Genomic DNA, 72,089 nt, shown 5'->3' on the forward strand with positions numbered 1-72,089 from the left:
TACTTGCTGAATTATCCTCCGATGGATATTATAACTACGAAAATTAACCAACACCCACTGAACATAAACTACTCAAATTTTCTGTCGTTTAGTCAGAAGTGATCGAAATAACGAACTCTAGTTCATAGATGACTAGGAGTAGTTTGGTTGGGAGACGATTCGAGTTTAGAACCAGCCTGTGCCTGCAGGAGTGTCTTCAGAATTTTGTAGTGATTCTTGTATCTTTCCAAGTTTGTACATTTCAGTCAATATATTTCCTAGATTTCATATTTCCATGTATCTTTTTTTGTAATTACTTTCTCTGTGTATATTGTGTGCTGAATTATTCTTCGATCGAAAAATTGGTTGTTCACCATGTGTATTAGAGTAGGAATCTGTGGTTTAGAGTTTACAAGCTTCTTGCTCATTCTTAGTTCACCTAGCTAAGTCTTGGAGTCTTCTGTTTTGATCGTTGGGAGTACTTTCGTGTATGACCAAGGCATAGTGGCCTGGCCATATAGTTCCAAGGAAGGTTAACTAGACAAACAGACGTACGTAGTCGGCAGGGTGGTGACAGCCCCATCATCCTTTGTGGTTGTCCATGGTAGGTCAAGTACGTTGGCATTAGAGATCAGGGATCCCAGCTCACCGATTGTTGGAACATGTCCCCTGTAATACCAGTCATGCTGAGATAACTTGAGCCAAAATACCTGGGAGTCAGAAGACTCCTATGAAACTCCTGAACTAGATATGTACGTTCGCCCCTTATAAACTCATTTGAAACTCCCGTGTTATATATCATATATGTATTATAAAGGATCGTACCCCCGCGTGTGGATAGTATAAATATCCTTAGACAAGCAAGGTAGAAAGAAGGTAACATTATAAGCCATCCATGGGTCCGTGTGGAGAATATAAATATGATACCCCGGAATAATCCGAGGTAAAGTGCTAAATCACTAATTGCGTGCGCTTGCGGAACATTTTTATGAAAGCAGCATTTCTAGTATCATTGTTGTTTGTACTTTTAAAGTTGCCTTGATAAGTCGAAACTTGTGTATTTTCTTAGCAAGTTCATGCTAGAAACCAGGTGTCCCTACCTATGCCCACGGCATCAACCATGATAAACCAAGGCTGAGTTTCTCCTTATTGAGAAAGATAGTTTCTTGACGCGGCGTGCCAACTTGCATTGCCTAATCTGACACAGTCAGCAACAGGGCACCTTGACATCCCTGTACCCGCAAGGTTTGCTTCTTCCTTCTTCTTGGCCTCTTGGGTGCTCATCATTTCGTAGAGTAGTGACCAAATTCATTATAGTTAAAATAGCGGATATGGATCTTGCCACGGCCACCACCACCTAAAAGCCTGCATAATCTTTGCGTGGTTGGTCGCTACACCACCCTTTGCATGGACCATGCCACGCCCTCGACTGCCTTGGTCACGGATCCCACTTTCTGTAGGAGCTTTTTTCTTTCAGGTTGATAGTAAGTGGATGCTGTTCTTGAAGCACACCTCCCACTGGGCCAGAGTGGCAGAGTGAGGAGCACCTGGATGTCCGCACTCATGCCGATGGTGATACTCTTCTCGCGTGCGTTCTCCTCGAACATCTTCAGGTGCTGCCGATCATCACCTTGGTATCGAATAGCTTCCTCACTAGTGAAGTGTCACTCAGGGTACCCCCAAGATGGACTAGCACACTGACATGGCCGTAAGCTTCCTCGTATAGTGGTCAAGGGTCTCGATGTTAACCATGCGGTGGCTGTTAATGTTGCTCTTCAATGTCTGCAAGCGCATGTTGCGCACTCGGTCCGCGCCGATGAACCTTTTCTTGAGGCAATCCCAAACCTCCCTGGTCGCAACCTACATGTGGAGAACCTCTAGGAGCATCTGAAAAAGATGGAACTTGTACTTCTTTGTGCGGCGACGCCCTCCTACCGTTCACCTTGCCACCGGTTTGATCGCCTCCAAGATGCCTTTATCTTCCATCATCACTTGCACCTAAAAAGTACCCTGCTAGTCTAGTACACTGTCATCAGATGAGGATAGTGGAAGGCACTCCCTGTGCTCCCACTAGCCACGTCCGATGTCACGATCGATATAGCTCTGATACCACTTCTTGGCGTAGGTTCTCAATCAAACACCTTGATGGCCTACTGTAGCTAATCCGGCATGGCACGACTCACATAGCTAAAAAAAACAGAGCTAAGAACATGAGTACGCTAAAGAGATTTGTGAGGCAATTTTCTGGTTTATGATAGTGCTTATATTTCTCGATGCAAAATCATTGATAACATAGGCATATAAATTGGATCCAACATAGCCTTTTCTATACAAAATGGTGGCTAGGCTATTGAATCTTTCTTGTGACATTGCTGATCTCATATAGTTTTTCAATAATCTCAACTCTGAAAAGATTCTTTCAAACAAATATTTCTAGGCAAAGATGACAGTGGATATGGATTAAGGAACAAATAACCTGGAATCAAGAATTGACCTTCAGATGTAGCAAGTTCAGCCGGATATCTAGAATAAGAACCAACACATCACAGACTGTTGGAATTTCCTAACGATATTACTAGAAATATAATTCCCAGCAATGGCGCAGAAATACTCCTGATATATTATGGTTACAGAGTTCATCCGCAAGCGCACGGATATACCATTGTAGCATTTCACCCGAGAGTATTCGAAGGGTATCATATTTGTTTAATCCTGTGGAAAGATCATAGTAGAGAGAACCGGACTAATAATTTATATATTACTTGTCATAATCATAGTCTAAGCAGGGGTTAAGATAAATCAAAGGGTAGATTGACACACAAGCAGCGAGCTACTCATTCTCATACTAAAACATCTAAGCTAAGTGGAAAGAAAATATAAAGAGAATATATTCCTATACTTCTAATATACATAGTATACATACATTCTACTTATCTAATTAACTAGCTAATACCCTCTTTCTGATGCCCTCCTAGTACTTCGAGAAGCCACCCCTGCCTGCCAAGTTTCTTACGACAGCCCGTCATAACCATACAACCGGGGCTAAATACGGAGGAGTACCCTCCCCAAAAAATTAACTTAGGACTATATACATGCAGGAAGGAATACCTGTACTAAGCTGTCACCATCAGTGGCCCACCTCTCATCCACAGCATATAACCCCAAATAATGATATCCCGTAATCTAGACACCACACATAAACTACCAGATACTAATCTAATATCATCGTCATGACATAGAGTAATTGCATAAGTAAACATTATACTCGTACCGATGTATCTCCCAAATAAGCTAGCGGTATAATCAGTATAACATGATCATACTGTAAAGTTGGCATTCATACACTCGGAAAGTATTTCAATACCATAAATGTATAAAGAATAGTATTCTAATAAAAGTACAAAGCTTACAAAAGAGGAAAGGAGAGCTACTAGAGCCATACCCGAACTCTTCCGAAGGCTTCCGGACTCCGATTTCTACTCTATTCCTACTCCATTAGCTTAAGACTACTAAACTAAACTTGAGAGAATATGAAAGAGCTTTGCTTGAGGTGTGTGTTGAAATGGAGAGAGTGAGCTCCTTAAATAGGCAGGTAATGACAGTTATGGTGGTTGGAATGGTCGAAAATACCCTCCAACCACCATAGGGAGTGAATCTCCACCGTTCCCCCAAAACCCTGAATCCATCAGCACTGGCATTGGTTCGGCCGAACCCCCTGGTTCGGCCGGACCCTAGGCTGGCCCAACCATCCCACAAGTTGGCTGGTGGCCTCCTGGACTTCTCCTCTCCGCAGACTTGTGAATTTTGGCCCAATTGGTCGTGTCATTTCTATGTTCTTGGCCCTTTCATACACAAGTCTGATTCTCGACATCGTCCGATTGATTTATCGTCTGATTTGATATTGATTCTTCTCCACTTTATAGTTATTCTCTGGAAAAGGTTAGTGAACCAAATACTAGTGGAATATTATTATTCTAACACAAATATGCATCGCAAGCATAACTAGTTCTCCTCTATTTTGGTAATATTGACGGTCGAAACTGATCGCTAACGACCGTCAACACAGACCAAGAACAAGCTACTCACATTCATTCAATTATACAACAAATATCATCAACACTACTGGAACAACCACATCACAGATCAAAATCGTGCTGCCATGGACAAAAGCTACACATTCAACAGAACAAGAACACCAACACCATATTGGATTCACCACTGCCGTCCCAGCAGAGACAACGGCGTTGTCATTGATCTCCCTCAAGTTGCTGCTGCATCCATCATCTCCTTCAAGCCACACTGGCCAGATGCCACCACGCCCAAGCTCATGGTGGCCCCGAACATCGAGTGGCCAGGTCTGGGCATGGGGAGCTTGTGGCAGCCCCTGAGAGTGGTGTAGGCGATTGAGAGCTTCTTCTTGGCATGGACATTGAGGGGGCAATTGGCAGCAGAGATATGTGGGGTGGTGGGGTTGGAGGCGGCCGGTCCCGTGTTCCTCGGCCTCCAGTTAGCTTGACCCGGCAAGCTAGCCATCAGGGAGAGGGAAATGTAGTGAGGGAGGCGACCGCTGCCTCCAAACGCTGCTTCTAAGCTAATGGGCTTCGACATAGTTATCCACTAGGCCAGCCAGTGTCATGCCTCAAGCAGGCCTCCATCTTTGCCAGGCTAGGCGCCATTGCATTTGTTGGATCAAGACAGAATATATAATGTTGGAAATTTGGCCATAATTCGGCATAATAACAAGATAATAAACATGACATTCACAATAGCATGCTTTTGGCAACATAAGCACAAACATCATCAACATTCACATAGGATTGTAATCCTGAGGATAGCACGATGAACATATAAATAACTGAAAGAACATCAATTAGAGATAGAGCTATATACCAGGAAAATGGTGCAGAGGAGGTTGAGGCATTAGTATTGCCTCCGTTGGTGTTATCTCCTGGAGCACTGCCGTTCCCTCCTCCTCCTGAAACGCCGCCGTTCCCTCCAGCACCTGCTATGCCACTGTTCTCTCCAATGGAAGCCATCGCGATGCAGAGAAAGAAGAGTCGCAATGTAGTCACGCCGAGACGCTCCACGAAAATTTGATCGCCCGCCTACCCGTACAGGTACGCAAGCGGATGGAGTTCCGAAGGCCTGCTGCTCATCCTGTCACCCGTGCGCGCAGGTGAACAGAACTGGAGAAATAGTGGGTAGCTCAGGAATAGAGAGGGTTTTGTCCGAGGAAGAGAAAGAGAACAGTGCTCGAGTGCATCTACCTCTATCTCGGTGATTGGTTTATATAGTGCGCTAGAGGGAATCTGCCATTTGCCACGTATGTACTACTTCCTCCGTTTCATATTATAAGACTTTTTAATATTGCCCACATTTAACATATATATATATATATATATATATATATATATATATATATATATATATATATATATATATATATATATATATATATATATATATATATGTAAAAGAGGGAGTAGCTCTTGCGTTTAACCAAGCGTTTTCAGATTTTTGCTCTCTCTCCTTAGTACGTAAAACTCCTTAGTGTGCCAAGCCCGTGCGTTGTAAGAGCATCTCCAAGATAAGGCCAAAAGGATTCCCAAAAGACAAATTTTGGTAATTTGAAAAAAAAAAGAAGCCCTCCAACAGATAGCCCAAAGTGAACCTAAAATTAACTCTTGCCCAAAAACGGTGTCAATCCGAATCAGGTTTTGGGAAACTCAGCAGCCTCGCGCCAATCTCGGCAGCCTCGCGCCATTTTTTTTTCTTCATCCGCGCTTTTTTTTCCCCACTCCACACTCACACTGTCGTCTTCTTTTTCTCCCCACTCGCCACAACGCCGCGCTTGGAATCCTCGCCTGGGTGCCGCTATTCTAGGGTGTGGGGCTGCGGGTTCCCCAGCTGCTTCGGTCGAAGACGTCGTCCTGCTCCGCCTCCGCCACCACCTCCGTCCAGGCTGCGGCATCCTGTTGATCTAGGGCGCCGCCGGTCCTCCGTTGAGGGCATTGCCGGCCGGCCGGCCGTCCTTGGTGCTGCCGCGGCCGTCGTCGTTCACCTCATCTGCATCATCGCCGTTCTCTGCCACTCCGTCCAGCTCACTGCCTCAACAACGTGTACTTGGTATTGAATTTGTTTGAGGTGATTAATCACTCACTGCTCATTTGTTTTATTGTTCAGTGCATCGATTCAACTGCTCATTTTGACTCAAATGACAGCGCCTTACATTTTCTTGGACAAGATTTTGCAAGTTGGTTTATTCGGTGGGATCTTGTAATTTGGTGGTTTAGGACTCGTGTAGTCAATTCAGAGATGAGATTGAGTAAGACAATACTGCTAGAAAATCTTCGTGCTGAGTAGGACAAAACCCAAATTGAAATATGACTTCAGGTTGTTGAGATTAATCCTTGAGAAAATGAGTTGTGGCTAGTTTCATACTGTATGATATTGGTTCGGAAATTATGGGGTTCAGTTTTTTGTATCCATTTTTTCTGAGGATTGATTTTCGCGTAAAACAATGGTTTTTTTAGTGATCAATAGGGAAAAGGTTATTTTCTTAGTGTGGGCCGTGGGGGATCAACGATAGTGTGGGAGGAGGACAACTCTACTATAATTTAAATTGTTCAGAAAATAATGATAATAATAATAATAATAGTAATTAATGATGATAATGATGATCATCATAGGACATTATGAACAATTTGTGGAGTTATTAATGTCAAATAGAAGTATTCTATACAATGAAGCCTTCACTTGCACACACTGTGCACACCACCAAACAAATATCATTCAATATTCTTAGAAGTTGTATATGTAAATCAGTAGTATTACGTCAATTTGTGAAGTTTTGTTTTTAAATGAGTAAATCTCACTTTAGACCACATTTTATTACCATTGTTTCTCTGAGAACATGGCCTGCTCAGCGTGCCGCAGCACTAGGACAAAGACGAAAGGAGTCATCCATGCGAGGAGGACTTAGTCGGCGCCCGACGCGCAGGACGAGAAGCTCATCAGACGGCTGAGCACACGAGAAGGATCTAGCCAGCCGGCGAGCGGGAGTGAGGAGATGCTCCCCCGCGCCATCGTTGTCCACCTACAACTCCGACACGGGCGCGGGGGGAAGAAATGGGAATGAGGCACGCGGCCACAGGAAATGCTCCCGCGCTGCCAACACTCTCCTCCGCCGATGATGACACACTTGTCCACACCGCCGCCACCTACGTCCTGTGGCCCCGTGCGCCACTAGCAACTCCCCCCCCCCTCCCATGCTGACGCCCTGCCTCTCATCAATACCGTCAGTGCCACAGAATCGGAGTGCATCGTAGATGACAAGTAAAGAAAGATTTATGAGGAAGGGAGAGAAGAGGGGAAGGGGGTGATATGGGTCCCCAGTGCAATTTTTTTTATTTTTAACATAACACTCATTGACATGTGGGTCACACTGTTTTTTTATGATTTTAAGTGTCACGTTATTGTGACGTAAGCGCCATGTCAATCGAAACCACTGTCCAAACTATTTTAAGACCTTATTTATACTAATTTTAGGACTTAAAGACGCATTATATCTGGTAGTAACGTTTATGGACTAATTTAGACTCTTCGATAAATGAGAGATTTAAAGTGAATTTATTCCTTTAAAGTGAATGTGGGCAATGCTAGAAAGTCCTATAATATGAAACGGAGGGATAGGAAGCATTTCAGTCCTGGTTTTTATGAGAAAGGAGTAGTATTTTACGATCACGGGGAGGTGCTGCTTAATATGTAAGCGGTTTTTCTGTTTCACTTGCGATAAATTTCTACGTTTTTATCTCTTAATTTTTCGTCTACGAGATCTTACACCAAGATTCGTGTTATTATATATTTTCAATTTATAGTTACACTCATTTACACTCCGTCAACAAAACTAAATTTGACAACCAAATTTGACAACCGTTTCTTTCTCTAGATTGATGATTTTTGACATGATTGTTTTTTTTTCATTTAAAATAGGCTACATTCATTGATTGAAAAATGTTCTAGATTCGAAACTAGAAATCTATAGGTAGCCCCGTTTGTCACGATAAACAGATTTCACATAGATGTTTAAAATATATAATTTGAGCCAAATAATATACGAAAATTAACCAACACGCCATATACCACACGCGCACTTACATACAGTGCTACGTACACGTACGCACACATGCCGTGGCTGCATCACGACTTTATTGTTTACCCGGAACACACACACAGATATACAAGGACACACAATATTATTATTCTTCAGGAGGGAGATCCTTCGTTGTTTGTGATCGAAGTCGATCGTCGGATCGAAACACCGATCACACACATGGCATGCAGCAGCTCAGTGCTGGCCGGGGAGCTTCTCCTTGATCTTGTCCACGATGCCCTTCTTCTCGCCGCCGGCGTCCGCGGTGGTGGCGGCGGTGCCGCCGTGTGCGCCGGTGGCGATCTTGGTATCGTGGCCCTGCGGCCCGTACGCGCCGCCGGTCGTTGTTGTGGTGTGCTCCTGCTGCTGCTGCTGGTTGTTGCCCTTGTTGCCGCCGGGGAGCTTCTCCTTGATCTTCTCCTTGATCCCCTTCTTCCTCCTTCCTCCCATCCCATCGTCCTCAGACTGCAAATTGGTCAGCAATTGGCAGTATATATGTTTCATTATTCAGACCATGAGTACGAAAGGTTTGTTCACTTTATTACCAATTTTAACCATATAAAATTTTAGCATTGTTAAATTTTGGAAAGACACTAAACCAAATACCTTCGTGCTAATGCTATCCTGCCAAACTTTGGTAATTTTAGAATTTTTCATTCTTAAATTAAAATTCTATTATCTTTTGGTAAGATATTAAACTAAATACAACCAAGATTATTAAAATTTGGTAGTACCAAAATATGTCAAAATTTGACACTATCAAATATTGAAATGGATAAAAGTGGCTACAATCCGAACAGTTCTGAAATCAAACCGAAAAAATACAATAAACTTGGGAGGAAGACGACGTACGGATGAGCTGGAGCTGGAGCTGCCGGAGCGGCGGAGGACGCCGTCGGTCTTCTTGTCCTCCCTCGCCGGCTCCTGGATGTGGCCGGCGCCCATCCCGGTGGGTGCGTTTCCGGTGGTCACTGCAGGGTTGCCGTGCTCGTCGGCGCGGCTGCTGGCGTGGCCACCATGCTGCCCCTGGTACTCCATTCTCGCTATACCTAGCCTGCTCGATCTACAACACAAAAGCTAATTTGCTCCTTCGCTTTGAAAAGACTCTCACACTGATTACCTGATTGGCACTGAATGGATTCCGATTACTGCAAGGTTTTGCTGGGTATTTATGCTGCTCCGGCGAGGGATAAAATATTGCAACCGGATCATGTCAGAGACGAGGACAGCACGGCACATTGTGATCCAGGTGGGCGTAAAGCTAAACAATGCTGATCGAGCATGATCAGCGAGAGGATGCATGTCGATCAGCGCGGCGCCACGTACGTACACGGCCAGCATGCGAATTCTCTGGAAGGGATGAGACACAACGGAAGTAATGGATAGATAATATGATGTACGAGTAATTAATAGTGTGTGGGATCTGGATTACAATAATAGAAACGATGGTTGCCACTGATTCAAGTGTCCAGGAGTGCGACGTGGATTTCCGGACGTTCCCTCCTTTATTCTGCGTCTAGTAGTACTTTTTCTAAGCGTCGACGGCATTGCAACCACTAGTTTCGTTGATACTTACTTCATGTTGACAAGTCAAACTAGTACTTTTTCTGGAAACACTAGAAACGTACTTCCTCCATTTATTTCGCGAAAAGAAAGTTCATGTGTGTCATATCGGATAATTAATCAGATATTGGAAGGAACACGTATAAAAAAACTAATTTCAAAACTTACCTAGAAACCGACGAATTTATTAAGCCTAATTAATCCGTCGTTAGCACACGTGGGTTACTGTAGCACTTATGGCTAATCATGGTCTAATTAGGCTCAAAAGATTCGTCTCGTGATTTTCATGCAAACTGTGCAATTAGTTTTTCATTTTATGTATATTTAGTGCTCCATACATATGTCTAAAGATTCAATGTGATATTTTTGTGAAAAAAAATTTAGAAACTAAACAATGCCTAAATTTTATAAATCGGTTTTTGATAAGTTTTCTGGCTAAATTTGATTACTTCCTCCACTCAAATCGCTGCGTCGATGGGCGTCCTGAACATGCAACAGTGTGCAACCACAACGCAGCTACACCGTCGCCGGGACATGGTTGCCGGACTCCGGCCAGCCCAGGAAAAAATGGGAAAAAAATAGATGATTAGACTTGACCACGAGAAACAATCAACTTAAGGGTGTGTTTAACCAAAATTAAAAGTTTTGTTGAAAATTAGAATGATTAAATAAAAAGTTAAAAATTTATGTATCTCAGGCCATACCTCAAATGAGGAAGATTTTGACCAAAATCAAACATAAAGTGGTATGTCCTCTTTTGACTGGTCAAAAAAGAAAGCTAATAAGTTTAAGAAATGAAAGGAATATTTTGGAATAGTTGTGGCTTTGGTGATGCATCTAAATTTAGATTTATATCTGAATGTGTTAAGGAGCAAAATTTGGATTTTATTGCTATTCTTGAGACTAGAAAACCATCATTCACCCCCTTCAAATCTTAAAAACCTTTGTGGTGGAAAAGATTTTCTTTGGCATGAGAAACCTCCTATCAAGCAATCAGGAGGAATACTTTTAGGAGTAAATTTAAATGTTTTTGATATAGGTGAAATTTCAGAAGGGGACTTCTATGTGAAGTTTCTTCTAAGAAATAAAGAGGATGGTTTCAAATGGGTTTTAATGGCAGTATATGGTGTTGCTCAACCCGAGTTAAAAGAACAATTTTTGACGGAACTAGCTCAGACTTGTGGTAAGGAGTCATACCCTCTATTGGTAGGGGGACTTTAATATCATTAGATCACCCGAAGAAAAGAATAATAATTCTTTTGACCCTCGTTGGCCTTTTCTTTTTAATGCGGTCATCAATAGTCTCAATTTGAGAGAGATTGATCTTTCGGGGAGACAATTCACCTGGGCCAATAACCTCGAAAATCCAACTTATGAGAAGTTGGATAGAGTGTTAATGAACACTGACTGGGAGCAAAAATATCCTTTAGTTACGTGTCAAGCCTTACCTCGAGCCATTTCAGACCACTCTCCAATTATACTGAGATCCGGCTCGCATGCACATTTCGGCAATCAGCCGCCATTTCGTTTTGAATTAGGCTGGCTAGAGCGGGATGGATTCTTTGAGATGGTAGCCAAAGAGTGGCAAAGCGTAAACAAGGGAAAGAATCCTATGGAACGTTGGAAACACAAGATCGTCCACCTTAGGCAACATTTAAGAGGTTGGGCGCGAAGTTTAAGTGGCACATATAAAAAACAAAAAATAAAGCTTTTAGCTTTAATTGACACACTAAACAAAAAAGCCGAACACATAACTCTCTCCAACACAGAGTTAGCTTCGTTGAAGCAGGCCAAAAATGATTTGGCAAAACTGTTAAGGGAGGAAGAGTTGTATTGGTACCAGCGATCTAAGACAAATCATTTACTCCAAGGGGGATAGTAATACTAAATATTATCACTTGATAGCCAATGGTAAACATTGTAAGCAGATGATTTTCCAGTTGGAACAAGAGGACACTATAATAACGGGTGAGGGGAATCTCAAAGAATACATTACCAATTATTATAAAGGATTATTTGGTCCTCCAGATCATAATCATGTATCCATGATAGAGGGATGGACTGATGATATTCCTCAAGTGTCCGACTTGGAAAATGACATCCTTACTATTGAATTTTCAGAAAAGGAAGTCAAAAAGGCAATTTTTCAAATGGATCATAACTCCTCCCCAGGTCCAGATGGCTTTCCTGCAGAGTTTTATCAGGTCTTTTGGGAGATTGTTAAGAATGATCTCATGGCTCTATTTAGAGAATTTCATAAAGGGACATTATCCCTTTATAACCTAAACTTTAGGATCATCGTGCTACTGCCAAAAAAGGCTGATGCAAATCAAAATTCAACAATATAGGCCTATTTGCCTACTGAATGTCAGCTTTAAAATTTTTACAAAAGTTGGCACTAATAGGATTACAACGGTTGCTCACAAAGTCATTCGCCCAACCCAAACAGCGTTTTTGCCAAATAGAAATATCATGGAAGGGGTGGTGATTTTGCATGAGACTATCCATGAGTTACACACAAAGAAAATGGATGGTATCATATTCAAAATTGACTTTGAAAAGGCTTATGACAAAGTTAAATGGCAGTTCCTTCAGCAGACATTACGAATGAAAGGGTTTTCACAATCGTGGTGCAATTGGATTTCCAACTGGGTTGAAGGAGGAACTGTAAGTGTCAAAGTCAATGATAATGTAGAAAAAAATTTCCGGACATGCAAAGGCTTGAGACAAGGGGATCCAATGTCCCCAATTCTTTTTAACATAGTGGCTGATATGTTAGCCATTCTTATTGAAAGAGCCAAAGTCGATGGCCAAATTAGAGGGGTAATTCCACACTTAGTGGATGATGGTTTGTCCATTCTCCAATATGCCGACAATACAATAATATTTCTTGAACATGATTTTGAACAAGCAAAAAACATGAAAGCCATTCTTTGTGTGTTTGAACATCTCTCGGGGCTGAAAATAAACTTTCATAAAAGTGAAATTTTCTTCTTTGGGGGAGCCAAGGAAATGGAGGACCAATATAGACAACTGTTTGGTTGTAACTTTGGTTCCTTTCCATTCAAATACTTAGGAATCCCCATACACTATCGAAAACTTAGAAATTCTGATTGGAAATGTGTGGAGGATAGGTTTCAAAGAAAACTTAGCACATGGAAGGGCAAAAACAGCTCCTATGGTGGGAGATTGGTTCTTCTTAACTCGGTTCTTTCGAGTCTTCCCATGTTCATGTTATCTTTTTTTTGAAATACCTCGAGGTGTACTTCAAAGACTGGATTACTACCGATCGAGCTTTTTCTGGAGCAGTGATAGCTAGAAAAAGAAATATAGGTTAACAAAATGGGATTATATATGCTGGCCAAAAGATCAAGGTGGACTGGGTGTCCTAAATCTTGATATCATGAATAGATGTTTGTTGAGCAAATGGCTATTCAAGCTTCTTAATGGTGATGGCCTATGGCAAAACCTTTTGCGCAACAAGTACTTAAGGGGTAAACCCCTCTCCCACATGTCACACAAACCAGGAACATCCCAATTTTGGGCTGGCCTAATGAAAGTAAAAGATCAATTTTTTCAGTATGGATGTTTTAAACCTGGTAATGGGATGGAAATAAGATTTTGGGAAGACACATGGTTGGGCTTGCAACCTCTCAAATATCAATATCCTTTTCTGTACAATGTGGTCCGAAAAAGACATTCTACTTTGGCAGAGGTTATGAGCACAACACCGTTGAATGTTTCATTCTGACGATCAATTGTAGGACCAAAGTTAGTTGAGTGGAACGATCTAATCTCTCGACTAGCTAACATAACCCTGTCAAATGAAAAGGATTGCTTTATTTGGTCGCTACATAAAAATGGCCATTTTTCGGTCAAATCCATGTATAATGCGATCATCAATTCCAATATAAGAATCCACAAGAGGATCTTATGGGAGGTAAAGGTACTACTAAAAATCAAAGTATTTATGTGGTTTCTTCAAAAAAAGTAATCTTGACAAAAGATAATCTCATAAAGAGAAATTGGAGGGGAAACAAGCAATGTTGTTTTTGTAACACACAAGAGACCATCCAACATCTTTTCTTTGACTGTCATGTTGCACGTTTTGCTTGGCGATGTGTCTTCTTTGCCTTCAACATCCCCCCTCCCCACAATGCAAAAGATATTTTTGGTGACTGGCTAAGGGGAGTGCCTAGACCTACAAAAAAATGATTTTGTTTGGAGCTAGTGCTTTATGTTGGTCAATTTGGCGTTGCCGTAATGATATAGTTTTTAACCATAAAAAAATGCCTACCATCATGCAGATTATCTTCATGTGTTCCAATTGGCTCCACTCTTGGTGTATGATGCTTTCACAGGAACAACAGGATACTATGCGCAATGGTGCTACACGCTTGGAATTAGTAGCCAATGAACTTTTATTCCATTTTGGATGGCGTAGTACCTACAGAATTTCATAATAGAATCTACGTGATTTTGAAAAAAAATATTATTTTAGTAGATCATATCATCGGCAGAAGTTGGGAGTTTGTCCCATCTCGCCTTTTTTAACTTTTCTGTTCACGTCTGAATTTTTTGGCTGTGTGCCTACGGGCAGAGGCTGGAGATATAACACATTTACATTATCAAAAAAAGAAAAATTTTGATGCGATGAAAAAGTTGAAAGTTTGAAGAAAAAAGTTGGAACTAAAACAGCGAGAAGAAGCCGAACCGCCTCAACTCAAGGCAGCGACCTGAATGTCACCGCACATTCAAATGAAGGGGCCGGAGAGAAGTTCTTTTTCACCCTAGAGTCGCTTTTCCAGAGAGGAGATCGTAGGTGGTTCTGCAGCTGTGGCTACGGCAGCACGCAACAGTTTCCAAACAAAATTTGACGATGTCGCATTAAAAATTTGGACACATGTATGTAGGAAGTTTTAAATGTAGAAAAAAACCAATTACATAGTTCACGGGAAAATTACGAGACGGATCTTTTAAGCCTAATTGCGTTACGATTTAACAATATAATGCTACGGTAAACATTTATTAATGATGAATTAATTAGGTTTAATAAATTCGTCTTGTATTTCCTGGTGAAATCTGTAATTTATTTTATTATTACACTACATTTAATATTTTAAATGTGAATCCGTACGTATTCCCTGACAAAATCTGTAATTTATTTTATTATTAGACTATATTTAATGTTTTAAATGTGAATCCGTATATTCGATGTAACATGAGGGGCGAAAATTTCTGGGCAACTAAAGAAGCCCATGATTTTTCGGCAACTAAAGAAGCCCATGGGGCTCTGGCTGCGCCACACAGGCCAAGCATCCAAACAGGGCACCTGAAAATGCGGTTTCTCAGATACCTTCTCCTGTTTGATTACAATCCGACCCTACACAGTGTTATGAGCTATCCTGAATGCCTTCATTTACCACACTATTAACAAAATCTTAGCATAGTGTTTTTATTTGAATTTGGACGCTTTGGTTTAATACACATTGTCGTGTACGATTTGTGAGGCCTGCTGGAGCATCCCTCCCAACCAGTTCTATTATCACCCTTTTTCATTCTCATTCTCATCTCTAATCCAATGCTCTGAATAAGCGCTCCATGTTTCCGCTTCCCTGAATGTTTGCACTCAAAGTTAACTGTCCCTCCTTAACGAATCAACTCGGGCCACTGGCCGAATCTAACTGCGAGGAAACGGCCAAATTACTCATCTCTAGTTGTACAGTTAAGTACCCCTCAAAGAAAAGTTGTAGAGTCAAGTACTCTTAGAAATTTCAATGGAAGAAAAACTACTTTCAAGCACCACAGACGTACGGCCAAATAACACAAGCACAAAGTCACACTTCAATAAAACCTTAGTGTGTACACACACCATATTACATTTCAAGGGTAAAACCGACACGGACGCGAGAACACAACAGACAATGTGTCATCCGTCCCAAGGCAGAAGACACCATCACTCGCATTTCACGCTAGTTTATTCAACAACATATAAAACTGCACGTACATCACGACATATTTGGTGACGACCCGGTCGAGCTTATTTAGTGCTGGCCGGGAAGCTTTTCCTTGATCTTGTCCATGAAGCCCTTCTTCTCGCCGGTGTTGCCGTACTCCGCACCGTGCACGCCGGTGCCGGTGCCGGCGCCGGTCATCCCGGCGTGCCCCTGCTGCCCGTACGCGCCGCCGGTGTTCCCCATCATCTGCTGCTGCTGCTGGTTGTTGCCCTTGTTGCCGCCGGGGAGCTTCTCCTTGATCTTCTCCTTGATTCCCTTCTTCCTCCTCCCTCCCATCCCGTCGTCCTCAGACGACTGCACAAACGCACACGAGTACAACTCAAATTAAATAAAGGAATTCAGAAGCGAGGCGATTAATTAGATTTATGAATGGACGACAGTGAACGTACCGAGCTGGAGCTTGAGCTGCCGGAGCGGTGGAGGATGCCGCCGGTCTTGTGCTCCTCCTTCACCGGCTGGAACTGCCCGCCGGCGCCGGCGTGATGCCCTCCCATTCCCATCACGCCATGGCCTCCGCCGGGAGCGGTGGCGCCGCCGCCGTACTGGCCGGCGACCGGGTTGCCGTACACGTCGACGCGGTCGGCGCCGTAGCCGTGCTGCCCCTGGTAGTTCTCCATCTTCTCAAACACGCGTCTGATCTCTCACCCAAGTGTTGCTATTCTATCAGTGAAAAATCTTGTGTCTTGTGATCGATGCAGGGGAACAGAAGGGTAGCGTACGTGCCATTTATACTGATCTTGGAGGTTGGAGAAGTACATAAAAAAACCGAAGTGTAGGTCAGGAAGGGTACGGAAGAGGGGGGTACGTGTACGTGCATGGGGTGAGCCAGGAGGCGGAGCTGGTGCGTAGAAGGGAATAAAGGCGGAGCAAGGACGTGTGCGTGTAGCGCGCCGGGTCGGTGACGCCATGCGGCCACCGGCCGCCACGTATGTGTTTACCTCGGGCTCTATCTAGAATTAGAAAACGGCACATGCTCCCACAGTTCACCTTTTGTAACCCTTATTTTGGCTTAAAATATATTGTCACCGGTATGAAATCAATAATTACGGGGAATATAAAGTTATGTCTATAACTCTTATAAATTTCTATTTGTAAATTATATTTGGATGTGTACTGATCCATGGTTAAAATCTTCAAATTTTAACCTTATCAAAATCAAAAGAACATCTTATAAAGCGTTTATATTCTGCCCCTACCTAACCCACCATGGTAACAAATCTGTATTTAATTAGTTTCTTACATACGGTACTCCCAAATCGATTACATTACTTCGACTCTCTAGAACAGTGATCATAATAATAATTATTAAAGTAATGACACCCATACTATAGGTGTTTCCAGCCTACTACTACAAGCTTTGATGGTGATTATAAAAATTAGGACACCACATTATGCCGGAAAAAAATCTATGCGGCAGTGCCGTACCAAGCCTCTCGTGCGGCACCGCGCGAGCTGGTGACGCGTGTCCAGCTGCCGCCCGCGCAAGCCGCGTCTATCGCGATTTCGTTGGAGCCGAGCCGACGCCTATCGCGCCGAGTCCAAGCCGCAGGCCCGCACCTTGAAGTCGAATCGTCGCTCTCATCTGCTATGGCAACGGCCGGCGGCGGCTGCTGCTGTTGCTTCTGAAACGGTGGCGGCGCACTATAAGGGCCCTGCTGCTCCTCGGAGTTGAGTCCCCCCTACAGCGGGCGACGGCGCGTTGGCGCAAGGCCGCGAGGCGGCAGCCGACAGGCAGGCGGACAACGGAGCGTCAGAGCGGCCGCGCGAGCCGCGAGCAGCAGGCCGGTGGCAGCGTGGCGCCGCGGGAGCACGTGAGCCGGAGCAGCAGTGCAGCAGGAGTCCGGCGGCGGCGCGGGAGCTCGCTGCGCGTGAGCAGGAGCAGCCGAGCAGCAGCAGCGCCGCAGGAGTGAGCAGGTCTACAGGGAGCAGTAGCAGCTGCAGGCCAGCAAGAAGGTATGTTTTTTGAAAATATGCAATTCGATTCTAATTGCTTGATTGAAAATTTGGAATGATTAAATGCATTAGCGTAGTTTTCTCTCATGTACGGATTGGTGTTCATGAAGGATGTAAAATTAGTGTTTCTTAATAATCTAGCACAACTGGAAATTGTAGAAGTTTTCTGTCGACATAATCATATTACTCACTATCTGAACCTTCTGCAAATATTTTGTCCACTTGGGAGATGGAGCTATTTCTGAATATTTGTTGTTTCACTAAAGCTCTTCAAAATTGCAGTGCTAATTTGCTGAATATTACTGCGAACAGTGACTTACTACACATCTGTTATCTCTCCAGGAAAAGAGAAATGGAAGGTAGCAGCGCCAAAGGAGGAGCTGGAGACTCTGATAGTCTGTCCAGTGTCCACTGCAGATAAGGAACTTGAAGTGCATATGGCCAATATAGCTAAATTAGCTTATAGCCTTGTACTACTCCTGAAGGGCATTGTTTTGGTTGTCTTTTTCTTCTGAAATCTGGACCAAATGGTCTTGCATGCTGTGAATATATGGTGTTGTAAACAGTTGTCAATGAGCACATTGTAATTTCTACTTATCAGATTGGATACAGTGATCTCATATGAATACATATTTCCAGATTTCATCAAGATTTGCATCCATCTGGTTATAAATCTCCAAAACATAGGAAATCTCCACAAAATAAAGCCCAACATCTTATTATAAACCTCCAAAACAGTGGAATGGCAAACTACAGTCTTGTTTTTTTAGACAAAAGACGGTTACCCCTTCCAGCTTTTACTTGAAAGCATAAGAGTTCATACAGTACTTAAAGAAACAAAAGGGAAAAGGAAAATACAAACTGCTGGGGTTTCCAGAATTCCAGCTTTCAAACCAATCACAAGGAGCACCAAGGCTCTCAGCAGGCTGCTAAAAGGGTATCCAGATGCAGAGACAAAGAAGGTCTAGGCTGCTGGCACAGCAAAACTACAGTCTCATGTCAATAAATAATTGCCAAAGCACGACTACACCTTACATGTTCCATAATTTCCTATTTAATCAAAATGTAACTTCCGAGCAGCCATGGCATCTTGATCTAGTCCAAACAAAAGACTTGTATATTCTCCATGGATCGGAGGAGCAACCATAGTTGAAAAATCTTCATGCATATTATCATCAATGTTTGCATCAAAAGAGCCCTAATAAAAAAATGAAATTATTCAGGCCAAGTGCAGCTAAATGAATTATTGGAAGGAAAGCCAGATCATTAATCTTACAATCAATTCATCTGGATCTTGAATCATTTCTCCATTGTCTGTTGATTTCTTTGGATCTTCTCCTTTAGATTACAAATATAAAAGGGAATCAATATTACTAGCTAACAAGAGAGATGTAAAAAAATATTTTTAAGTGAGAAGCACTACCTTTTTTCTTAGCAGCATTTCCTTTCTTCCCTTTCTTCTTTAGAAGTACAGTTTTTGATCTTTTATTCTTTGGACCTTTTATGACCTGAGGAACTCTGATTGATACTTTACCTTTTAATATGTCTCCAACACATCCATTAGAACTTTCAGAAACCTCATAAGTTTTGGTGTGTATTTTGCTCAGTGAATTATCTGCTTCTAGGTCCAACTTGTCTATAGCTTTTTCCATATCATCAAGAAGTTCTTTTTGATACTGTGCAACAGATGTCGCCTTCCGAGAGATGCGCGCTGCATGCGTTCTCAAAGTTTCATTGTCACTTATTTGTTTCTTCTCAAAATAAAAACCTCTTTTTGCATATTTTGTCCATCTATTTAGTACATACTGAGTTGGCAAGATGAAAACCTCATTGATATTAAAGATTCGGAAAGATGAAAACCTCATTGATATTAAAGACTCGGAGAGCATGCTTGCACAATATACCTGTCAAACATGTAGAAATACTTTAAGCAAAATATATTGTGAACTATAGTGCAATTGAAAAATGCTTGTACATACCAATGCATTCATACATGTGACAAGAACATGTTATTGTTTTGTTCCTGGAATTCCATAGGCATCACCTTATAAGTCATGATTGACCCTTCAGATTTCAGGAATTTACATGAGAAAGAAAACTGCTCTTTAAAGTGTTCCTCAAATTCTGAATAAAGCCTTCTTGTATACAACTCAGCTGCAGTCTTCAGCATTGGTAAATCTCGAATATAAGTGACAGGGGTAGAGTGTCGTGATTTGTAGTCTGCATCCAACTCATTATCACGAAGACTCATTGCACACTTGTCGCATTCTTCTAGGAGTTTAGATAGGGAAAGCTTTCTACGAAACCTTTTCTTGAAAACATTGTTCATACCTTCACTCCTTTGAGTAGAGGTCATATCAGCAGTAAAAGAATCACGAAAGACAGCAGCCCAATGAACCCGCAACTTATATAGGTTCTACAACCATGAGTTCTCCTCAAGCTTATAACTACTCAACAACTCATTCCATTTCTTGTCGAAGTATGCCTCAGACCTTTCTTCGTAAACACAACTCTTAAAATCAGCAAGAAATTGAGGATGGTCAGCAATTACATGACTAAGATGTTTAGCAGCATTCTGATAAATGTGCCATATACAAAGACGGTGCCTTGTGTTTCGAAATACTATCCTTACTGCTGCTGCCATGGCAGCACATTGATCTGTGAAAATTGTGCTAGGATGCTTGCCTGACATTGCTGTTAGAAATGTGTTGAAAAGCCAAACAAATGATTCAATCATTTCACTATACAACAGTGCAGCCCCAAAAATAATTGTCTGCTTATGATGGTTGGTTCCAAGGAGGGGAGCAAAAGGCATTTCAAACTTTTTAGTCTGAAATGTGGTGTCAAATGACATAGCATCACCAAAGCATGCATAATCCATGATAGCTTGACCATCTGCCCAAAAGAAATTAGCTATCCGACCATCCTCCTGATCTACTTGTATGGCATAAAAAAAGTAGGATCCTCTAACTGCTTGTTTTTCAAATACTCCAGTAGCGTTTGTGCATCATTGGATGGCAAGTACTTCTTCTGCTCACGGCCAATCAAATTATTGCAATCCATCCGCGAGAATGGAACATTCTCAGCTCCTCCATACCATTGCTTGAAAAACTCATACACTTGGGCTGGTTGTATTCCAGCTTCTCGTATTTGACTGATTAGAAGTTTATCCGCCTCTATCACGTTGGGACCTCAACATGTGTTTCTTATTTGGACTAGCAAGATAGTGATTGTGCTCGAGGACAACCTTTTGCACTGTCCAAATTCCCTCACGACTTATACTGAATTGAACACGAGCATTGCAACACGTCCTTGTAGTAGCATTTTCTTTTGAAGTGACATGTGATGAGTGCTTTCCTCGTTCTCCTTGGTTACTGCAAACTATATGCTTCTGGTATATAGTCTTGACTGGTCTCAATCTTGTGGTGCTCTTTCTAATACTAAAACCAATTTTCCTGGCATATGAGTTGTACATATCATACGCATCATTTTCTGATTTGAAAGACATTCCAACTTGAGGTACTATTACAGATTGACCATTCATGTTATCCACCAACAGTATAATAAGAAAATTTTGAACGAATTACATATACCGATAATATATCAGATTGTTGTGAACAAGAAAGTTTGTTCGGAGCTATTTACCTCTGTTGGAGCTATTGTGGTTGCTGAACCTATCGAAGCATCTTCCATCGGCTCTGCTGAACCCATTGAAGCATCTTCCATTGGCTCGATGGTAGGAATTGAGGATAAAGGAAGGGCAATTGCATCAGCAGAACACGGCTCCAACATTGAGATTTCGACGATGCCATCTGACTCCGGTGTTAGGGTTGATCGTAGCACGGGATGCGACGAGGTCCTGCCGCCTATGGCCGGCTGCACGGCAGGGTCGTCCATGCTCTGAGCGGAATCGTCAAGCAGAGACGGCAAACATGGCTCGATCGTCGGTGCAGCAGGCAAGGAAACACACTAGATCGATCAATTGTTATGAACAAGAAAGAAGGAAGATCATAGGTCGCTCTGATGAAACAAGCGGTGGGCGCACGAAGCGGCAGATGAGAGCGACGATTCGACTTCAAGGTGCGGGCTTGCGGCTTGGACTCGTCGCGATAGGCATCGGCTCGGCTCCAACGAAATCGCAATAGACGCGGCTCGCGCGGGCGATAGCTGGACACGCATCGCTAGTTCGCGCGGTGCCGCACGAGAGGCTTGGTGCGGCACTGCCGGATAGAATTTTTTTCCCATTATGCCCGCCTCCCTCCTCTTCATTGCTCTTTGTGCCCTCTCTCTACCCCCCCCACCGGATTTTACGTTGCTATCGCTTTCCCTCCCTAATTCAATAGAGGAAAAGATAGAGAGAGAGAGAGAGTAGAGTAGAGAGAAGTTGGCTTGGCAAGAATTGAGAGCATAGCGGCTAAGTGTAATTTTTTCGCCACTGTGAACTTGAAGGGGTTAAATACAAACGAGTTTACTACTGCGGAGACGTGCATGTGGGTCCTTGAAACCGATTGCACAGAAGTGATTAAACTCATGCCCCTTGGGCAAAATAAATCGAGATGGTGTGCCTTGTTGGTGAAAGCGAAGAGTTTTGTTGGTTTACTTCCTAAGATCTGTCTAAATCATGTTGGAAGATGGGATAATAGAGTGCCTCATGAACTAGCTCGGTTAGCCAGAAGGACTAGACATAATGCGGTGTGAAGACTTGATGCTCCAACTTGTATTCATGATCTTGTCCCACGGGATTGTAATCACTCTATTTAGCCAGTAAAATTCACACCCTCCCTGAAAAAAAATAGAGCAATGGGGCTAAGAGTAATTTTTTTCGCCATTGTGAGCTTTGGAGGGGTTAAATGCAAACGAGTTTACTACTGTGAAGACGTGCACGTGGTCCTTAGATCTATCAAAGACGAGTTAGACTACATGTGACACATTAAATCAGGATCATGGATATATTTAGAACCTAACTGTGCGATTTATAAGTTCGATTGATCTAAATAACATCTTGATTAAAATATACGGATCAACCATGATATGGTAGAAATGGTCTTGTAAAACGAGATATGACTACGGTTGGACACGTACGCTGCTGCGTTCGCAAGCAGCTATTGTATCATGCGTGCCCTTATATTAGCTATATGCACCCTTCCATTCTCTCCACCTCCCTTTCTCCGTAAAACATAACAAATATAAAGATCATAAAAATATCATGCAATATGTACATACGAACTACATACTACTTAAAACTGAATAATACCAAATACAACAAGCAGTTATTATATCATGCGTGCTCTTGTCTTAGCTACATGCATCCTTCCATTCTCTTTACCTCTCTCCGTAAAAATCGAAACAAATAGTAATCACTAAAACATAACAAATATAAAGCTCATAAAAATACCATGCAATATTTACATAAAAAGTAGATACTACTTAAAACCGAATAATACCAAATACAACCCTTAAAAAAATAGTGAAACAATAAGAATACATTCAATAATTATAATCAATGTGTGAAAAATATGAAAACTTCTATCCAGAATGTTAAGAAATCTTAGAGCGATGTTCTGGTGCTATTAGTACAATGGTCTGGTGTTATTTACTTGTCGACGGGGGATAGCCGTAGACCGGATAAAAAAGTATTGAGATACGTTGATACGAGGATCTACACGATACGACATCAAAACCGAGAAAAATAGATATTATATTGGTTCAGATCCCACGTAAGGTAATAGCACTAATCCAGTTTATATGAGAGTACAAAGAGAACATATAAAGCCGCGATACCGACGAGATCCTTATCGAGAGGGATCGACGAGATCTCCCGACAGATTTAGCTTCGTGTAAACTATGGTAGATGTGTTGGCACTATGATTCTATGATGGTTAGCATCACTCATATTTCATCGCAAAATCATCGGAAAAGCAAAAAGAGAGGGAAAAAGGTTTAGTTACTACATAAATAACGAAATAGCGATTATACCCTTTCGTATTTTCTTTTTTCAATAATACCCTCCATATTTCTACTACTTTCCTTTTCCAATAATACCCATGTTATTGCTAATTGGGTTAGTATAAGAGATAGTACAAATGATCTAATCAGACGAAATCGACAGTTCATTTTGCTTAATTTCTACTACCAGAAAAGAGTAGTAGAGAGCACAGTGATAGGCTCCAAATTAATCTTATAATCAAGAAACACTTACACATGGGAGTTCCAATCAAAAAGGATGACTCGAAGCATGGCGTACCGTAGAATATTACGAAATTCACATGAAAATTCCAAAACAAAGTCACACACTTCACTAAAAACCTGTGTACACACACACCATACAAAGCTTGCAATGGCATCACAAGCTATAGGTACAACCCAACACGTGCGAACGCCCAAACAGTAGTACTATTCTCTTCGAGGACGCTATACACTGCAGTGCACGTCATTTATTCCGCAGATTAAAACGATAGATACTACTACACACATGACGACGTGTTGCCCCGGCTGTCAATTATATAAGCTTATTAATTTAGTGCTGGCCGGGCAGCTTCTCCTTGATCTTGTCCATGAATCCCTTCTTCTCGCCGGCGTTGCCGTACTCCGCACCGTGCACGCCGGTGCCGGCGCCGGTCATCCCGGCGTGGCCCTGCTGCCCGTACGCGCCGCCAGTGTTCCCCATCATCTGCTGCTGCTGGTGGTTGTTGCCCTTGTTGCCGCCGGGCAGCTTCTCCTTGATCTTCTCCTTGATTCCCTTCTTCCTCCTCCCTCCCATCCCGTCGTCCTCAGACGACTGCACAAACGCACACGAGTACAACTCAAATTAAATAAAGGAATTCAGAAGCGAGGCGATTAATTAGATTTATGAATGGACGACAGTGAACGTACCGAGCTGGAGCTTGAGCTGCCGGAGCGGTGGAGGATGCCGCCGGTCTTGTGGTCCTCCCTCGCCGGCTGGAACTGGCCGCCGGCGCCGGCGCCGGCATGACCTCCCATCCCCATCGCTCCGTGGCCTCCGCCGGGCGCGGTGGCGCCGCCGCCGTACTGGCCGGCGCCGACCGGGTTGCCGTACACGTCGACGCGGTCGGCGCCGTAGCCGTGCTGCCCCTGGTAGTTGTCCATCCTCTCAAGCAAATTAAAAGCTAATAACTCTCCGCTTAATTAGCTCTGGCTAGATCCCTGAACTCGTGTACCCAAGTGTTCCAGCTAGTGTTGTTGCTATCAGTAAGATGACTTGTGTCAAAGCCGTCGATCGATGCAGCAAAGCAGCTGGCCGGGGTGCCCTGCCATTTATACCGCGGCGAGACTGTGGGTTGTGTACGTGTGATCTCTCTACTGGAGTTAAAAAAAAATGGAAGCTTAATTTGGTCATCAGGAAGGAGGCCGTGGAAGATGGGGGTACGTGTGACGCATGGGTGAGCCGGGAGGCGGAGCTGGCAATATCGAGGGAATAAAGGCGGAGGAGGGACGTGTACGAGCTGCCTGCAGTAGCGCGTTGTGTCGGTGGTGCCACGCGGCAACCTGCTGCCACGTACTGTGTTTCCGTTGGGTTCTTCTGGACACTTTGTTATCTGTGTGGGGGAGATGACCGCGCGTGCTGCATGCATACCATCATATCCATGCAGATGGATAGAGATGGATAAGAAGACATGCACGTGTTCGATATCTGTTGTGGCCGGTGGGGGAACGAGCGATCGTGATGATACGGAGTTCACGGATGCCCGGTGGACTATCGCCGCATCGGGGAAGGACGACGACTCGTCGACAAGGATGTGTTTTGAGGTATGACTGAGGCCAGGTTTAAAGTTCCCAAAATTTTTTTCTCAAAACCATTGCACAAATCTTTAATACATAGAACATTAAATACATACTTAAATTAAAAAAACTAATTGCACAGTTAGAAGAGAAATCGCGAGAAGAATCTTTTGAGCCTAATTCGTTCATGATTAGCTATAAGTGCTACAGTAACCCACATGTACTAATGACGAATTAATTAGGCTAAAAAGATTCGTCCCGTGGTTTTCAGGCGATTTTTTATTCGTGTCCGAAAATCTCTTCTGACATCCGATCAAACATCCGATGTGATAGCTAAAAAATTTTCATTTCGCGAACTAAACAGACCATAAGTTAGAAACGTATATCTTCTGGCACATGGCACGTAAATCGATGAGATAGATTAGCATATAATTAATTATGTATTAGTTAACATATAAAAATAGATCAGTATGAATTTTTTAAATAATTTTCTATAGAAAAAATATTAGAAAAAACAAAACGTTAAGTCTATTAACAATCATATATTATATTTATTATACAAAGTTTATTAAACTTTATTTAAACGCTCTTAAGCCGTCATTTGGCACACTAATAAATTAGAGCAAGTCCTATAAGTTACAAGAAGCAAAAAGGTTATTGATATAATCATTGATTTTCAGTTAAATAAATGGTCCTATAATTTTATACTATTAGATTAAATCTATTTAAATAGAAACTCAAAGTAACCCAAAGTACCCCATCCTATCAGGCACATCAATCCCCGTGCGATGAAGAATTGAACACACATACGTACCGGCCTCTGCCTCTCTTTTCCTTCTAATTTTCTAGGATAAACTCAAACAAAGAAACAATCAAAATTTAAATTCAATAATCCTTTGCGTCGGTCGCTCGGGGGAGGGAGAAAAATTGGGCGCTCCCTCCCCCCGCGACGGGCTCTGCCTCCTGGGCCCCACCAGTGCCCCTACCCCCTGCCACGTGTCTCCACCACATACTCCATTGCAACAAATCACCCACATATTTTGGAAACACTCTATTAAGGGAATTCGTTTTATTTTTTGTTTCACTAAAAATGTTTCACCTAGTGCACTCATAATGTTTCACTATGTATGAATAAAATGTTGCAGTGAATTGAAACTTTTTTTTCAACAAATCACACACATATTATGGAAACCCTCTATTAAGAAAATCTGTTTCATCCTTTGTTGCACCAAAAATGTTTCACCTAGTGTACTCGTGATGTTTAAATATATATAGATTAAATGTTGTAGTGAATTCAAGCATTTTTTCGCTATTTGCTAAAACATTGTTTTTATATAAGGTGAAACAACGGTCGATTTAAACGATTGAAACATTTTCGATCTACTTAGTGAAACAATTCTGATATACTTGGTGAAACAACGTGAAATATTTAAAAATAATTCAATAATAAGCTAAAAAAATTTTCATCGGAATATATCCATGTGCAGTCTTGTTTTAAAGATTTAATTGCAACGAATTTAATGGTGCAATCGGATTATAATTTGGTTAAAATAATTTAAAAGAAAAAATAGTTAAAATAGTTTTGCATGCATGCATGCATGCGTGCTGACGTCAGCTGACGTGAGCGTCCGATTTTTCCCACCCAAGATCGGGCGCCCGACGCGTAGTGCCCTCCATTTAAATTAAGTCCCATATGTTTTAAGTTGTATATTCAATTATGAATATGCATGTATGGACCATTATTTTATTTATAATTAGCTCAACAATTTAAGACATAAAATCCTGCAAACGCTCCTAAGCTACACGTGACACTGTAATAAATTTGAGAACAAAATTTGTATTTTAAAAGCAATAGCCGAATTTAAATATTTGAGTCCATAGTCCAGGTTCTACCACCAGCAAAGACCTCGAAACCATGTTAGGTACTCTAGGATAGAACCCGACGGAGGCAGATCTGGACGATTAGCAAAGTGGAAGCGGATGCCGGCAACATCGGCTTCTAGGAGAGTTCCTGAGCCTAATAGCATTCAAGATGATTAGATGGCCAAGGACTCCGAGGAAGAGCTGCAGGAATGGTTCCATGTCTTCAACAAAAACCAGAAGCCGGCTTCATCTCCATTGTCGAGCTCTGCCACGGCCAGAATCCGGCGGAGGCGAGGCTGCAGGACATGATCAACAAGGTGGACACCGACGACAGTGGCAACATCGATTTCCATCAGAGTTTGTGGCCCTAATGGCGCATTCGATGATTAGATAAAAGGACAAGGACTCCTCGATGGAGGCGTTCAGCGTGTTCGACAAAGACCAGAAGACGACTTTATCTCCGTGCTATGCTTCATCACATCATAGCCAATGCATTGAAAGAGGCTCAGCGATGAGGATGTCAGCGAGATTATCTGTGAGATGAATACCGTAATTTTGACAAATTGACCCTTTGAGAAAACTTATTTTAAGAATAGACCATGCCAAAAACTTATTATAAAAATAGGCCGTTGACTCAGAGGTGTAACGTTTTAGCGCCATACATATTAACGCTGATATTTCATCCGAGCTAGCAAAAATTGGCCAGGTCAGAAGGAGTCAACGCCATTCAATTCAGCGCTGAGCTATTTACTATCTAAAATTTCGGAGGTAAACAACGATGGTAGATCTACTACGAGGAATTTGTAATTAATTTCAGAAAAAAATTAAAAGAAGCATTAAAAGATAAAATAAAATCTTCACTAAAATTGTAAATAAAAATATAATAAGAGTCCATGTAGAATATATATAAATATTTGAAATTCGAAATAATAAAATAAGTTTTAAAAGAAGAACAAAAATACAACACAACACAATACAATTTTGAAATCCCACAAAATAAATTTATAAAAAAATAAAAAAAATGAAATTAAAATCACTCACTCACTAAATTCAAAATAAAAAAAATATAATTTTAAAGAACTTTGCTATTTTTATTAATTCACATCCATGCATTAATCAATTAAAGAGAGGAATAGCAATAAAAGTTTCTCGAAGAGATTTAAAAAAGAGTGACGATGAACATTCAGTTAAAAACGAAAAATGCCTCATTTAATTTGGATTTATTTTTGTTAAGCCTATTTACAAGAGAAAACATTCAGTTAAAAAGGAAAAATGCCTCATTTAATTTGGATTTATTTTGTTAAACCTATTTACAAGACAAACTAATATGCATGCCTACACGAATACGAGGGCTACCCTAGTTCTTAAATAGAAATTATTAGGTATAGAAACTCTATGCATAAAATTTTTAAACCAGATTAGAAAAATGTCATAAAAATAAAAAAAAGAGAAAAGATATTAGGCCGTTCCTTTACACTCTCTAGTCTAGGACCACATATGTGCATGATGGTAACAAAACGACAAAATCTACAAAACGGGAAACGGATCAAGTCTAGCAAAAACCAATAAAAAATGAGCAATTCTAGCGTGAAGAGGTACCATTGGTAACATGAGATACCAAAATTTGATACCTCATAAAATCTCGGTACCGAGGGGTATCAAATTTATCTCTACTATTATAAAAATTGAAAATGTTTATGCAGTCCGTCATCTATGTTTGAGTCGATTATAAAAATTAAAGATGTTTCTGTGATTCGTCATCCATATTTGAGTTGGTTTTAATTTTATGTTTTTGTTTTAGTCTATATCTCTTCTCTACTATTATAAAAATTAAAAATGTTTTTGCTGGTATTTTGATACGTCATCCGTGTATGAGTCGGTTTTTAAGTTCGTTTCCATTTGGAAATACATATTCGTATTTGAGTCGGTAATCTATATCTCTTCTCTATCTCTACTACTATAAATATAAAAATTGAAGATGCTTTTGCCGGTATTTTGGTACGTCATCCGTGTATAAGTCAGTTTTTAAGTTCATTTGCTTTTGGAAATATATCTCCATATTTGAGTCGGTTTTTAAGAGCATTCACTTTGATAATACATAAGAAATCATATAAGAAATATGTTTAAAAAAACTCGTATGCTAATTTGAGATGATCGGACTCTTAACTGTAGCTCATGATTTTCTAAAAATATATCCCAAGCGAACTGCTACAGTAAATCGCATCTTAACTAAACCATATAATAATAATAAACCATATAACAATAATAAGATAAAATATACTTCACCAGTTACAATGGATATTTTTTTCTAAACCAAATAACAATAATAAGATAAAATAGGCTTCACCCGTTACAATGGATATTTTTTCTAGTAATAAAAAATTTGGTACCTCCTCGTAACGGTAAAATTACTCATCAAATATATATTAATATATTAAGAGGTATCAAATTTATAATAGAAAAAATGGTACCTCCTTATTAAATATATATCGAGAGATATCAAATTTATAATAGAACATCAAATATATATTAATATATTAAGAGATATCAAATTTATAATAGAAAAAATGGTACCTCCTTATTAAATATATATCGAGAGGTATAAAAAAAGGAAAAAGTGGTACCTCCTTAGAAAAGGGTAAAATTACTCATCAAATATAGAAAGGGATAGACCGATCGTACCTGTGCTCAACGCGCGATGCAATATCCTTTTATGGTTAAACATGCTTACCTGAATTCATGTCTTCAATTTGAACAGATTGATTTTGTTTTAAATGCATATGCAAGTTATGATTTTTTAGGAAAGATAGCCGACCGGGGAAGACTCGAAACTTTGGATGCTATAATAAACTAATTTTGTACATTCATTCCACAGTGAGTGCCTTTTTTTAAGGTTACGGCGAGGACAATTACGGAGTATTTGCCCTTCTATCGGGATGACGCGCAATCATTTCGTTTTTTTTTTACTTATTCGAGAACAAAAGTCCGGGGCCCTTCTTATAAGGTAGTAACGATCAATCATTTCTAATACTCAATAGGATCACTTTCTTGTTCTGCAATTTCCGGCCGTTGATCTATAGCAATTTCTCGAGCCTATGATCCAGATTGATCAGAATAAGGAAAAAAATGAACATTATAACGATCACCAAAACGTTGTGTACATATGCACGATGAGATATACACCGTATAATGTACACACAGTATATATTTATACGTATTTCAACAAAGCGGAATTGTACACATACGACGTACATACACAGCGTACTTTCACAGTACAAACAACACGCAGACACGGTCCGTACTGGAGAACGCCATCACACATTCACACTCATCACACGACAGTAACATTTTTTTTTTCCTTTTATTGCGCTCGGCTAGCTCATCTTATTATTCAGGAAGGTGACGTGGCGGCCGTCGCCGGCGGCGCAGACACATGGTGTGGTGGTGTGTCGAGCTCAGTGCTGGCCGGGCAGCTTCTCCTTGATCTTGTCCATGATGCCCTTCTTCTCGCCGGTGTCGGTGGTGGTGGTGCCGTGTGCGCCGGTGGTGCCGGTGGTCATCCCGGTGCCGTGGCCCTGCTGCCCGTAGGCGCCGCCGGTGCCGCCCATGGCATGCTGCTGCTCGCCCTTGTTGCCGCCGGGGAGCTTCTCCTTGATCTTCTCCTTGATCCCCTTCTTCCTCCTCCCTCCCATTCCATCATCCTCAGACTGTCACAAAGACATTAAAATTTTTCAACGAATTTGTACGCAAGGTTTTACTGGGGGGGTAAAGAATTGGGGGCAAAATGTTTGTACCGAGCTTGAGCTGGAGCTGCCGGAGCGTTGCAGGACGCCGCCGGTCTTGTGCTCCTCCCTCATCGGCTGGAACTGGCCGCCGCCGGTGCCGGTGGTGCCGTGCGTCCCCATGCCGCCGGTGGTGCCGTGCGTTCCCATGCCGCCGGTGGTGCCGTGCGTCCCCATGCCGGCGGTGCCCATCTGGCCGTGTCCGGCGCCGGTGCCGACCGGGTTGCCGTACTCGTCGACGCGGCTGGTCACGTGGCCGTGCTGCCCCTGGTGCTCCATCCTGCTTAAGCTAAAGCTGAAAAAAAACTCTCGGAGATCGAGGTGTTCTTCTGATCAGTGGCTAGCTCACTTAGCTCTTGCTGTGGTGTGCAAGCAGGTGAAGGTGGTGGCCGCCATTTATAAGCCGGAGGAGGCGAGGAGATGAGCTCGATTGCCACGGCATGGGTGGAGGGAGACAGGGAGACGTGTGCGGGAGCCGGTGGACGGTGGCCAGCGCGGCGTGGAGAGGAGCCGGACGTGTCCAGGCGGCAGGCGCGGCGGTGGCGCCACGTACGGTGTCGGGCGAGGCGTTTCTCGAAGACACGGGTGGTGACTCATCGGGGGGAGAGACGATAACTATGTGTGTGTACTGTGCGCGTGGATGGACGGTTTGGATGAGTGCTCGCCGTGGATGGAGATAGGAGAGGATGCGTAGGAAAGTTTTTTTTTTCGATGGATTTTATCCGTTCTCTTTTTTGTTGTGAAATATTTTTTTAAAAAATAAATGCTCATGGGCCTGAACGCTGCGTTTCGCAGGCCACGGCCCACGGCCCATCTCTGCGGTCTTTTAGATGAATAAGTTCACTTTGTATACCTTTCAACTGGTGGTCAGTTTCACTTGGGGACTGCTATGTATCACACGTCCAAATTGGTGTAAATTGTTGGACGGTGCTGTCGATAAAAATTGTTTCAACGAAAATATTACGGATGTTTCACGAACAGATAAAAATGTTCCAACCCTTAACCAAGATTGTTTCAACGGAATGTAATATTCTAACATACTGAGTGCAACACCAAGAGATCAATGGATTCAACATTGAGTCAAAATAGAATGAAACACCTTTATTGATTAATACAATAAAGTACAACAAAATTACAAATAGGCTACAATACCACTAAAATTCTCTAACAAAACCTACCTCTGTCTTCTTCTATTTCGGCCACGGGAAACAAACGACCAGTATGGGAGAGATAAGCAAGCTGATTGTGTACATGAGGACAAGGGCAAGCAGCGATATCAGTCGGGTGACCTTGCCAGGGCTAGTTGCGTCGGCATCTGGTCTAACATCTCCTTCTACACATCACGCTCTTCATGTCGGCAGCAGAGGTCCAACCCTCGTCCGGTCCTCCCTTTCACATCATCTTGCTTCATGGTCACTAGCGTGGTCGCCGGCATCCTCCCCCCTTTTTGTGTTGCGCTGCCCCGCTGTCATCCGCGTGGCCAGTGACCTCCTCCGCCAACACCAGCATGATCGCCAACGTCCTCCTCCCTCTTTGCGTCACGTTGTCTCGTCGCCGTCCGCATGGCCGCTGCCGACCTCCTCCCCTCTGTGTTTTGGTGATTGCTGGCTACGGTGCTCCACCAGCTTTCTTCGACGGTGTCATTGTGTTTCCTACAAATGCAAAAATAGTGAGGAGAAATGAGAGAATAAGATCGTGGGAGGAGAAATGAGTGGATTAGATTGTGGGAAGGATAGGTTAAATCGGTAGTGGGTCTTACCTTATATGACCGTTCGATGTTTCTTCTTGTATTGCACGCGGCGGGAGACGCTGGTGGCGAGTGAGGCAGTGGTGGAGCAGCCTCGTACATGACGGTGGTGACAAGGGTCATCCTCTCTACAGTGCAGTCAGCCCTTGTGGGTGCACTCAGTGTGTGGCTCACGTGAACCCCACCACGTGCCAAGTAATGCGGCGTGCATTCCTCCATGACCACCGACTGACTCGATCCCCGTCTGGCTCAATCCAACACTCGAGCGATCGCCATGAACCCCCGTACGATCGAGCAAAACACAACGAGAGAGGGTGAGTGAGGCGGATAACGATGGGTGCGCAAGTGCGCAGCCCTTGGAGGCGATGAGCGAGTGGAGGAACTCCGCGTGAACCACTGGAACCGCTGTGGCTGGCCGCAGGGACATCGACGCCAACGCCGGCGGGAGAGGCATGCAGCGCAAGCGAGCACACTTGAGGGCAGACTAATATATGAGCCCACGTTTTCAATTCTTTTTACCGATTGATATGCAGGTCCATTTGAGTTTTCTATGTTTTAGTTTTCTTCTAATATCACCTAATTGTCATGTAGACGTCACAAGGAATGAACATCAAGTCAAATAGTCAACATGACCACCATACAAAACCACCAATTTAGTAGTCCAGAGATATATGCTATATCGGTTTAGTGTCTCGAGGAGAAGATGATGACAGAGCGACACCACCTGTATTGGAAGGCGTTGGTTATACCGACCAATACATGTAATTTGTAATTATGGAAACTGATATGTGGATCCCACATGTAATGGGTGAGAACGACCATATGTGATCTCCTGGTTTACATGCAGGGCCGGTCCTGACTTTTTAGGGTCCTGGTGGGAAACTAAATTTAGAGACCCTTACCATACTATTATCAATAGTTACATATACTGAATTAATACTATAAACATTTAAATTGCATTCAGAAATAATATTTAAATAGACAATAATGCACATGTTACCTTAAAAGTTTCTTCTGCGATTCTATCATATCATCCACCCTTTTCTTTTTTTCCCTTTTCTCTCACTACCCGTTGCATACTTTCTCGACGACATGGCCTGATAATTCAAAAAAAATATAGTAGTTTAACTCATATAAATTACATAACAAAATTACAAATCAAAATTACAAATCAAAATTTAAAATCGTACCAATTAGTTGATCACAAGCGTCTAGATGCACACCGCAAGTGAGTCAGAAATACACACTAGTGTCTTCGTCATGTCTAACTATTGGAACAACTGAATAAACCTAACATACGACTATACATCAATAAATGCTTATTTACATATTAATAGATAAAAATCACAATAGTAAATTTCAATTTTTTATTTGACGATCGGTTAACAGCCAAAGCTTGTATAGCAAATTCTTTAATCTGACGACTATACATAACTGAACCAGACGAAGCTAATCCAGCTGCTACCATGTAAATGCACAGGCACATAGGATCCTAGCTAATAGTAATACCTGAATCAAGATTCAAGAGGTGGCAGGCGGCAGCGGCTGCATCCGCCAGGCGCTCACGGAGTCACAGCTGCACTGCACCTCGTACCCTACTGCCGTCGACCGTCGTACGGAGCAGCGGAAGAAAAAGGGGAAGCCGGCCACCGGCGCGCCGATGCGTGGCCTTGCGCCATTGCGCCGCGCGATTTTGGTGCCGTGAGGAGGAAAAGATTAGAAGAGCGGCGGCAATCGCGGGATCGCATTTTGTTCGCCTTCCGCTTCCGGCTTCTGCGCACGGCGCGTCTGTTCGCCTTGATGCTAGGCCTGGGTGGGGCGGGGGCGGGGGGAGGGGGGGTGGTGTTGGGTGAGGGCCCCTGCGATTTGGGGGGCCAAAGCGGTCGTACCGCTCGACCCCCCTGGGCTGGCCCTGTTTATATGCTACTGGCTAGGTCAAAATTTCCCAACAGCACATATCATGCATGCATTATGATACACCATATCAATGCGATCTAGCTTCGGAACTCTTAACGTTACTTCTACTAATGCCAAGAGGAGTCCATTTCACACGATTTGGTCGAATATTCAAAACATCAATTATTATGCTATAACATTATAATTAATAGTATTCTTTGGAACATATATATCCATACCGTATCTTTTTTACTAGACGTTTGCAAAATTATTGATGGTCTAGAAGACTTTAGCCAAATGTTATCACAACCATCAAATATTTGAAGACTTTAGCCAAATGTTATCACAACCATCAAATATTTCCAACCGGACGATGTAAACCCACATATCTCAGCAGCTCACCGACCAAAGCAGCCGAGCCAAGCTGTCAAGTTGTGTACTGTTGATCACGAGGGCCTCTCTTGTCTCCTGCAAGCACCAAACATAAGGCAAAACAAAACTAGTCAACTAGCCGTACAACATGATTGGGATGATGGCAAACATTGCGCTACGCACCCTGAACACCCTCTCGTACGTAGCAACGCAAGCTTCCATGAACTCAGTGACCAGCACTCCCTCTGTCTAAAAAAACGAATCTAAAATTATATATGACACGTTCTGATACAATAAATCTAGACATATATATATCCATTTTATAGTACTAAAATACGTCACATCCAATATTATATTGGCTTTTACAGGACGGAGGAAGTAAATGATAAGCATGTACATACCATAGCAATACTGTTGGCCACCCTCTTCCCACCAACCGCTGCCCATCATCGCATAAATAACCAAGAATCTAGACATCTAGTCTGCACCAGAATGACCGGTTTGATATCCATCAATGGCGCCGGAGCGGCAGATTGGCCGCTTCCGCGTTGCCATCCGCTTTGTCTTCGGCGTGGCGGTGGCGGTGGTGGTGGCAATGGCGGCCGTGCTCACGGCCGGCAGCATGGCCGCGGCGGCGCCGAACGGCCTCACCTACAAAGGCTTCATTCCGAATCAGCCCGTGTGCGCTCGGTCGTGCGTGCCAGGGAGGTCCAACTTGCCGCAGAGGGGTTGCTTGAAGATCTACCGATGCCGGTAGTACTATAGTACTAATGTAGCAACGTTTCGTGAGCGTTTATGCAGATTTTTGCATTCTAGTGTGTGTTACTGAATCGTCTGAACTCTGAAGCCAAATCTATGTATAGGTGCGTGCTCAGCGTGTGATGATTCAGGGTTCGTCTTGTACTCGAATTGAATAGCTCCATATTTTACTTCGTTCGGATTATATTGGCCTACAGGGGCGGATCTACAGTATAGTCATCGGTGTCAGGCGACACCGATGACTTTCGGTAAAACCTATAGCAAAACTACTTATTCATATATTATAGCATCATATTCTAAGCATAATTAGCATACTATGACACCGATAGACACGTTATGACACCAATGAATCGATTTTCTGGATCTGCTACTGTTGGCCTATATATCTAGCTTGTGGTCTCTACAAATGTGCATGTTGCTTTGCTTATGCAATTATACAGTACGTATTTGTATACGTTACAGTGTACAATATATTTGTACAATCTCAAATTTAATTATTTTTGTACTTAGCAATATGTAATGCAATTGCTCAGGCCTATTCGTTGGTTCACACTAAGTTAATAAACATTCAGAAAAATCCATAAAACTCCTTAGGCCTTGTTCGGTTAATACCATCCAAAAGATGATTGAGAAGGATTTAGAGAGAAATGATTTTATACCTATTTAGGCATGAAAATAATCCTCTCTAATCCCTCTCTCACGGGGATTAGCCGAACATGGTTTAGAGATTTTTTTTATGGAAAGGAACTTAGCATTACGAAAATACAGAAAAAAATATTGCTGATCAGGTCCTTCTCGTATCATTTTTTTTCTCTTTGGGGTTATGATATTATTAGAACCAGGATACGTTATGAATGAACAATATAATATATGATGTTCCCTTGTAACGAACAGCACAAAAATTAAATGTGAAACTATGATAATTAGGTACTCTTATTGTTTTTTTTCCGGGAAATTAGGTACTCTTATTGGATCAATTAAGCTTGTATTGTGTCGTCCATATAATCTCAAAATGTATTTTTCGAATCCTCAAACTTATTATTCTGAATATTATACAGGTTCAAACAGGCCCCAACTCGCTTTGTGCGTGGACGTAGCGTACCATGGTGGCACCTACTATGTATTGTAGTAAGTGTAACATGCCATGACACACCGTACAACTTTAGAGACTGTGTACTTCACCTTTTTTTTAAGAAAGTTAAAATGTGCATTCATTTATAGACAAAAGACTCTCACTATTATAGAAAACGCATGACCGATGCGGCGCTGATGAACCCTGGTTATTGGTGCCAGTTTCACAAATGACACCTTTGAGGTGCACACGAGCTTAAAAAAATCGGCTCGGTGCATTCAAGCTGATACATCAAGGTTGCATATCCTTGAAATACCCCGGATCCCAAATGATGCCTCAAATCACCCAAAATAATGCCCCAAATCCATGAACACATTAACTACAATCAATAAACTCCAAACAAACAACACATCCAGATCCTCAAGATGAAGACCCTAGATAACATGAATAAACATCAATAATCACAAGAATTGAATGAGGGAGGGGAAGATGCGCATCCGCCAGCCGCTGATGGTGTCGCAGCTCCAACCCGCCAACACCATCATACCTCCCAAACCATCACCATGAAGGTCGGAGTCATCTAGATCTGGTGGCCCTCGACCTCCAGGCTGCTAGATCCGGCGGTCTCCCACCACCACGCCGGTAGCTGTAGCCACCTCCTCCGTCATCGCACCTCCCTTCTTCTGCTGAGACACCATCTTCGCCAGCCACTGCCGCATCTAGCAGGTGGAAGGAATGTTTAGAGAGGGGGGCTTCCGTTGAATAAAAGGTGGCTGAGGAGCGAGCGCTGTTGAGGGTCGAGCACCGATGCGCGAGCTAGAGAGAGAGACACACACACACATACAGATAGAGAGTAGAAGAAGTCTCGAGAGGGAGGAGGAGGAGGAGGAGGAGGAGGAGATAAGGATGAGCCCAATGAGTAGCTTGGCTTGGTCTGTTCATCTATATATGTTTTGTTTTTTTTTAAAAAAACAACACCTAAATTTATTATATGTGACACTTTATTTTAAAATGCATATATAACATGACAAACTTATAGGTGTCAGTTTTTCCAGCACCTATGTCCTCACGTAGGTGTCGTTTTCCCAAATGGTGCTTCGTCGACGCGCGTTCAGACTGGAAAAGCATTATATATGTTAGTTTTGGATTTTCCGGTACATATGGTGCCGTCCCTTTTTGTGCATTTGTGTGTTTTCCTACTGTACCCGTCAAAACTTACTCTTTGGGCTCAATATACTCCATGCACCATTTCTTTAAATAATGGAATAACATTCCGTCATTTGGTCAACGAGCTAAAGCTAATGATTACACAGTCCACACATAAACAAATTCAAAACACACTGACATGATATAAAGAAAACATAAACTAAAAGACACCAACACAAGATAAAAGAACGCTGAATTACTGAATTCTATTCGAGAATCTCCATTCGAAGTTGGCAAAAAGGTGCATAATCATTGACTCAAGTTTTGACTTGCATCATTTATTAGCTTGATATCATCATCATGCCGTTGTAGATGAGTTCATACCCGAAGCTAATTTGTTGCCTTGAAAAGTAACTGCAAATAAGATTTTGATGGAGTTTTATCAAAAACTATATCATTTCTAATAAACCAAAGAACCCAACATACGGTGGAAGCACCTACAGGAATAGGTTTCTTAACTTTTTATTAACACCCACCAGCCAATTCCCAAACATATGAGAAACACTATGTGGTGGGTATAACCAAATGATAATTGAATTGATCTCCAAAGAAATCTAGAAAAATGACAATATAGGAAAAGATGGTAAATTTTTTCATTTTTCATAAAAAAAACATCTCAAACTACCATTCTAATTCCTCTTTGCCGAATTATCATTTGTTAACACAATTCCTTTAAGGAAATACCATATAAAAATTTTAATCTTAAGGGCATCGTAAGCTTCCAAATGATCTTATTCCTCTCTATATACCCATTATTAATTATGGCTAAATACATTGATCTAACAAAAAAAATGACTATTTTGATGAAAGTTCAATCTAAATATATCATCCTCCACTGTTCAATTAATATGCACAATTGAAGCACACAAATTATGCCAGTTGACCAAATTCTGATCAACTAAAGCTCTCATGAAGAAAACATTGAGCGGAACAGAACGCATAGCGCACTTGCAATTGAAGAACTTTTCCTTCTAACTATAGAATACAACGACGGGTATTTGTCATTTAAAGAAAAATTCCCTAACCACTTATCCTCCCAGAATCTGACTTGCTCACGATTATTAATTATCCAGGAATCCATACTTAGAAATAAACTCTTAACCTTCATAAGACCAGACAAAAAATGGGAATCCCCTTGTTTTCTTTCGACCTAGATTATTGATTTACTACTAAGATATTTCCTATTCAACAAGTCTTGCCACACACCTTGTTCATTTATTAATTTAAACAATCATTTGCTCAATAAACACTGGTTTTGGATTTCTAAATATTGATACCAAGTCCACCCTGATCTTTTGGCTGACTTATAATGTCCGATCTAGTCAGTCTATATTTCTTTTTTTTATGCTCATCACCGTGCCAAAAGAAGCGGGATCTATCAAAATTAATTTGTTGAAGAACCTCTTAGACTTAGATATCATAAACATAACTAAACTTGATAACACAAAATTAATCAAAACAAATCTCTGTCCAACAGACATATGTTTACCTTTCCAACTCGTTTGTTTTTGTTCTCAATTCTTTGCTCAATTGTTAACCAATAATTATTACTAAGCATTTTATAATGCATAGCGATACCAAGATATCTAACATGAAACTCTCCTATTTTACATCCGAAAATATTTGAATAGTGCTCATAACATTCTTTTAACTGACCAAAGCAAAATAATTCACTCTTGTGAAAATTTATATTTAGGCCAGATAATTTTTCAAAAGCAGTTAGTAACAACTTCATATTCTTCGCTTTCTCTAAATCATGCTCATGAAAAATAATAGTACCATCAGTATATTGTAAAATAGATAAACAATCATCCACCAAATGTACAAGAGTTTGAAAAATTGCCCCCACTTGATTATTTACTTTAATACCAATATGACCCCCTTGAATGAAAGAAGCAATCCAATCACACCATTTTTGCAAAAAACCCATCATTCTCAAAGTTTGTTGAACATAAGACCATTCCACTTTTTTTTTTTTGACCAGGAAGACCATTCCACTTTATCATAGGCTTTCTCAAAATCAATCTTAAAAACTTACCATTCATTTTTTTTCTGATGTAATTCATGAACTGTTTCATGGAGGATAACAACCCCTTTCGTAATGTTTCTCCCAGGTATAAATGGTATTTATGTAGGACTAATAACTTTCTGAGCTACTCCAGAAATTGTATTTGTAGCAACTTTAGTAAAAATTTTAAAATTGGCATTAAGTAAGCAAATAGGCCTATATTGTTGAATCTTAATAGCCTCCTTGCACTTAGGAAGTAAAATAATAGTACCAAAGTTGAGTGATTAAAGATTTAGACTTCTATGAAAATCCTTAAATAAATCTACCAAACCAGGTTTGATAACATTCCAAAACACTTGATAAAACTTAGCAGAAAATCCATCTGGACCCGTAGCTTTATTATGTTCCATTTGAGAAATTGCATCTTTAATTTCATTTTCCGTAAATTCATCTACTAAAGAATTGTTTTCTAATTGAGACACTTGGGGGATATCACTTATCTGGCTTTCATACAAAGTTTAAGAAGAAGCTTCACGAAGACAAAAAAAGCTCTTCTCTAAGCAAAATATTAGGTATTTGAGTCACCTTCCAAAATATCTTTAGTCTTAGCTCGCTGATACCTTTTAATTTCCTCTTCTCTAAGCAAACTAGCTAACATATTCCTAAAAAACGTCTTGTATCAATCTCATCCTCACTCAATAGAGTTAATTCAACTTTTTTTATCTAACAAAATCTAAATTTTCAGCAAGTCCTTCTTTTCCTTTGACCAGATTTAACTTTTTTATCTAACAACATTTGACCAGATTTCCTGAACCATATCTACAAAACCATCTCTTAATAACCGATCTAACTCAAAATTAAAGTTTTGTTGACTATTACAAACAGAAGATAAGTTTTGATGACTATTACAAATAGAAGATGAATTTGTATTTAAGAGTAAAGGAGCATGATCCGAGACATCTCTATCTAATTTTCCATAAGTTGACATTGGTAATTTATTTGCCCAATTATAATTTTTACAAGACATTGATAGATCTCTAAGACTAAGATCATCAATAATAGCACTAAAAAGAAAATGTCATCTATTATCAAAATTATCATTATTCTTTTCCGCAGAGCTGCGTAATATATTAAAGTCACCACCAATAATAATTGGTAAGGTTTCATGACTACACATATGAACTAATTCAGTAAAAAATTGTTCCTTAGATTCATTTTGTGCCAATCATACACAAAATCTAAAGCTCATTTAAACTTATTTAATTTATTACAAATATGAAACTTTATATAAAAATCACCCTCATCAATTAAACCAATATGAAAAGTTTCTAAATTAATCACATACCACCAGATCGCTCCGTAGGAGGTTTACAATGCAGAAAAAAAAAATCTCTTCAAGCATAAAGATTTTTAAGGGCAGAAGATGTAAGATCGTTGTTAACCGTCTCTGATAAAGCAATAAAATCTATTTGTTGTTCCTTAGTAATTCATGCCCCATGAAACACAATAATGTTTTATTTCACTAAAAAAATATTTCATTTTTTCGTATGATCTGCATGTATTGAAAGACTGAAAGTCATAATATATACTACCTCCTTCCCTAAATGTTTGACACCGTTGACTTTTTTAAACATGTTTAACCGTTCGTCTTATTCAAAAACTTTTGTGATATATGTAAAACTATATGTATACATAAAAGTATATTTAACAATAAATCAAATGATAGAAAAAGAATTAACAATTACTTAAATTTTTTGAATAAGACGAACGGTCAAACATTTTTAAAAAAGTCAACGGCGTCAAACATTTTGAAATGGTGGTAGTAGTATATACCATTGCTCGCCATCTTTATAACTTACCTACTACTTCGCTGTCTACATATATTGCAACAGCTTTACTACTTCGTTTACGCCGTCTATATGTATTGCTGCACCTTCATTACTTCATGGAGTTTGCAAGCAAAGATCAACATATGACTAATCTCAGATCCATGAGAAATTTGCGACAAATGATACAATATAATATTGTGAGTTCCCTTGTAGCTGTTCATCTTTTCAGCACTCGAACTGTAATCCAAGTAATCCAAAATACAGGAAGATGATGCATCAGGAAGTTAATTGTTCTGACGAGTAGGGTTGAATCTTAGTGCCCTACCGATAGTGCACTACCGATATGAGTAACCACATGTATGGCTTTGGTTTGCATTGGAGTCACATTTTGCTACTGGCACTCTGGCAGCATCTTGGCTTTCCACAATAATTTTCTACTATTTTGTTTTGGAAAAGCATATGCTATTAATTTGGTGCCTGTGCTTAGAATGTTTTTTCGCGAACACTATAAACCTTTTCCTTTTCCTTTTCTCTCAAATATTTAGTTTTTGTAACATTGGTTAATTACAATGATTTGGTCATGTATATTTCTGCCAAAGTTGGCGGATGACAGCATTAAACAATTGCACTTTGAAGGATGTTGAGTGTCCGTGAATACAAGCTCCATGAGCACCCAATCCCACTGCTAGAAGACTGAGGGCCCACTGCTAGAAGACTGAGGGCTTCTTTGAATTGCAGGATTGAGTAAACGCAGGAATAAGAAAAACATAGGATTTTGATACGGTTGTAAGTGTAATTGTGTAAAATAGATGATTGAAAAACACAGGAATGAGCGTTTGATTGGACCGTAGGAAAAAGATAGGATTTAGAGGAGAGATAAAGACTCAAAGAAAAGTTTCCATGAAGTAGAACCTAATGTTAATTTTCCTCTAAAAACATGCATGGCATTAGGTATTCCATAGGAATTTTATAGGATTCCATAGGATTCATTACTTTGATTCAAAGGGCTATATAGGAGAAATTCCTATAGAAATGAAATCCTCTAAGATTCCTACGAATTTCCTTTGAATCAAAAGGGGCCTGAAATAGATTGAAATACTGAAATGGATTGAAGTGTAAAATGTATTTGGGTATTTACCGAGTGTTTAAGAAGGGGGCTTGGCTATTGTGCTATTAGTAGATATTAATCTATATCGTAGACCTTTTTCTATCCGATGAACTAGCTCTATTTATACTATCACCTTCATTAGTGGTAGTAGAAACTAGCAAGGGTGCAATAGTCCAATAGAGAAGGGTATATGGAGAATCAAAATATTTGTCCCTCCGGTTCAAAATTCACAAGTGGGGCGAGGCATGTCTCGTTCCCGATCAGATGAATCAAAAAGACGACGCCGCAACGGCAAGATGACAGCTTGTTTCAGCAGGGCGGCGCACACTTGGGGTGCATTCAGAATGTCTCAAACTGAAACGGGAACAGAGCATTGAGAAACAAAGGATCTCCTTAATTAAGTGGGTTATGAGAGAGGAGGAGGGCTTCATTCTTATATCCATATGTTTTGTTTTCTTCATCACAAGCCATATTTTTGCACACTACAGTGATGGCTGATACATCGGTGGGAGGTCCCAACAAATGAAATCTCTTTAGGCACCGTATAGATCTAATCAGATATTTTGGAAGAAATATGTCAATGATGAAATGCCCCTGGTATAGAGAGATAAAATACGTTTATAACCTGCTTCTAAATCGATAGCTTAGATTGTTTATACTACTAGCAGAATACTACCAGTAAAGAGCACCATAATGGAGCTCTTAACTCTTAAGATTATGAAGTACTGTTAACTGAAATGTCTTTCAGAAATCACAATAGTGTGGAACGATGTAAGATGTATGGAAGATGTGGAAACATTTCCACGTCTTACATATATCTTCCAAATGTCCATTCTTGGGGAACGCAATTAGCTCTTTTTCTTACTGAATGTCAATAGCTCTGGGCCTCTGGCACTTGGGGATCAACCCATGGAATCGGAGCACCACCCTGTCAACTGCACATTTGCATAGTACGCACCTTTTTAGTGGATTTGTCTAGCTACGGATTCGGGATATATGGAAGATGTGAAAATGTTTCTTACAGTTGAGAAAAATTAATGCAAGGTATATTGGGATATGCGTAGGCTACGATAGCATAAATTAACATTTTCTACCACGTAAACCAGAAACCATGCAAAGTGTTATATCATAGATGGTTACCACTCGATGCGTTGCGCAGCGAAAGAAAGCGCTAAGAAGGCGAAGGAACCTTCGTGATGTAGCGCGTCGATGTAGAGGAAGTAGTTGATCGCACCGGCTCGATCTTCTCCTCCTCGTGCGTTCTCCTCGCCGTACTCCCACGCCGATCAGCACCGCAAAGCAGCGCGCCTCTGCCGGTATCTACATGTACAGGGACGAAACGCCACGCGCAGATATGCTAGCACCCATGCACTGCTAGGGTTTTGCTCGGGGAGGGGAGTGGTGGCTAGGGTTCCTCGCGTGATGCAATGCCTCCGCCGGTCACACCCCTCACGAATATATAGGATACATGATTCGGGCCTTCAACGCCCGTAGGACTCCTATTCGGATCCCTATCCGAGTTAAGCTCATATTGGGTCTCCATCCAATCCCCTTATTCCGGCCCTTTAAACGTGGGACCCTGCAGTTTCATGTACACTCGGTTGTAACCCGAAAATTCCTTTTCGGTCCACGTGTCAACAGTGGCCCCTAGCGGAACGTATTGACCGACCGAGCATACACAAAGATCATATCGGTTGAACCTCTAGTGTATACTTGTATGAACCCCTCTGCCTCACGACATGGATTAAGCTTAAGGCTAGATATGTGCCATCCTCTAATAGATTAATCATTCACTCGAACTTGTGATAGATTATATAACTTGTGATTGACTCCTCAATCACCTTTGGCATGGCCATGCACTTCCATAATCTATAACATCGAGGGGCCCAGATATATCTCTCCATAGGAGGGGCAAATCCCATCTTGATTATTCATATCCCACTACATGTTTCATAGCATACCCGAAAACTACTTTTATAACTACCCAATTACGGAGTAGCGTTTAGCAATCCCTAAGCAAGCTACTACACATGTTGGGAACCATGATAATCTCAGGTCCAAGGATTCAATACCAACACTAAATGAAATTACTGATGATACAACGCATATGACTCTTGCAGTGTCTCATGTTGGGTCTATCCAACAACATGTTCCCCAACATATGTCCACATTATTAATTTGGTATCTCTATACCATGATCCATGAGACATGATAATCAATTAATACATATACTGATCAACTAAACATGTTTGTTCCACATATGATATTTGATTAGGGATCATTTAGAAATAGCAACATACAACATAAAGAGTCTCATGAAAGAATCACATATTCATTAAACATAAAGAGTCTCATGAAAGAATCACATATTCATTAACTAATAATTAGTTATCTATTTCAAGGAACAATGTCGAATAAATATGTAAACATATTATGTGATACAATCATCTCTATGATTGCCTCTAGGGTATATCACCAACAGTTAAGAAAAATTAATGCAAGGTAATCTTAAAATATCATAAATTTGTTATCTACTCCCAGTAAGTTTGTAAGGGATAGTGCTTAATTTGATGTTATTTTTTATGACCTTCAACTCAGTGGAACCTCAGACTCTGCTTTTGTTAGGAGTTTGTGACAGACTTCTGCTTCGTTAGGCGTTTGTTACAGCCTCTGCACCGAATACCTGCTTTGTTAGGCATTTCCACTGAGTTCGAGGTTACAAGTGTGGAAATGCCTCACAGTATGATTTGATTTTACAAGTGACGTGTAAATCTACGAGTAACGGAGTACTAAATAGTGGATTCATGTTAAAACCATGTGCGCATTTAAAATGTGGCAAATGGTTCATGCCACAAAAATGCCATAAACCAATATTATAAATTACATGTATTTACAAACTTCGTGAGTGTCTTTTTTTTTTTCATTGCAAGGATGCGTATGAACCATCAGCGTGACCTTTTAATGCATGCACGCTTGACAAACAAATAACTTAAATAAAATATGTAAGCCTGAAAATCTTATCAAAACTGTAAGATCAAAGTGTGTTTTGATTCTTATTCTGTGATTATTGGTTTTGATATTTGGAGATTATCGTCGAAGTGGTTTTGGAGATAATCAATTTTCAGGTGATGATCGGATTCACTGTTATTTTATGTGTCCGGTACGACCGGGCGGAGGTTGCTGGTCAGACCGGCGCTATGTGTGCGGTCGGACCGGCCGGCCCGCTATCTGACCGGCCGACGCTGTGTCGGTTTTGGTTTCGGGTTGTTTCTTTAGATATCCGTGATTGTTTCAGAGTTATGGCTTCTAGATGGATACTATACATATGTAATACTGTTGTTTGTTAACAATGAGTCAAGTTGGGGATAGCTTGATCTCGGAATATAGTTTCTTTGTTTGTTTCATGCGTAGGTGACTCGATGCCTCGGGAGAGTATTTGCGGTGATGGACCGGGAGTCGGTTTGGTGGTAAGACGATGTCCGTGGTGGTCAGATATCATGAGGGATACTAAGACTAGAGTTGATGCACGTGGTTGATGGAGATTCCATATGGCATACAATGGAGGTATTGTGTGCGTATGGGATGCAGAGTCGAATTTGGAAGGAGTTCAAATTTGGTATGATTGGTTATGTAAAGTTTGTTTCTTGTACCAGAGGGTTTCCTAAGGTGTTTAGGACTCTTAGTATGAGTTTGGTTCGTGGCTTTAGGCTGCCTACGTCATGTATAAATAGAGGGGGAGCGTGAGGCTTTCCGGTATCGCTTTTGTATTGCTTTTGAGAGCAATTGAGTTGCTAGTTTAGTTAGGGTTTCGAGTTTAGTCGAGATTTTTGTAAGGAGTGCTGTTGTTGCACTTTGTAAACACAGAGAGAAGCAATAAAGTTGTCATCTACTTTGAGAGTTCTTCGATTTGTGTTTCACCGGGTTTCGGCGGTCTAACCGGCAACTCACAGGCGGTCAGACCGGCGGCAAGGCGGCGGTCAGACTGGCGGGAGCACGGCGGTCAGACCGGCAGCGGCGGCAGGCGCGGCAGGCGACTTCGGCGGTCAGACCGGAGATTCAACACCGGTCAGACCGGCAGCATCCACTCGGTCAGACCGGCAGATCAATCTCGGTCAGACCGACTTCCGTCGATTTCGAGGGTAACTTTTATTTCCGCTAAAAGTTTTTCGGTTTTTAGATATACCAACCATTCACCCCCCTCTGGTTAGCTTAATTCTTGTGATTGGATCCTACAAAAACAATGCTAATTGTGGATAGCAATTTAAAATATTTATGGTTAAAAGTTGATTGGTGAAATCATATATCCATAGTTTAACTGCCAAACATGCTTCTTGATCAATTTATTTTTATACATATCCAAAAGAAAATCTTGTGTTGGTGTATATATATGCGTGGAACTTTAATGTGCCTTGTCCCCCTACCAGTCTAGTAAAATTTTGTATATGAAAATTTATGTCTATATCCTCGCATATTTCCATGTTAAGATATGTAAAAAGAAAAAGTAAATTTCAGAAAACTGCAACTTTCGTGACAAAACTATCAGTTTGCTGCAACATTAGCGACATGCTTCAGTTTACTGTAACAATAGCGTGAGAATTTATCACTAAACCGTAACTTTTACGTTATATGTTGCTACAGTACATATAGATGACAAATGTAGCACCATATGACGTAAAAGTTATAGTTTTGTGATAATTCCCACGCTATTATTGCAGCAAACTGAAACATGCCGCTAATATTGCAATAAACTGATAATTTTGTCATTAAAGTTGCAGTTTTCTGAAATTTACTTTAAAAAAATGGTTTGTGATCCATGTATATGCATCCCTCCACATTTCAACTTGTTTCAGACCTCAACCGAGTGCTGCTCGATCAGCCTTGTGTTTACAAATATTACACTCCCATACTAGTTTGATGGAACCATTGCAACAACAACAACCAAAAAAAAAATCTACAATGGAGCCACCATACATACTCCTCAAAAAACCTACTCCCTCCGTCCCATAATATAAGGAATTTTGAGTTTTTGCTTGCAACGTTTGACTACTCGTTTTATTCAAAATATTTTGAAATTATTATTTATTTTATTTGTGACTTACTTTATTATCTATAGTACTTTAACCACAACTTTTTGTTTTTTATATTTGCAAAAAAGAATTTGAATAAGACAAATGGTCAAACGTTACGAATAAAAACTCAAAATCCCTTATATTATGGGACTGAAGGAGTAGATATGATGGAACGGTGGTTGGTAATGATAGGCACCTGGGAATTGGAATGATCGAACGAGATATCCTTGTGCGGTAATGAGTAGATAATCTCTGCAGAAATTTACTCTGTCAGATAGTGTATCGATGGGTTGATAAAACAAACAATAGCAGGAATCTACGTCATCATTCTTGCAGGTGCTTCTAGTATCCTCCGTGCAAGATAGGTTTGCAAATTGCATCAATATAGCTAGCGACCTATAGGATACGAGCATATATACGTGTCATATAGCCTGTACAGCTAATGTTTAGGCCGACGGCCGTCAGGTGTCTTCGCAATGGATTTATCCTAAGTGACAATTACAAGTCATAGAGCTAGGAAGCCCGAGCCTGTTAGCCAGGAGAATGATGTGTCAATTCTAGACTGCAACTTCCGTGGCAACAGTAATGTCCAGAAACAAACGTCAAGCAGTCATCCCTTGGAGTTTTGGCTAAGTATTTCTAGAGATGGTTCTGCCATAGCTTAGAGCTGCCATAATTTGCCCTACAGCCTATAACAGCTGCTTAGAATTAAATTTTAAAACCTCGTTCTGATGTTGATTTTGAATTCTTTTCATCCCATTTTGTTTTCCAATGTGAGCTGTTAAATCGTTTAGGACTCATATAAAAGTTTTACTTATAAATTTTTTTATTGCTAATATGCGCCGTATGACTTGTAATCAGTATTAGTTTAACCATAGGTTCTAGTAATGATGTTTCACTTGGTTGGCTAGGGTGTGGCCAGTTGATGGGGCTACTCGGTACCTCCTGTTGCTGCAACTGCACTTAGGCCCAGTTTAGGGGAGCTTGTCCCAGTTGTAGCTTTTTCCAAAAGCTGCTTCTGCTAGAAGCTGCCCCAAACAGTCCACAGCTTCTGAGAATCTGTAGTTACAGATTCTGAGAATTTGTAGTTACAGATTCTGAAAAATGAACTAAGAAGCCAGAAGCTGGAGAAGCTGGGTTTCAGAGCTTTTCCAGATTCTCAGAAGCTGACTACCAAACAGATGCTTCTTATAATCTAAAGCTCCCCAAACAGGCCCTTAGGCTGTGTTCGCACAACCTTGTTCCCATCTGGATCAGTAATCACGGAAACGGAGCGATCCATTAGCACGTGATTAATTAAGTACTAGCTATTTTTTTAAAAAAAATAGATTATTTTGATTTTTTTTAAGCAACTTTCATATAGAAACTTTTTACAAAACGAACCGTTTAGCAGTTTGAAAAGCATGCGCGCAAAAAACGAGGGAGAGGTGTTAGGAAAAGGGGATACCGAACATAGCCTTAACGGTAATAGCACTCATGTACCGCTATTGTTGTAGTTACTGTTGGTATAGCTGCAGCCACAGTCCATCAAGGTTACTTAACAGGCTCAATTTGTGCTTACAAACTCTTGCGGTAGTTGGTAGCCTGGTATCCTAGTAAAAACCATTGTGACTATCAATGAAAAGCAGGGTCTGATGGCCTTTATTTTTTCAACAAAATATAGTCGTCGTCATCACCTATATGGCTGCCTCACATTATTTCCCAAGCACTACTTCACCCATTGCTGCCATTTACCCCCTCATATAGCATCCCAGCCATCATGGTAACATAATTTGAATGAGGTTTCATTTAATTTGTTTTGTTCAGAATATCTCCGGTTGGTTGGTCGAAAGTTGGTCGATGATCGCATTAAACAATGGCACTTACAAGTAATGTTGGCCGATTGTGAAAACAAGCTTCAGGTGCACCCATCCTCACTGCCAGGAGCAAGAAGCGGATCAAAGAGAAGGACAGTATGAACATTAACATAATAAACAAATAAATGTTCAACATGTTTCAACAAAGCAATAGAACATTGAGATGGACAAATAAATGTTCAACACGTTTCAACAAAGCAATAGAACATTGAGATGGACAAATTTCAACAACCAAGAGATTAAAGCATGTTGGGCATTACCTCATAACAGATGCATAAAAATTTTCTGTAAAAACTTGGCTCGGATCTTTTAATGTTATTTGGGGACGAAAGTTCAAAGAACAGCCATCCAACTTGTTCTAACGAAGGCCCAACTGCCCAACGCCACCATTCAACAGGATTACATTGTTTTTTGAAGGAAATATATACTAGGTGGAATACATGATTTTTCAAGGAAATGTATGTTTCAACAAGAAAATAAAACGATATTCAACTCAAATTGAAATATGAGTGTACTATATAACTGTTAGCTTGCATATGCAAAAGGCATCCCCAATAGAAAAAAATAGCAAATTTCATAAAACCATATTTATCGATTATGGTACAAGTTGAAAAAATAATTTATGCAAATGCGTTAGTTAGAACAAAGTCAAAAAGATCAATAGTGTGGTTTTGTGAGACTTTACAGCCATAATATGTCGGGTTAAGTGTCATGTGCTAAAACCTCTATGGTTTTAGACTTTTGGTTTTGTGCAGCTTAGAACACAATACATAGGATTAAGTGAAGTTTACTCAAAGGAATATCATATGTCTTCATGTAAAGTAATGGATGTGAATGTACAAACTTGGCGAGCACTGTAGTTTTCTCTACATGGAAGACAAGACAACACAAGCACTCTTAATGTACCCAAGCCAATTAGATGGACTACAACATGAATTCCGCGAGATTTTTATTCAAATGTACATATGTGTTATAGTTATGAGTTCTAGCTAGTTTTCAACACTAGTTAATAGGTTGGAGTCATGTATACAAAACAATATCAGCACACACCAGATGTGCCTTTCACTTCATTTATTTTCATATATATCTAAAACATAAGCATGGATTTTCCCTCAACAAAAAAAAAGACAAGCATGGATGTATATGCATTCATGTCTCATGTTCTTCCATTCTAGGTAAATGTATGTTCCAATTTATTTTCTGTTGGTTTGTCCTCACATCTTTGTACTTGTTGTGGTATGATGAACGTAATAATAATAATTTTTTGAGGGGAACATAATAATAATATGGTTCATGATCTATATATGTGCCTCCATATACTCGACTCTTGTTTCAGAACTAGACAAAGTGTTGGTCAAGCTCGTGGATTACAACAGTATGTGCACTCCCATACTAGCAAGGATAGAACTACATGATAGGAATGAGAGGCATCTCAGGGAGTTGGCACTAAGGATCAAATAGCTTCTGTTGTCGCAGTAATGAGAGCGATTGTAACGAGCATCATTGATGACCATAGAGAAAATCTTCAGGTCAAGTTGCACGTTTGTCACTAGGACAAGATGCAACAACAAATAGCAGGGAACAATTAATACAATGTCCTCTCCCTGTGCAAGTTCTTCGATAAGCAAATGGCAAGAGAGTCAAAGATGACAGTGGCGCACTGCGAAGAGGGACAGTAACTTTTTTTTTGAGAACCAAATTACCTTCACCATTGCACCTATATGATATTACCAATCCATCCATCCCTCAACGGCATTTAACAAAAACCTACTGGGCACATTACAATACATGCATCCATAGCGCTTAATATAGAAAAGGAGTGAACTGGAGAGGAGCAGAGACTGAACGAACCGTTAATTGCAGGTGGAGGTTGTTGCAAAGCCTGATGAAGGCGTTGTTTGAGGCTGGACGAATGGAGCGACGCGGCCGGTGAGCGAGAGAGGGGGGCTGCGCAGTGTGTGGCTTGGAGCTGTGAGCGGCAGTCGAAGATCACGACGGAGTCGTTAGCGCTGGACGCACCGCCAAACGTGAATCTGCCGCGGTGGCGGAGCACGTCGGCGAGCTTCGACGGCTGGGGCTGGCTGCTCATCCTGGCGTGCCGTGTGGTAGAAGCCGAGGAGGCGGGGTGGGTTGCGGGCGCGGAAACAGCAGAGGAAAGCCAGGTTGGAGGAGTGACGGAGCCAGCGCCTGGAGACGAGGGTGGTGGGGAAGCTGAGGTGGAGGAGGTCGTCATCAGTGAGCACCGTAGTGCAGCAGCGTTGGTGGGGGCTTGGATCGGGGCGGAACCATACGGTGATTAAGGATCGTGGATGGGCGGCGGTGTGGGCGGCTTGTGGCGGGAGGGGCAGCGGAGCGATGCGTCGGTGTGGGCGCGTGAGAGGGGGAGGCGCGGTTATGTCTACGCTGGCTTCACCATCACCACTACGGATTTTTAAAGTAGTATATAAAGATAAAGATAAAGATTCACTCGGCATATGTGTAGAAGGAATAATGAAAATGCTCTTAGCCTAATAATGTTCATATAGGACAGTGCACATTTTCATTGATCTACGCATATAAAATAGACAATGCATATTTCAAATGACATAGCAACATTGAACTGTATCCATCTATATATTTCAAACAACATAATTTGTCTCCTCAATTGAGCATATTTCAAAAGACATAATTCATTGGATATTGTTGCATCCATCTAATGTACAATAAGTAAGATAGAGATATTTGGATAAATTTGAGTAGACAAGCAGTACTCTAGAAATGTTACTGCTTGTAATTTCTATAAAATTTGAATGCCATAAATGCTTGTATATATTTGGGAATGGAGGGGTACACCATAAAAGATAAAAGATACTGTATAAATGATGTTCATACCATCCTGCTCATCAACAAAAATATATACTACTTGATAAATCCAAAGAGTGCTAGTGGTGGTGGTGGAACCCTTCTCAATTCACAGAGCATGCATGATACGAATGCAATGCTTTGTATAATAATATAAAACAACATTTTTCACAAAATATGCCTCTCCAAATACAAGCTGCAAAGGAAATAGGGTTTCTATAGGCATGTGATTCTTTGGCCAAATGATCACAGGAAATAGAATGTTTATCTAAGGCTGTCAAAAAAGCTCGAAGCTCACAAACTGTTCGAGCTTGGCTCAACCAAAGCTCAACTCGAGCTTCACACGAGCCGAGCCCGAGCCTGCTGTGAGATTCGCAAGCCTCACCGAGCCGAGCTTGAATAGCTCGTCGAGATCAGCACTCATGCATGGTAGCATTAGTCCTATAGACCCTTCTGCTACTTGGCTTAAATTTTTTTTATTTGTCTAAATGCTATGCTACCTAACACACGTCACAACAAAGCCTCATGTATGCTCAAGTGCTACTAGTACCTACTACTATCCTATACTACTGTAGCACAGTACCATATAGCCTATACTACTGCCCTACAAAAGCCTGTGCAGCTATACTACTATGGTGTGAAGTTTTCTACATCGCCATCAATGCTCTGTTACCAACAACTAATACTTCTTCCCATAAAGGTGTGCATGGCACAACTTCTTAGTACTAGAACCATTAGTTTTGTGCACAATTTTTTGTTTTCAACCTATTATACCTCTCAAGCTCGTGAAAGCTCGAGGCTTGGACGAGCCGAGTACAAGCTTACCTCTAAGCTCGGAGAATGATGAGGCTCAGTTCGAGCTCGGCTCGAGTCTCTACTGAGCTCGAGCTTACACAGACAAGCACGCTCGAGCTCGGCTCGTTGACAACCCTATGTCTATCGCTTGACTGTCTATCACACCCGGAGTTTTCTCTTCCCTTAGGTTCCAAATCACTAATAAATGGCTTCAAGAATTTGCTTTGGTTAACCAGGAGAAAACCCCAGTTAACAATGCATTTAATAATCAGAATTGTCTGGGAGAATTTTTTTCAAAATCTCTTTGCTCTTAACAGGACTTAAAGAGTAAATATCAGATCACCGGGGGCAATGTTGCTAAGTTAAAAGTGGCAAGTTAATTATATTTCCTTTGCCTTTGGTCGTGAATTGTGCCCAATTCACTCCCCTCTCAGTCAGCGGTTTTGTTTTGCTTGACGAACCGTATCTGCGTCAGTTCATGGGACCGTTTCCTTTCCTTTACTAAAATGGCACCACATTGTTTTTCCTTTTCGGGAAAGTCCTACTACCCTCATTTTTCCTTTTTCCCTCCCCCTCTCCCCAGCCGGCCGAGCCACCTTCCCCCCTGCCATGCGCGCCTCCCCACCCCTTGCCGAGTCGGTCTCCCTCCCTCCCTCCTAGTCCTACTCCCTCTAGGACTCCTCCTTTCCTAATCCTATCCACCCCTATATAAGTGTTTTCCCCCTGTTTTTCTTTCTTTTTCCTCTCCTAGTTGTGCGCCGCCCTAGCCCGCTGACGCGCTGCCGCCCGAGCTGCCGCACCGCTGCCGTCGTCGTCCCCGCCATTGTCGCCCTCGCGTCGCCGATAATCCGTTTTCCTTCTTAATTGAATTGGTTAATCCAATGTCAATAATCTCCCGTCTAACCTAGCTGTTGTGTCCTCTGATCTCTAGCGCCGCCGTCGCCGTTGATCCCGCCGGACTGCCGCCGCCGTCGTCGTGTTCCCTCGCTGGTTTTGCTTCCTGGTGAGAACCTCTCTCCTGTTTTAGGGTTTTTGTTTCCATTGTTAGCCGTGCCGCTGTGCCGTGCCGCCCTAACCGCTGTTGCCGCCGCTACCGCACGCCGCCCTAGCCGCCATGCCACGCTGCCTTGCCGCCGCTGCCGTGTCGCGCCGCCTAGCTGCTCCGCTGCCGCTGCCATGCCGAGCCGCTTGACGCCGTTGTGCCACAATCGCGCTTTGCTAGAACCTAGCCGCCGTTTGTCCCGTTCCTCGGTAGTTGAGTTGTCTAGCCGTAGGTGCAACCCTATGTTCCTATCGGCCTATCGTTTGCCATACGGGGGCTTTACCGTGAATTGTGTCTAGCTCGTTGGTTTAGTCGCAGACGTAGTTGAGTCGTTCGCTCGTTCGTTCAAACGAGGTGTTCCCCCATGGTTCGTTCATTCGTCCATCCCGAGTTGTCCTTTAGGCCAGGTTAAAGCCGTTCAGAGCCACCAGTTCCGTTCGCCGATTTCGTTTGATCATTTGGGTGATCCCGTGTCACGTTAAATTGACTCGTTGAGTTGGTATCTTGTGAGGCTCGCTTGCCAGTCAATGCATCCTTTGATCCTATGTTCCTTTTTGGGCTTTAATCCCTGTCAATTGGCTAAGGTTTTTCTGTTATTAGTAAACAGCACAAAGCATCTTGTAAAATTCATAACTAAATAATCTGAGCTCCGTTTTAACCCATTCAAATTGCAGTGAATTTGTTAAGATGTCAAGAATCCATTAAAATTGGTTTCTTTTGCTGTTTCAGTATCTTTTTAGCTTGTATTTATTGTGTGCCTTGTTTGTCGTTTAGACTCCGGCAGTTCCGTCGCTCCAGTTTATTTTGAGGTGGTCGCTGAGGTCCCGTCAGCTGAAGAGCAAGGCAAGTCATACATACATCATTGATTATATTGAGCCTATTTGCGAAACCCCCTGCTTTTTCTCTGAAAACTGCATTACTTTTATAACGTTATGTGGGATGGTTTCTACCCATACTCAGCCTTTGTTTACCCTGATTCACTGATAGCCTAGGATAATAATTTGACTAGATGATTGGTCTAGGATTGCTTAGCCATGCTTAGATCAACTAGCTCACAATGGGATTCACTATAATATAGTCCTTAATTTCATGATAATGTTATGCCTTCTTGGCATATGGTTCATTAATTAAAATATGCTTTACTTGGTGGGTCGTGGGCACATGCATGATGGTTTCTTTTGGTGGTCGTGCCCATGACAATTAAGGACCGGTTCTCGTGAATTCCTGGAAGATATACTCATACTAACCACAAGCCAGATGGGCTCCAGGCTGAATCTTAAGTATAATCTTTTCTAGCTAGCGCACCATTGGCAAGGGTAGGCATGATGGAGTATGGATGGACCTGGATTTTGGCCTATGCTGCTTCCGGATTTACCTAGGCACGAGCGGGGGCTTAATTTCAAGGTTGTAACCTATGTCGTAACTAAATATCGACTCATAGTTGTTTCAATGTGTTTCTCTTATGTTATGTTGTTCAGATCGATGGCGCTATATGTCTTCTATTTCTTCAGCTTTATCAATGTAAAGTTCTCCTACCAAAAGAAATATCAACACAGATGGGCCAAGCCCACAGTCACTTGAGGAGGTCCCAAAAAGTACTAAGGGGTAGCAAACTGTATTCAAGCTAGACAAAGTTCGGAGGAAGCCTCACTATTTCTTCCTCCGTGTAACACATAACTAATTATGGGATCTTTTTTTTAGTATATGTGAGTCAATGCACACCTGCATTCACCCCTACATAAGTATGTGGACTAAACTGAACAATCAGTCATATTGAACATAATATCACACAATGATCAGTTCAAATAACTCCAGTGAAGTAAAATAGCCTTCCAGTAGGATTTTCTTCAGAAAATCATATATATCCTAGATGCTGTTTACTAATCTTAAATGGACATTGGAAGATTAAGCATATTTAGAAGATTTAGTTTGTAATCTGTCTATCTCTGATTTTGCTTTCATGCATACATCAAAAGATAAAGGGTATTGGTGCGCTCACATTTTATTAGATGGCATGGATCTTCAAGTGTGTATTGTTCTGCAATTATAATAAAAACTGGTGGGCCTCTGTTGTAGTTCCGCATTTAGCTTTGCTGGTATGAAACTTAAATTCCACTTGCTACCAAAATTTAAAGCATCTATCATCTTTTTATGTGACGAGATATATCCAGAACTCTACATGAAAATTATCACTACTAGATAAGTGATCTTTGCCCGGATGGCAAAAATCACATTAGTCCCGGTTCGAATAGGAACCGGAACTAAAGTTTTTTTTTCTAGTCCCAGTTAAAAAGCCTAATGGAACTTTTTGATCTTTAGTCCCGGTTGTTTATACCAACCGGGACTAGCCGAGCCGCACGGGGAGGGAGATCGAGAGCCATGTCTTATCTCCTCGCTCTGCGTCGTCCTTATCATCTCCTCCCGGCCCGCTTCTCCCTCCTCCTCCCCTCCCCTCCCCTCCCCTCTCCTCCCCTCCGGCTGCGGCGCCATGCGGGGCAGCATCGGCGGCAGGCGGGAGGCGCTCGAGGGGAGGCAGCGGTGAGCTAGGCAGCGGCAGCACCCTCCGCTCCACCGGATTCGGCGAGAGGGGAGGCTTCCGGCGACGACGCACGAGGGCAGAGGTGGCAGGCGGCTTCCAGCTGTGTGGCGGCGGTGGCAGCGGCATCAAACGCCGCCTGTGCGGAGCGGATGAAAGCATGATGGACGCAGCCTCCCTGGCCAGGGCGAAGTGGAGGATGCGTTGGATGAGGTCGTTGGAGAGCGCTGAGATGCGGTCGATGCCGCCGACGAGGAAGAAATTGTAGAATTTTTTAGATGTTTGTGTGAATTTGTCGAATGTTTTAGATGTTTGTGTGAATTTGTGGATTATTGAGTATGTTCATTTAATTTTGTGGATGATTTTGTTGTTGAGTATGTTTTTGTGAATTTGTGGATGTGAATTTGATGTTGGGGATTTGGGCATGTGAAAAAAAACAATGAAAAAAAACCACCAACCGGGATAAAGATGGATCTTTACATCCGGTTATTTCAACCGGGACTAAAGATGTGCATTCTTAGTTCTAGATTGGGCGTCCCGGTTTACAACTCAAGACTAAATGTGGTTGCAAACCAGGATTAAATATGAGTTCCCTAGCAGTGTATATTGTTCCGTGGTATATATTTCCCTGCTTGATCCACTTCTTTGGATCCTTGACGTAGTGTGTGTCAACCTAGCCTGTGAACTTCCAGTTAGTGCCACAAATAGCTACCTTGGAACATAGGCATCAGATGCATCAGGAACTTTAGGTGATCTGTGATAACCAAATACCGCAAACATAACTAGACAAGTGTCTCTGAACTGACATCTGTAGTAGATAATCATCTCTAGCTGATAGTCCATCCAAACTGAGGTGCACACAACGCTAATGGTAATGCTGATGCACACAGTGCTGATGGACTATTAGTTAGAGATGATTATGTACTACAGATGTTAGTTCAGAGACACTTGTCTAGTTATGTTTGCGGTATTTAGTTATCATAGATCACCTAAAGTTCCTAATGCATCTGATGCCTATGTTCCAAGGTAGCTATTGTGTCATTGGTAAAATGCAAAAGAACGACATAACTTTTTTTATGTCAGCGGTAGTTGTGTCAAAATTAATTTTTTTTTATCAAATTTTACATTTTTATGGCAGAATGTATTTCAAAACAATCAACAAATTGCAGAGAAATATTACTAGCAGGTGACAGAAGTAGAACCAATCAGCAGCTTGGCACCCGAGGTTACCTCAGCAGAGAAATGTTTGGTAACCTCAGGTGATAAGCTGCTGATGGGTTCTACTTCTGTCACCTACCAGTAATATTTCTCTGCAATTTGTTGATATGCTTTGAAATACATTCTTCTATAAAAATGTAAATTTTTTTGATAAAAAAATATTAATTCTGACACAAATATTAATATATTCCAGAAAAACTGACAACGGTTGGAAATACCACCACAACCATTCTTGCTTACATTTACCTACTATTTTTTATAGCGTGGCAAACCTTCATGCATGTTCTACTCTTTGGCGTGACGGCTTGCCACCTATAAAAAAACTATTTTGTCCTAAATTATTCTTGTAGTTCGTAAATAACAAAATATTATTTTGCACTATTGTAGATATTGCTGTAGTGACCTTTCCTATAGTATTTGTTCGTGAGAAACCTATATGATATAAATGTGCCAATGTACCGACAATGTCAATGTGATACGTCATGCCATACAGAGTGTTTCTAACTAATTCAAATGCGACATAGTTTATCTGGCACGCCATGCCACACATAGTGTTTATAACTGATTCATATAAACCATATTCCATTCAATTAAAAGTTTATAACAAAAATATGTACAAGAATGTGACATACATCCATTTATATCCTCATTAATGTGGAGATTATGGGTATCCCATACCCACACGGCATGGTTATCCGACTAGTTATAGGGGATAACTTATATCTATGGAATATGTAACAGATCATGACTTGGGTATTACGTTTCCTTGTATATTACGGAACGGCCTAAAGTCCTGGTTTGATAAGATTGTAAAGTAGATTTAGGAAACCGATACCGTATTGGTTAAGGTTTCTATCTTATAATCCTGCCCCCATCCTGTATAAGGTGGGCAGGAGGCCCTCTAGGGGGCATGAGACAACCTGATTGTCAGATCAATACACACCCGGCGGATTCAAATCCCCAAACAGGAGTAGGGTATTACCTCTCATTGAGAGGGCCTGAACCTGTCTAAATCCTTGTCTCTGCATCCATCCACTTTTAGGTCTCGTGCGCTACCCCTTGTCTCTGCCAAATTCATGTTTCGACAGTTGGCGCACCAGGTAGGGGTTGCGTCAAATTACCCGTCGAAAAGTGCGATGGAATCAACTCCATGAGTCGCCGGCTTCGTCTTCGCTTCGGGATTGTCGCTTCCTCGTCGCCGACGACTTCAACAAGCTCTCGTTCTCTGACTTGGATTCAAACCAGTCAGGAGAGATTCAATCTAACTAAGAAGGAGATGCCACTTTTAGGAGTTATCTCCCTGACGAGGCCTCATCAGTTCCGCCCGACCGGAGAACGCCGCCGCCGCCGACACGCGAAGAGGGAGATCGTGTGCTGCATGTGCCTACAACGGTGTCAGCGGTGGCCTCGCATCGCGCTCGCGATAGTGCTCGTGGTGACCTCACGCTGGTGTCGCAAGGCAGCAAGACCGATCTCTCCCTGATGGTGTCCTCGGATACTCCAATCTATCATCATTAGATTGATTTCTAATCAGATTAATTTGCTCTGTTGTGCTTTCTCTGTTTTTGCATGTACTGGTGACGAGACGGGCAGCATCCAACTGAGGTCATCTTTGCCATGTATTAATCCATGCGTGTGTTGCTGGATTAATGCCGGCCAAATCTCCAGTCAGTCATGCTATTGGCAAACGAACCAACATGCATACTGCATATATGCACCGACATGTGCATTATACCTAATTGCTAATTAGATTTATTTATAATTGCAACTTAACTGAAGCTTGTGTTGGCTATTTTGTTTGCATGTTTGGAGATTCCACACGCCTGGGGGCTGCGGGCCAGCACCGCCTTTGCGTGCCTAACGCGGCCCGACTGCTCCTAGGGCACGCACGACCTGGATGCGATGCCGCACGTCGGGGGCTTCGGTCTTCGCCCGGCCAACACAGCCAGACTACGCCGCTTCCGCCGTGGGCTCGGGGCTTTCGCCTTTGTGCGCCGCCGCCTCATCCGCTGCCGATTGGTGTTTCCGCCTGCACAGTTGGCCTATTATGCCGTCGTTTATGGGCGTCCACGTCTTCACTGACCGGCTGGCATTCGTCACCGCTGACTGGTGTTCTCGCCTACATGGTTGGTTGGTCACACCACTGTTCATGGGCGTCCATGTCTTCACCGACCGGCTGGATTTCACCGCCGCCGACTGGTGTCTCCGCCTACACGGCTGGCCTATTATGCCGTCATTGTTGGGCGTCTACGACTTCACCGTCGGCCTGCCTTCGTCGCCGCCGACTGGTGTCCTCGCCTATACGGTTGGTTGGTCACACCACCGTTCATGGGCGTCCACGTCTTCACCAACCGGCTGGATTTCACCGCCGTCGACTGGTGTCTCCGCCTACATGGCTGGCCTATGATGCCGCCGTTGTTGGGCGTCTACGACTTCACCGTCGGCCTGCCTTCATCGCCGCCGACTGGTGTCCTTGTCTATACGGTTGGTTGGTCACACCACCGTTCATCGGCGTCCACGTCTTCACCGACCGGCTTGCCTTTGCCGCCGCCGACTGTTGTCTCTGCCTATACGGCTGGCCTATTATGCCACTGTTGGTGGGCATCTTCGCTTTCACCATCGACTGCCTTCGTCGCCGCCGACTGGTGTCTTCATTGTTATTGATGGACGACTTCGTTCCCACATCGGCTACTTCTATTGTCACCAAGGGAATACGAAAAAGCTAAGTCATCATTAATTTTCTTTATATGATATTTTCCTTTTCCTCTGCCTCATGACATCAACTGGTTCGCCGTTGACTAGTGAGTCGAGGGCTACAGATGTTATATCATATTTTTTTCAACAATTTTTATAATATTTATCTTGATAGCTCGCGACATAATCTGAGTACAAAAGTGCCTATCGAGTTATGGAGTTTAATCTTTCTATGCTTTCCGTTTGGTTTACCAATGGATAGTTGTCTTTAGGCCGATTCCTAGCACCTGGGGGCTCGTTGGATGGACCGAATAACACAAGGTGCTAAGTATTAATCGGAATAAATCAAAAGCATATAGATAAGATAATTAATTTTCTGCTCTTTACAATTGCAAAAGTACCCGAGTAGTAAATTCTGATTCGTGAAACTTTGTTCCATTAATGACGAACTCATGTCACTCATATGCATGTTTGGGAAGTGCCTAGGCCGACTCCCGATGCTTGGGGGCTATGACTAGTCGGACAGAGTGTTTAAATGTACGGAGTCATCTGCTCAGGGAAATCAAAATTGACAAGAGGAGAAATACATATTTATAAATATTTTAAAATACTTGAATTTTTCTCGAGTATTATATTTACATCAGATACTACTCATCCTATATGTTTGTTCTGCAGGATCCAGATCCAGATATGCATAAAAGGGATTCATGGCTTTAAGCTTATCTCTTACGCTCCAGGAATGGATCAGTCAGAATATCACCACCGGCTTGCCGTCGTCGCCGCCGACTGGGGTCTTCACCTATACGGTTGGTTGGTCGCAACACTATTGTTAGGCGTCTACATCTTCACCACCGGCTTGCTTTCGCCACCGCCGACTGCTGTCACTGCCTACATGGCTGGCCTATTATGCCGTTGTTGTTGGGCGTCTACGTCTTCACCGACCGGCCGCCTCGTCCGTCGCTGACTGGTGTTTCCGCCTGCACGGCTGGCCTGTTATGACGCCAACTGATGCTATCTTCTTCACGGCTGGCTACGTCGTCGTCACCGCTAATAGGCGTCATCATCTTCAACGCAAGCTGCCTACGTCTGCTGCTGACTAGTGCCGTCACCTCTACGGCTGGTTTATACCGCTACCACTATTGATGGACGTCATCGTCTTCATTGCTGGTCGCCTTGTCTGACGCAGACTGGCTTGTTCGCCTCCATGCCTGCACGTTTTCGTCATCATTGACTGGCATTATCGTCATCGCCGGTTTTCCTTCGTCGCTGCTCATGGTGTCTTTACTTTCATGGTTGGCCTATTTTGTCGCCGTTCAAGGACGTCTTCATTTTCGTCATCATTCTACTTCTTCCATCGCCGACAGGTTATGCCGCCACCGACTAATGTTTTTATCTTCACAACTACGCGTCTTCGCTACCGGTTTGCTTCTGTTGCCGCCGACTCGTGTTCACTTCATCACAGCTATGCAACTTTGTCATCATGGTGGAGCGACTTCATTTTTATTATCTTCAGCACCGGCAAACTCTATTGCCGCTACTTCACAAGTTTTGCTACTTCACCAACCACGACGTCTACAAGAGCTTCGACATCTCAGCATGCGTCACCAAATATGATGCCGTGTTATTTTACTACAACAAGTGGTGTTCCAATCTTCAATATTTCTACTCGGATATCTTCAACATGCATCTTCACTCAAGCAATGACTACTCGACGACAAGAAGCTATAGCTTTTGACTCTATGTTCAGTTGTTTCCCAACTAACCAAAGAGTCGGGGGCTACACAAATACACGGCTCAAAATTCGATAGGTTTTATGTCAAGATGAAGAAATCAACAAATCAGCCAATGAGTTCTATGGAATCTACTTCGGGAGTCATCGGTTTCATCTTCGCTTCAGAGCAGACGTTCTACTTCAGCAACTCTTATTATTTCACCGGCAATTTTTGGTTTCTACACGCCGCTACAATCTACTCCAAATTTCTCAATTGTCAAGTTTGAGATTTAATCTACATGTTCGGGAGTTGGACAATTATCAACCAATCAGCTCAGTTTTAACGAGTTGGACAACAGCATATACTTTCCTCTAAGTGAAGCATCTGCAACAGCTATAGCACCAAGTTCTACTGCCATCTTCATAAATCAAGCGGCATTGCATCAATCTTTGTCATAGACATGCTCATGTCAAGAAAACTATTCGAGCTTCGCCATCTTCTCAACAATTTGAAGGATTATTGTCACTGACATCATCACCAACACCTCTACTTCATCGGCCCTGACATCTCCGCCGTTGCTAAGGGCAGCTGTTTCGTCTGTCTCCGACTGATTATTTCGTCACCAAGGCTACAAAACTCTATCGCTATTGCTGGGTGCCTTCATCTTCACTGCTAGTTGATCTGACTGCTGCCTACTGGTTTCTTCGCTTCCATGCCGATTGCATCAGCTATAACCGATGAACAATTTCAATTACTCCAAAAAGATAAGCTATATGCTCAGGGGCTTACGAGCTCAAGCACAAGAATCATACCTTCAAGTTGGATTTTGTTCTAGATACAGGCAACATGCACTCGTATTCCTGAGATTATTTCCTATGCTCGAAGACTGGACCAATCATTATTCCCCGTAAGGGCTGTCAACCGAATACTTGCGCCAGTCGGGATTCAATTTTTATATCTATTTTGGAGTATCCCATAAGGGATAATCACTCATATCAGAAGCAATTCATATGAGCTACACTTGGTCTATATTACCCGGAAGATTTATTACTCGGGAGCATGTTACATGCGTCATCCTTTAAAGGGTGTCGAAGGCATATTTTTTGGCCTAGGCCTAATATATCTGCAGCCCATATTTTCAGGTGTGGCCTGTCACGTTCTTTTAGGGACTTAGGCACTTTTTGCTTAGGCCAAAGTGCGTGTGATTATGTGCCCAATACCTTAAAATCCTTTTATACTGCAGTTACTCAATTTTTTAGGAGTTGGTACAATGCATTTTAAAAGGTGCCCAATAGTGAAGTTTTTCATAGCTGCCCCGCTGACTTTTTTATATAGTCAAGGCACTGTTTGGGTTTTTTAAGCAATTGATTAGATACAATATCATTGCTTTTTGCCACGTAAGTGTGCATTTTTATTGCCCAATATTATGGCTTAGGCTGATTATATATCTTGGTTATTTTCCAGGTGATTGGTAAATCCTTTATGAGTTTATTTACTCGGATTTTATACCACATATGCCATATATTTCCGGGTGTGTTGAAACCATGTGTCTTTTAGGGACTTAAGCACATCTGTTAAAGCAGTGTGCGCATGGCGTATGCCCAATACTTTGGAAATTTCTTTATTAACAGCATTTAAGCTTCTTTATAGCTGTTTTACTATGTGAATTTTCAATGATGTAGTTAGGGATGAAAACGGTCGGAAACGATCGGAAAACAGCCTCAACCATTTCCGTAACCATATTTTTCTCGGAAACGAAATCGGAAACGGTAAAGTCGAAACCAAAAACGATATCAGAAATATCGAAAAACCGAAAACGGAACAATACGGACGGAAACATATCGGTACAGATCGGAAACCGGTAACAAATACGGAAACATTAAACTATAAAAACATATATTTAACTTTACATAAGTATATTATATATATACATAAATTCAAGCTTATACTATATAAATTATAAATTAACTTCATTTTAGCCATGTACAAAAGTTAGAGATTTTATTGAAGAGTCACTCAATCTATAAGCTGTGGGTCAAGTATAGACATGCCCTATAAATATCGACATATTTAGAATACGGTAATTACCATATTATAAGAAACGGTAATTTCCGCAAGAATACGGTAAATACGGAAACGATCGGTATAACAGTAAAACCATTTCCGTTTTCATTTCCATATTTTTTACCATTTCCATTTCTGTTTCGGTCGATTACCATTTCCATATGGCTCGGCCGGTAGAAAGTCAAAAAGGAACACCGGTCGGCCGGTAATTACCGTTACCGTTTTCACCCCTAGATGTAGACAACTTTAGGTTGCACGCATCATATTTTACAAATCAGTCGGTATATCACCTGGATCATGTTATTCGGGGATTCACACCGCATATGCTATATATTAATATCATGTCACTTGGTTGACTATAATTATTAAAAACCACTCAGTTGGTTGGATTATTTATTCCTTGACTATATGCTTAGTTTGTTCAACTAACCACATAGTCGGGGGCTACACCTATTAGGTGCATCTATTCGATGCACCTGGTTTTATTTTTCAGCCCTCTACAATCTTCATATTTGGTAAAAGTACTCAGGAGACCATGGCAAAGATGATTGAAGCACTTGGCTTTGGAGTAATCTGGTTCGAGAGAAGATTATCTTTTCGACTGTGAAGATCTCAGGGGTTACTGTGGAGATTATGGGTACCCCATACCCACACGGCATGGTTATCCGACTAGTTATAGGGGATAACTTATATCTATGGAATATGTAACAGATCATAGCTTGGGTATTACGTTTCCTTGTATATTACGGAATGGCCTAAAGTCCTGGTTTGATAAGATTGTAAAGTAGATTTAGGAAACCGATACCGTATTGGTTAAGGTTTCTATCTTGTAATCTTGTCCCCCATCTTATATAAGGTGGGCAGGAGGCCCTCTAGGGGGCATGAGACAACCTGATCGTCAGATCAATACACACCCGGCGGATTCAAATCTCCAAACAGGAGTAAGGTTACCTCTCATTGAGAGGACCTAAACCTGTCTAAATCCTTGTCTCTGCATCCATTTTAGGTCTCGTGCGCTACCCCTTTTATTATTGCCGAAATCATGTTTCGACAATTAATATGGACTAAAAAAACTTAAAAATATGGCACGAGCGAATGGACAAACTCTGTCCACTCTTACTATCAATAGACTAAAGTGACGTAGTAGGGGAAAGGAGAGCAGGGCAGTGACCTAGAGTTTCTCGGTTGTTTTTGAAGCTCTAATTAAAAAAGAGTGAAGAATAAGTTGTACAACATTTTTCTTGGAACCGAAAGAAAAAAAAGTATGGAAACAATATGAAGTTGGTAAGTGCTTTCTTTTTACTATGTCAGATAGTGTATATATATACATACATACATATATATATATATATATATATATATATATATATATATATATATATATATATAAAACTAGTCACTAAATCCATTTTGTAATAATTAAAATTCAATAAATATTTGTTCTACCAAAATTATTATACTCATACAATATACCCCATCAAAGATATCAATGATTTTGAGAGCAACCCATTCATCAACCAAAATATATACTTTTATTTGGGAAACAACCAAAATATACACTTGATAAATCGAATGATTATTTATTGTGGCCTTGAACCACTTCTCAAATCACGAAGTACGGTACGTACTACCTTATAACTGCGTTGCTTACTTGCTTTGTATACTCTAATTAGTTTAGAAATATAAGACAACATCTGTGACAACATATAACTGATCACCAGATATATTGCCCCCCATTGCCTCACTCACTCATTTCAGCTGCTGTTCCTGCTACTGTTCTATATCCAAAATGTTAACTACAATGGCTATATCTTTTCTGTGGGCATGAGATGCATTGGGAACTGCGATCTGTCCAAATCATTCCTTGGCGCAGTAAGGAAAGAGGGATACTTTTATGCATACATGATGGCATGTAGTAGGACGCAATAGCGATAACACATTATTCCTGCCGAGCTCGTCTGCTTTGATCCTCCCACGCCATGATTCATCCATATAGACCCAGCTACAGCCAAATGGACGGCAGAACATGGCTTAACTGAATATATCAAATCAAATTGATGCAACATCCTTAAAATTACAATAATCCAAATCATCAATTTGTGTACTCCCTCCGTCCCAAAAAAAAAGGCAAACCGTGGGTTCCCGTGCCAACGTTTGACTGTCAATCTTATATGAAATTTTTTTATAATTAGTATTTTCATTGTTGTTCGATGATAAAACATGATTAGTATTTTATGTGTGACTTATCTTTTTAATTTTTTTCATAATTTTTTTAAATAAGACGGACAATCAAACGTTGGACACGGAAACTAGGGTTTATCTTTTTTTTTTTGGAACGGAGGGAGTAAGAATCAATGATTAGCTCATGTGTTGTTAGCTGACGCAGCATGCCGCGGCTTATCCCCTCCAGATATCGATGGTAGCAGGTCAAGCAGTACCCCACTACCTCTGATACAAACTGCTATGTTTCGTAAAGATTAGATGGTTTTAATAAGTTAAATGTTTGATTAATCCTTTAGATCCATTGTGCCACTAGGATAATAAAAAGAAAAAGGGATTCTCTCACTTAGCTGCTATACAGTTTGAGCATTGATATATGGGCCATAGCAAAGTGGGATCTACATGTCAGTGATTAACTCCATGTGTAATTAAGTCAAAGCATCTGCTTTCAATAAAAAGGGGTCCATGGCAGTATAGCACTTGACAGATATTTACTGCCCCTTTTTTACTTTCTACTCCCTGTATCTCATTTGTTTTCCTAAATGGAAGTTATCAATGTTCTTCCATGCATATTGTTTTTTATTTTCTTCATGAGACTTGCTGTTTGACCGTACCAGCGCTGTACACCCTAACAAACTGGAAATCCTGTTCGGCGATCGATCGCTCTGGGGATGGATCAGCGATCGATCGCCTCCTCCCTCCCTGGCTCCCTCCCTCCACCCCTCTACCTGGTTTCTTTTTTTTTGGCACCGCATTACTTTCCTATTTTAGTAAATTTATATACTTAAAGTTTATACACCTCAAGTTTATACTTCTAAAGTTTGGAGACCAAAAGTTTATAAGTCAAAAGTTTATATATCCGATTCAAATTTGAATTTGAATTCAAATATTTTTTTATATATAGTATTTCTATATATCTAAAGTTTATACACCTAAAGTTTATACACCTAAAGTTTATAAGTCAAGAGTCTATATACCCGTTTTAAATTTGAATTTGAATTATATCTGATTCAAATTTGAATTTGAATTCAAATAATTTTCTATATATAGTATTTCTATACATCTAAAGTTTATAGATCCAAAGTTTAAAGTCAAAAGTTTATATACCCGATTCAAATTTGAATTTGAATTATATCTGATTCAAATTTGAATTTGAATTCAAATATTTTCTATATATAGTATTTCTATACATCTAAAGTTTATACACCTAAAGTTTATAGACCCAAAGTTTATAAGTCAAAAGTTTATATACCTGATTCAAATTTGAATTTGAATTCAATTTTTTTATATATAGTATTTCTATATATAAATTTTTCTAACTTTTAGTTTTAAAAAAAATTTGTGTGGTGTACTGTAGTAGAAAAAGAGAAGAAGAGGAGGAGGAAGAGGGAGAAGAGGGAGCAATATAGGTCTGCAGTTGCAGGTCGACCCTCGTCAGTGTTCCTCACATGCTGTGATTTGGTTTCGTACAACAATATCTAAGTTGATTCTTTAATTTCCAATTACTCTCTTTATTTTCATGAACACACAGTACAAGAAATGGCACAAGCTAGATCCGTTTGCGCATCACCCATTTCACCTATATATATTATCCATCCCGCCTTCACCATTTGGTTTACAAACAAGGTACGTAGCATACGCATTCGCGCGGACATGTTTGTTATTTTACTTTGAAAACAGGTCTAACAAAATAAGTTTAACTTAAAGTGAGGTATTTCCCTTCTAAATTGAATGTTCATTGTTTAGTTTTTCTTAAAAATAACTTTAATTGCTCATAAATATTTTTTTCTAGCTATCTCTTTTTTATAATTGATCAAATATACATATCATAGATATATAGAGGTTCTTACAGGTAGGACCCTACAGTATTTTTAAGAAAAAAACCTAGTCATAATGAGTCTTAAAATTAAATTTTAGGTGGAAATTTCTAATCATATAATTATAAGAAATGCTATTGATTTTGTATTGACACCTTAGAGGCTTATACAAGCAGGTCATGGAATTTAGTGAATTTGTTTAATTATCATTGACTTTCGTATCTTAGATTTGTCAAAGCGAATTATGACTTGTATGTAGAGAAGCATAAAAAAAGTAAAAAGAATATAAATATCGTTAGGACGTAAAATGATCTTATTTTTCCTATACCCAAGGGATTAGATTGATCCAATACTACCTTTACAGATTAAGTGCTCCACTAAAATAGTTATCTGCGTAAAAGCTTCAATGCTACCTTGTGGGTTAAGTACTCCACTAAAATAGTTCTGTGTAAAAACATTACAAAAGTTTTTTCTAAGCGAAAAGTCTGAATTACCCCCTGCACTATTGGGTGAGTACGAATTAACACCCAAAAACCGAAAACAGACATCTTGCACCCTCAACCATTAATATCAGATGAATTACTGCCTTGACCCAATCTGGAGCGGTTTTGTCATACGTAGCAAACCAATCCAAAAATAATAATAATAATAATAATAATAATAATAATAATAATAATAATAATAATAATAATAATAATAATAAAGGCTACCTCACCCCTCTCTCGTTTCTCTCTCTGTCGAGGCGAGCGAGGCGAGGAGCGTCCAGCTCGGCAGTGGCCGGGAGGGCACTGCGGTGCGACGAGGAGAAGGGTTACAACTGTCTGGACAGGAGGTAGGCGGAGGCGGGGATGGACCTCGGCGTGGCGGCCGCCAGGGTGGCTGGCTGTTGCCATGGACACCACCAGCAGCACCCGTACGAGTCTCATCGCTGCTAGCTCCGCCCCCACTCCACCCGTACAGTTGACCGTTGACAACGCGACGCCTATGCTGCGTTGAAAGTTTTAGCAAAATTAAAAGTTACCCTCGAATCCGATTTAGATCGGTCTGATCGTAGTTGATCTACCGGTTTGATCGTGCCTATGCCGCCGGTCTGACTGGTGTTGATCGCCCGGTCTAACTGCCCTGCAATCGCCTATGCCTCCTGTCGCTGCCGCCGGTCTAACTACTGTGTTCTTGTCAGTCTGACCGGTGCGATGCCATCGGTCTGAACGTTGGTGTCCCGCCGGTTGGACCGCCGAACTCAAGCAAACATAAATCGAAGATCTCACAAAGTAGATTGAAACTTTATTATTTCTATCTGTGTTTACAAAGTGCAACAACAACACTCCTCACGAAAATCTTAACTATACTCAAAACCCTAACTTATCTGTCAACTCAACTCTCGCTCTAAAGCGATACCGGGAGGCCACACCCTCCCTCTCTATTTATACCTAAGGTAGGCAGCCTAAAGCCACGAACCAAACTTGTACAAGAAGTCCTAATCTCCTAGGAAACCTTCCCGTACAAGAAACAAACTTTACAAACTCCAATTATACCAAATTTGGACTCCTTCCAAATTCGGCTCCGCATCCCATACACACACAATATCTCCATCATATGCCATATGGCATCTTCACCAACCATGTGCATTGATCTTTAGCCTAAACATCCCGCATGATATCCTGATCGTTCGGACGTCATCTTCTCCCAAGTTGACTCATGATCCATCACCAACAACACTCTCCCGAGGCATCAAGATCACCTACATATGGATCAACCAAGAAACCATATCCGAGCACAAGTTCTCACCAACTTGACTCATTGTTAGCAAACAACAGTATTAGATACGCATAGTATCCATCTAGAAGTCATAAATATGAATTATCCACGGATATCCAACAAATGAACCTGAAACCGAAACTGACACAGAGTCGGCTGATCAGACCTGGGCTAGCCAGTCTGACCGCTCACATAGCTCCAGTCTGACTGGCAACACCTGCCCAGTCTGACAAGTCCAAATAGTCAGTGGTATCTCATGTTCATCACCTGCAAAACCAATCATCTCCAAATATCAAAACTAATAACCACATATGCCAATTGTTCATCACAGAATAAGAATCAAACACACTTTGATTTTGCGGTCAGGTTACAGAGTTCGACTCTAACTCCGTTCCTACCACCTATTACAACTCCAAGTCCAACTATAACTAAATAGGACTAGTACATTAATTCAACACCTATTCTAGCAAGGTTTTGAGCTCAAATATTCCAGGAAGTCTGACTTTTACCAAAAATCTAGGCATCTAAATTTCAATAGAAGTCTCCAATTACTTGACTTTGGCGAAAAAGGAGTGGAAGAGGGAGTCAAGAGAGTGTATAGAACGAGCAGATGAATAAATGACAAGTGAAAAGAAAGGAGACAACTAGCATTCGAGATTAAAAGAATTTCGAAGAGAGAGGAATGGTAAATCCATAGTTGCCAAGAGTAGACATGTTAACGTGTATTCTTGGTCATTTGTGCATTTTCAGAGAAATACAGGGGCAGCAAATTATATTCTAGAAAAATAAATAGAGGTAATTCAAATGTCACCATGTTTGTCTCTTCCTGTAATACTGTAACTATAGTGCTTTTAAGAAAAACAATAAGGATTGCTTATTTGGATAGATGGTTCAATTTGCATTGCTTTTCTTCTGCAGCATGTGCATTAATTTTGCTTTTTTAATAACGGATAAAAACCAACCACTGTACGTGCTAATGACATACAAAGCCCAAGGATACATTGTTACAAATGTTCCACAACGATGGAACAACCATCCACTATGGTCCTGTTTAGATCTCTAGCAAAATTTTTCACCCTATCACATCGAATGTTTAGACACATGCATGGAGTATTAAATATAAATGAAAAAATAACTAATTACATAGATTGCGTGTAAATTGCGAGATGAATCTTTTAAGCCTAATTGCTCCACGATCTGACAATGTGGTGCTACAGTAAACATTTGCTAATGACGGATTAATTAGGCTTAATAAATTCATCTCGCAGTTTAAGGCGGATTTTGTAATTTGTTTTGTTATTAGTCTATGTTTAATACTTTAAATGTGTATCCGTGTATCCGATGTGACACGCTAAAATTTTACACCCCTGAATCTAAACATAGCCTATCTTGTTCTAACGCAGGTTCAAGGCCACCAATCA

The 72,089-nt window shown here is 41.3% G+C and overlaps 4 protein-coding genes, 1 long non-coding RNA gene and 1 pseudogene across 5 annotated transcripts; 1 reads left to right on the plus strand and 5 right to left on the minus strand.

Moving 5' to 3' along the window:
* Positions 1 to 7,936: 7,936 nt before the first annotated feature.
* On the minus strand, positions 7,937 to 9,274 carry LOC4350451 (dehydrin Rab16D-like). The gene is made up of 2 exons (NM_001423192.1): positions 8,984 to 9,274; positions 7,937 to 8,596 (listed from the first exon to the last, which is right to left on the minus strand). The coding sequence occupies exons 1-2, from the start codon at positions 9,167 to 9,169 to the stop codon at positions 8,327 to 8,329; spliced, it is 456 nt and encodes a 151-aa protein (NP_001410121.1). The 5' UTR covers positions 9,170 to 9,274; the 3' UTR covers positions 7,937 to 8,326.
* A 6,242-nt stretch (positions 9,275 to 15,516) lies between these two features.
* Positions 15,517 to 16,405, minus strand: LOC4350452 (dehydrin Rab16C-like). The gene is made up of 2 exons (NM_001423193.1): positions 16,101 to 16,405; positions 15,517 to 16,005 (listed from the first exon to the last, which is right to left on the minus strand). Exons 1-2 carry the CDS (start codon positions 16,326 to 16,328, stop codon positions 15,739 to 15,741), a joined length of 495 nt encoding a protein of 164 aa, NP_001410122.1. The 5' UTR covers positions 16,329 to 16,405; the 3' UTR covers positions 15,517 to 15,738.
* An 840-nt stretch (positions 16,406 to 17,245) lies between these two features.
* LOC112936912 (uncharacterized) lies at positions 17,246 to 18,313 on the plus strand. Its single transcript, XR_003239388.2, has 2 exons — positions 17,246 to 17,664; positions 18,007 to 18,313. It is a non-coding gene; the product is annotated as an uncharacterized lncRNA (long non-coding RNA).
* A 405-nt stretch (positions 18,314 to 18,718) lies between these two features.
* Positions 18,719 to 21,561, minus strand: LOC136354176 (protein FAR1-RELATED SEQUENCE 5-like; annotated as a pseudogene).
* A 2,220-nt stretch (positions 21,562 to 23,781) lies between these two features.
* On the minus strand, positions 23,782 to 24,911 carry LOC4350453 (dehydrin Rab16B-like). Its single transcript, NM_001423194.1, has 2 exons — positions 24,538 to 24,911; positions 23,782 to 24,442 (listed from the first exon to the last, which is right to left on the minus strand). Exons 1-2 carry the CDS (start codon positions 24,769 to 24,771, stop codon positions 24,182 to 24,184), a joined length of 495 nt encoding a protein of 164 aa, NP_001410123.1. The 5' UTR covers positions 24,772 to 24,911; the 3' UTR covers positions 23,782 to 24,181.
* Positions 24,912 to 30,372: 5,461 nt separating this feature from the next.
* LOC4350454 (water stress-inducible protein Rab21-like) lies at positions 30,373 to 31,605 on the minus strand. The gene is made up of 2 exons (NM_001423195.1): positions 31,062 to 31,605; positions 30,373 to 30,974 (listed from the first exon to the last, which is right to left on the minus strand). The coding sequence occupies exons 1-2, from the start codon at positions 31,326 to 31,328 to the stop codon at positions 30,723 to 30,725; spliced, it is 519 nt and encodes a 172-aa protein (NP_001410124.1). The 5' UTR covers positions 31,329 to 31,605; the 3' UTR covers positions 30,373 to 30,722.
* Positions 31,606 to 72,089: the final 40,484 nt, after the last annotated feature.

The sequence above is a fragment of the Oryza sativa genome, chromosome 11 (assembly GCF_034140825.1).
Source record: "Oryza sativa Japonica Group chromosome 11, ASM3414082v1".
NCBI classification, from domain to species: domain Eukaryota; kingdom Viridiplantae; phylum Streptophyta; class Magnoliopsida; order Poales; family Poaceae; genus Oryza; species Oryza sativa.

What these genes read in the sequence shown, in the direction of transcription:
- LOC4350451 (NM_001423192.1), bottom strand. Translation starts at nt 9,169, where the DNA reads ATGGAGTACCAGGGGCAGCATGGTGGCCACGCCAGCAGCCGCGCCGAC. An exon ending in GCTCCAGCTCCAGCTCATCC is followed by an intron (nt 8,597 to 8,983) that starts GTACGTCGTCTT and finishes ACCAATTTGCAG; the next exon opens with TCTGAGGACGATGGGATGGG.
- LOC4350452 (NM_001423193.1), bottom strand. Translation starts at nt 16,328, where the DNA reads ATGGAGAACTACCAGGGGCAGCACGGCTACGGCGCCGACCGCGTCGAC. An exon ending in GCAGCTCAAGCTCCAGCTCG is followed by an intron (nt 16,006 to 16,100) that starts GTACGTTCACTG and finishes GCGTTTGTGCAG; the next exon opens with TCGTCTGAGGACGACGGGAT.
- LOC4350453 (NM_001423194.1), bottom strand. Translation starts at nt 24,771, where the DNA reads ATGGACAACTACCAGGGGCAGCACGGCTACGGCGCCGACCGCGTCGAC. An exon ending in GCAGCTCAAGCTCCAGCTCG is followed by an intron (nt 24,443 to 24,537) that starts GTACGTTCACTG and finishes GCGTTTGTGCAG; the next exon opens with TCGTCTGAGGACGACGGGAT.
- LOC4350454 (NM_001423195.1), bottom strand. Translation starts at nt 31,328, where the DNA reads ATGGAGCACCAGGGGCAGCACGGCCACGTGACCAGCCGCGTCGACGAG. An exon ending in GCAGCTCCAGCTCAAGCTCG is followed by an intron (nt 30,975 to 31,061) that starts GTACAAACATTT and finishes TCTTTGTGACAG; the next exon opens with TCTGAGGATGATGGAATGGG.